General features: G+C 44.0%; 4 protein-coding genes across 8 annotated transcripts in view; 1 reads left to right on the forward strand and 3 right to left on the reverse strand.

Annotated features, from left to right (window-relative positions):
• Positions 1-5,151, reverse strand: part of LOC310777842 (uncharacterized protein) — a 12,212-nt gene extending 7,061 nt beyond the window's left edge. For 2 of the 3 annotated variants that reach the window (XM_083638191.1, XM_083638193.1), the window contains exons 1-2: positions 5,041-5,151; positions 1-1,765 (exon numbers count right to left, since the gene is read on the reverse strand). The exon at positions 1-1,765 is cut by the window's left edge and continues 1,649 nt beyond it. In XM_083638191.1, coding sequence (XP_083494317.1) covers positions 1-1,191 — 1,191 coding nt within the window. In that variant the 5' untranslated portion in view covers positions 1,192-1,765; positions 5,041-5,151. Of the gene's footprint in view, positions 1,766-3,671; positions 3,771-5,040 lie in introns of those variants that run through there. The other variant, XM_083638192.1, reaches the window with a different exon arrangement.
• A 1,166-nt stretch (positions 5,152-6,317) lies between these two features.
• Positions 6,318-12,028, forward strand: ltap1 (lipid transport auxiliary protein 1). 2 transcript variants are annotated; one of them, XM_083638406.1, is made up of 7 exons: positions 6,318-6,417; positions 7,052-7,153; positions 7,260-7,368; positions 7,481-7,534; positions 7,640-7,809; positions 9,479-9,537; positions 9,722-12,028. In XM_083638406.1, the coding sequence occupies exons 1-7, from the start codon at positions 6,355-6,357 to the stop codon at positions 9,933-9,935; spliced, it is 771 nt and encodes a 256-aa protein (XP_083494532.1). In that variant the 5' UTR covers positions 6,318-6,354; the 3' UTR covers positions 9,936-12,028. The 2 variants fall into 2 exon arrangements, with proteins under 2 accessions (XP_083494532.1, XP_083494533.1); XM_083638407.1 differs by having other exon boundaries at positions 7,643-7,809.
• Positions 12,029-12,231: 203 nt separating this feature from the next.
• tuft1a (tuftelin 1a) lies at positions 12,232-38,914 on the reverse strand. Of its 2 annotated transcripts, XM_083647038.1 has the most exons (12): positions 38,755-38,914; positions 29,370-29,447; positions 27,387-27,488; positions 27,180-27,266; positions 25,716-25,766; positions 25,497-25,583; positions 22,764-22,874; positions 17,513-17,736; positions 15,912-16,017; positions 14,497-14,580; positions 14,146-14,240; positions 12,232-13,598 (listed from the first exon to the last, which is right to left on the reverse strand). In XM_083647038.1, exons 1-12 carry the CDS (start codon positions 38,815-38,817, stop codon positions 13,526-13,528), a joined length of 1,161 nt encoding a protein of 386 aa, XP_083503164.1. In that variant the 5' UTR covers positions 38,818-38,914; the 3' UTR covers positions 12,232-13,525. The 2 variants fall into 2 exon arrangements, with proteins under 2 accessions (XP_083503164.1, XP_083503165.1); XM_083647039.1 differs by lacking the exon at positions 27,387-27,488.
• Positions 38,915-61,464: 22,550 nt separating this feature from the next.
• Positions 61,465-71,509, reverse strand: part of cgna (cingulin a) — a gene marked incomplete at its 5' end in the record, with an annotated part of 20,344 nt that continues 10,299 nt past the window's right edge. The window contains 14 exons of the mRNA XM_083641932.1: positions 61,465-61,641; positions 63,455-63,618; positions 63,777-63,885; positions 65,195-65,313; positions 66,219-66,392; positions 66,671-66,832; positions 67,265-67,435; positions 67,609-67,857; positions 67,981-68,202; positions 68,297-68,509; positions 68,730-68,850; positions 69,984-70,010; positions 70,161-70,309; positions 70,818-71,030. Coding sequence (XP_083498058.1) covers positions 61,503-61,641; positions 63,455-63,618; positions 63,777-63,885; positions 65,195-65,313; positions 66,219-66,392; positions 66,671-66,832; positions 67,265-67,435; positions 67,609-67,857; positions 67,981-68,202; positions 68,297-68,509; positions 68,730-68,850; positions 69,984-70,010; positions 70,161-70,309; positions 70,818-71,030 — 2,232 coding nt within the window. The 3' untranslated portion in view covers positions 61,465-61,502. The remainder of the gene's footprint in view (positions 61,642-63,454; positions 63,619-63,776; positions 63,886-65,194; positions 65,314-66,218; positions 66,393-66,670; positions 66,833-67,264; positions 67,436-67,608; positions 67,858-67,980; positions 68,203-68,296; positions 68,510-68,729; positions 68,851-69,983; positions 70,011-70,160; positions 70,310-70,817; positions 71,031-71,509) is intronic.

Here is a 71,509-nt window from a genome sequence, read left to right on the forward strand (position 1 = left end):
ACCTGAACTGGCGGAATTAGCTGGATTCGCTGATGTGTTGGTATCTGTATGAGGTGCACAGGTGGGAGTGTTACTGCTTTGCAGAGGACTCAGGCTGTTTTTCTCCCTGTTGGAAAAACGTCTGGGGAAGGTCCCCCCCGCTTCGCCCTCATATGACACTCTCCTCCACTGACTGACGGGTGGGGAGATGGGGGAGACGGGGGTTGATCTTCTGCGAGGGATCACTGTGGTTTGTCCCTCCCCCTCAGACAGAGGCCGGTCTCTCACAGGCGAAGAGAGATCCTTAAATCTAGTGGAATCCTCAGTTTTGCCTGACCCATAGAGTTTCTCTATCCGCTCCAATATACTCTGACCTCCTTTGGGCCCAAATGAAGAAGCTGTCTCCCTCGACCCAAAGCCGGAGTCAGATCCAGCCTGGAGCTTCAGCCTGGAGGGGAGAGACTGAACCCTACCAGCCCTTTCCAAAGCCTGGCCCATATGACGCAGCCCTAGACCCACATGCCCTTGTGGACACTCGTCCACTGGGCTTCTCTCTCCAACACTACCTATAGACATCACTCTACTGTCTGTGCCCTCAACTCTATCTCTGTCTCCTGTCTTTTTCTCCAGACTTTCAGCCCGTTTAAAAATGGCCCCTCGCTGTTTGTTTGTGAATGCCAGTGTCCCAGCTTTGGTGCCCTGGTCAGGGCTGGTTGCCCCTCCTCTCCAATCTAAACTCTTACTTCTATTGGGTAGGTTGAGCCCCCTCCACTCTGTCCTGCCCCGGCTCTCAGATGCTGGGTTACAGCTTCCACGTCCGTCCCTGCCAGACTCGGTCATAGCTTTGTCTGTGCCATTCTGGTTCAGCTGGCCAGATGTCTTGTGGTCTGATGTTCCCTTCTCCTCACACTGACCACTGACACCAGAGTGAGTCCCAGCCCTGGCTGGATTTTCTGTGAATGTGCGGGCCTTGTTTGTGTCAGTCTGCCGCTGTGTGAGGAGAGGGACCTGCTTCTCCTCCTTGCATATCCCTGTCTCTGTGACCTCCACAATGTTCTCCCTCTCCTCCTCTGGTAGAGCCTTTGGTCTCCTAAGACCTGGTCTGCGATTGAGACTGTAGGAGGGAGAGTTAGCGGAGCGGACAGTGAAGCGTGCTCCTGTCCTCTGCTTGTTGTACTCACTCACTGGAGTAGGGAGCAAGGACAAGTCCATTGTCTGAGAGTAAACAAACTTAATAACCTGCTGTCAAGTGCCAAATCCCCAAAAGGAGAGCGCAAAAAAGTGCATTTGATACTTGAAGATTCCAAGCAACTGTCTTTTAGACTCCACTCTGAAAGCAATTTGTCTGACTGCTGCAGTTTCGGGTGTGTTGTAAACACCGATATACTGTAGCCCCAGGAAAGTGGACAAACTGGCACAACTGCAGTCCTCTCCTGTTGAAGTTCACCATGGAAGAGATCCAGCTGCACCGATGTATAAATCCTGCATCAGCAAGCTTGATATTTCAATGCTGCTGCTGATGGTCCTCTGTTTGGTGGTGTTAAACTGATGACTTTTCTTGGCTCCCCGTCTCAATTAATTCCAAACTTCATCCGGTCCCCTGCAGTCCTCTGTTCCCCAGCACAGATTCAGCGAACAGCTCCCATTGCCTGCATGCAGAAATACAGATTTCCATCCTCAGAATGGAATGGGCTGGAATGTTGTGATATGTGGATTGTGGTCACTCTGGCTGCTCCAAATGGTCAAGCCGAATCATGGAGTGGTTGAGGACAGGGAAGAGAGAGGCCTGGAGAGAGACACAAAGTGAACAGTGAATCATGGAGTGGTTGAGGACAGGGAAGAGAGAGGCCTGGAGAGAGAGGACAGGGAAGAGAGAGGCCTGAAGAGAGAGGACAGGGAAGAGAGAGGCCTGAAGAGAGAGGACAGGGAAGAGAGAGGCCTGGAGAGAGACACAAAGTGAACAGTGAATCATGGAGTGGTTGAGGAGGGAAGAGAGAGGCCTGGAGAGAGAGGACAGGGAAGAGAGAGGCCTGAAGAGAGAGGACAGGGAAGAGAGAGGCCTGGAGAGAGAGGACAGGGAAGAGAGAGGCCTGGAGAGAGAGGACAGGGAAGAGAGAGGCCTGGAGAGAGAGGACAGGGAAGAGAGAGGCCTGAAGAGAGAGGACAGGGAAGAGAGAGGCCTGGAGAGAGAGGACAGGGAAGAGAGAGGACTGAAGAGAGAGGACAGGGAAGAGAGAGGCCCGGAGAGAGAGGACAGGGAGGACAGGGAAGAGAGAGGCCTGGAGAGAGAGGACAGGGAAGAGAGAGGCCTGAATAGAGAGGACAGGGAGGATAGAGGCCTGAAGAGAGAGGACAGGGAAGAGAGAGGCCTGGAGAGAGAGGACAGGGAGGACAGGGAAGAGAGAGGCCTGGAGAGAGAGGACAGGGAAGAGAGAGGCCTGAAGAGAGAGGACAGGGAAGAGAGAGGCCTGGAGAGAGAGGACAGGGAAGAGAGAGGCCTGGAGAGAGAGGACAGGGAAGAGAGAGGCCTGGAGAGAGAGGACAGGGAAGAGAGAGGCCTGGAGAGAGAGGACAGGGAAGAGAGAGGCCTGGAGAGAGAGGACAGGGAAGAGAGAGGCCTGGAGAGAGACACAAAGTGAACAATGAATGGAAAAGATGTGAAAAATTAAAATGATAAAGTGGGATCTGCGTAAAATAGAGTGAGAGATAGAGAATGAGAGTGAGAAAAGGTCACGCCTGGTCAGTTATGTCATCAGCAACAAGTTCTTGCCGTCCTAACATTCCCCTCATACTGACTCAATGAGTCCATTCACAGAAGAGCAGCACTCAAACAATGTGCACTCAGTTGTACACATATCATAAACGGCTGTTTACACAAGTGACATACCCTAGAGTACCTGTCATCTTCAGCGGTACCTGAACTGAATACTGGAATAACTCACCTAACAGCAATCCACTCGGCAAAAACAATGTATTATAGTGCTACAATTAGCTCCTCTGCCTCACATACTAAACAGTCTGACACAGCCGAATAGAGACACAGCAATTGATTTAAAGCGCCTGACAAAAGATCCAGTTAAAAGTGATGAGATAAGATCATCAGGGAGGCGAACAAAGTGAATCTGATTTACATACAGCCAAGCGGGAACAAGATAACATTAATACTGAAGGGCAATGACTTATCTGGGATAACAGCGCCATGGACATCTGAATATAACTTACAAACATATAAAATAGGCATTGCTGGGAAGCCATTGCCAATAACACTATTTGTCTTTAATCATTTAGGTCACCTTAGAGTTAATGTCAGATCATCACACAACTTCAGCTAAACATAATGAACTGGGTCACAACACAAATACTGTAGGAATGCACAGAACATATCGAACATATTGACTACCTGAATAATTTGATGAAGCCAACAAAACGTGTCAATATGAAGTCTAATTACAGCATTCACCTTTGTGAGGGAGTTTCTGGTGGTGCTTTCCAATGCAGGTGAGTATGAGTGTCAGTTTACAGAAACACCTGCTCTGCTAGGTCACCAAGCCTCCCATATGGGTAACCTGGGCAACACAGTCCCATTGACTTGATCCTCAAACTGAACATATGCACAGGCAAACCACTCACTAACACACTCAAACACTTTACCTTTCTAAACAAACACTCACTAACACACTCAAACACTTTACCTTTCTAAGGAGTGACTTCTTTGTACTTGTCCTACACCATTGTGTTGCCATGGGTTCATAGGAAGCGCTCCTCATTGACATCAGCTCTCTCTCTCTCTCCTTCTCTTTCCATCGGCTTTGCATGAATGATGAATTCTGTACAGTGACACAAACCTGTCACACTGGTTTATCCTCTCGTCCTCTCGTCCTCTCTCTCTCTCTCTCTCTCTCCCTCCTCCTTCGTCTCTTTCTCTCCTCCCCCTCCCATTGTCGCCTTCTCCCTCTCTCCTCTTCTCACAGGGTAGCATTCCAGACTAGCTCCATGTGTCACCCACTAACTTCTCAACGGGGAGAGTGCACGCACACACACACACACACACACACACACACACACACACACACACACACACACACACACACACACACACACACACACACACACACACACGTACATACTGTATACACCCTACAGACATATCAAACTGCATCTCTGTGTCTGTGTGACATCACCATTTCATAGCTCAGGGGAGAGGAGATAAGGTTTAGATCATTGTGTGTGAAACAGGCAGAACAACAGAAAAAGGACAATGAAGATTAGACAGCCATACACTCAAAATGATGACTGGGCGTTATTATTATGCGGGTAACATGACTCTGGGTCACCACTGTATAAGACACAATCCACCACTAAGTCATTATACACCTGCCAGTAGGGGTAAATACAGCACCAAACCCTCTCTGTAACTTATATTAGATCATATGCACAACAAACACACACACACACACACACGCACACACGCACACACGCACACACGCACACACACACCTACACACACACACACACACACACACACACACACACACACACACACACACACACACACACACACACACACACACACACACACACACACACACACACACACACACACACAAACCCACACACACACACACACACACACACACACACACACACACACACACACACACACACACACACACACACACACACCTACACACACACACACACACACACACACACACACACACACACACACACACACACACACACACACACACACACACACACACACACACTTTTCCTTTTTATACAGGCAGCATGGGAAGAATTGGTCCTCCAGCTCTCTGCTAACGTTAGTTGAGAGTCTGTGGGCTAGCCGCTTGGCACAATGTCAACTGCAGAGAAAAGCATCTGAGATTGCTGATAGGTTAGATCCAGACCGAAGAAGAGGAAGAGGAAAAAGAAACAGTATTGTTTGTTGGGGGGGAAGGGGGATAGATTGTCGAGTGGGAAGGTGAACAAACCACCATTGAAACACATAAACAAGAGGCAAACAGAAACACTGAAATACAGTATAGCAATACTTACACTGTTGTTGGCAGTTGGTTCATCTTCTTGCAGTTGCACTGTGTCGTATCACCAGGTGCCGTCTTCCGTTGAGACAGAGGAAGTTGCGGTTGCAGTTTGGCAACACGCTGCAAAGCCTTGTAGGGGATGTCATCTCTTCTCGACGGCTCCGCGACTAGCCTGTAACAACCAGCAAATGAGACCGAGTGTGGAGCGAGACTAGAGGAGTGAGTAGCTCTGTGTCCAAAACATTAATCATATCGGCACTGTACGGCACAGCCTTTGACCCTCAGGTCCTCTGGAAGAGTTGATCCAGAGTGATCCAATCAATGATTAGTTGAAAGAGAGAATGTTGTAGGGTTGCATCATGGTCTTCTCAGGACAGAGATATGTCTGTGAGTAGGGGGTTAAACAGTTGCACTAGACGCCCACCCCTGTTCCTGACAGATGAATGGCACTCACTGTTTCTGCACGATGGATGCAAATCACTGTCTTGCTCTCACACACACACACACACACACACACACACACACACACACACACACACACACACACACACACACACACCACACACACACACACACACACACACACACACACACACACACACACACACACACACACACCCCCCCCCCCCCCCCCACACACACACACACACACACACACACACACACACACACACACACACACACACACACACACACACACACACACACACACACACACACACACACACACACACACACACACACACACACACACACACACACACACACACACACACACACACACACACACACACACACACACACAGTTATGATATCCAGGCCAGTGGCACAGAAATTAACCGTTTGCCAATAACAAGCCATACAGAGACAGAATAATGAAAAGGGAGGAAAATGGGGTTACCTCAGAAGCAAAGAAGAGACACGTACTGATCTTGTCTTCTTGTAAATAATAATATAACGCCAATTTCAGGATCGACTGAAATGATTCTCGCTCAATTGGCTGTGTCTTCGTTATGATGGGATCCAGTGAGTCTTTGTTTGGGGCTTTGTGTCATAACCGTCATAACGTTTGAACAGCAGATGGCAGAGGCGAGGCGCACGACGTCACCCACGCTCGCACGGATCACGTGACTATCCCGGATGTCAACAACGCAATGTAGAACTTCCTTGTTGTCTGTCTTTCCTTTAGCGTTATGTGTTTAAAACGTGCTAGCGTTACTTATGAAACCGGGTGCTTCGTGAAGTTTACCTGTGCGACGCACTTTCAAGTATTTACCGTTAACGATAGTGCTTTGGTCGTTTGGTAGACTCAAGGAAGAATTTCAACATGCGGTCTGATTCTCCTCTTTCAAGCGTCAACGTAGTGCTTGTAATGGCCTACGGGAGTCTGGTAAGTGTGTTTGATAATGTTACATGGCTGCCTACCTATTATATATTGATATACTATCTTACTATCACAAAAGTGAAGTTCAAGTCAACAAATCGTAAGGCCCAACTGGATGTCAGTCGGCGAAAGACCACAGTAGACTCTTGAGTTGAATAAATAATGGCAGGGTACGCAGGTCTAAAAAGTCTGGAAAAGTATTAGAATTAATTTAATAATTTCCAAGAATTGAATAGTTTGGGGAAATAAAAAAAAAAAGGTCTGGAAAAGTAGCCTGTGGAAAATGCTGCGGTCCAGTCCGTCCGATACATTAGCTTTTATGTTGTAGACGCACTTTGAGTCCACAGTTTTTGTTGATGTGCAGAATAATGTTCAGATAGGGGGATTCTCATATTATGCAGCTACTGTCAGCGTGCATTATATATCACATACAGACCAAAATTACATCCAGTCAAGAACATAGGATCTGGGAAAAATATGGATATACTGTCTTAATCGAAACGGTGTAGGAACTGCCAATCTTCTCAGATATTCAGATATTTGTCGCTGTGAACAAGGTTTGGAAAGAATATGGATTTTTTTTTAATTGAAAATGTGTACGAACCCTGGGTAGCTCCTCTAATTATTGGCTTGCCTCTAGGTGTTTGTTTTGCTGTTCATCTTTGTGAAAAGGCAAATTATGCGGTTTGCTATGAAGTCTCGGAGAGGGCCACATGTCCCCCTCGGGCACAATGGCCCTAAGGTAACACTCGCTCAGTCACACACACACTCACTCACTCACTAGGACAAGTGCTATACAGCGTTTGACTAGATATGCAGGTGTGAACTGTGTGAACTGTGTGCTGCAGGAGCTGAGACAACAAATTGACTCCAAATTGCATAAAGTCCAGAAAGTCCAGTTTGAGCCTCGCCTGCTATCGCCAGACGATGACCGGCTGAAACACAGAGAGCAGCCTGGTGAGTGGAGTGCACACACACACACACACACACACACCCACCCACCCACCATGGACCTACCAACATGTGCAATATCTATCACAGCACCCGGACATGTGTCTGTGTGTTGCAGGTTGCTATGACTACCTCTACAGGATGAGAGCACTGGATGCCATTAGAGACACTGGTACGCTTTGCTGTTACTCAAGTCATTTGTAGTTTGTCAGTGCTTCTTTCTGACTGTCTATGAATCCTTCCATGGCGTCACTATAAAGCCTTTCTCTTCTGCCAGCAGACTTGCCGTTCCGCGAGCTAGGTGGGACGCCCACTGCTGTGACTGGGAAAAGGTTCCGCACCTGGCTTCTAGAACTGCGGAACTCCCACTCCTTATTCCGCAACAGCCAAAGTTCCCTCATTGACACAGTGCTGGATGGGTACAACAGGGCACGCCACGGGGCAGGGGTCAGTGTTTGTGCGCGCTCTATATTCATGTGTTTGCATGAACTATGAGATATTGGAGAATGCATGAATGTGTTGTTCACTTTGTATCTGTGAGGGATACATACTGACTGTATGATTACTATCTGCAGTATCTGGATTTGTTAATGCATGTCCTCCTAACTCGGTGGTTCCCAATCCCCGGTCCACGGACCGGTGCTGGTCCGCAAAGCATTTGCTGCCGGGCTGCGCGGAAGGAATCGTCAGGGAGAAAAGGAGAGAGAGAGAGAGCGAGTGAGATAGAAAGAGAGACAGAGTGAGAGAGAGATGGAGAGAGCGTGCCTTAACTCATTGAGTGCCAGCCACTTTTGGAGAACGGACGCTCCCAGTGCCAGAGTTTCAGAGCGTTTTCAGTGATTTCTCGAGGCCCACAGAATATTGTGTGATATTACTATGTAAACACCGAACACGCACAAAGAACGATGAGACGCTCTTCTATCATCTGCAAAAAAAAGTTTATTGATCCCATTTTCCGTTCTTTAGTTATGAGCCGGAGAAGATAGGCTGTTTTGAGCAAAAAGACACTTTTCAAATTAGAAGCTGAGTTATTCCGCCTTTTGTGAAATGCAGCATTTCAAGCACATTCACTGAGTCTGAAGATAATATTTTCTGATGTAGTGACGTGGTGTAGTTGTGTGGTGCCTGCGTGCCCCACCCCCCTCTCCCCCCCTCAGCTGCAAACTCCTCCCCACACTAACACATAGCCTAACACGCACACAGTCTATTTTCGGAGCGCTCCGTTTTTTTGCGCCGGCTCCCAGCGCGACACGGAAATGCCAAACCAGACTGCAGGGAAAGGTTTGGCCCTTCGGCGTCGGGTGCTGCATTTCTGGCGGCTAATCGTGTGAAGAAACTATGCAGACAGACAGACAGAGGCAGAGGGGCTCAGTTGTGTGCGCGGATTGACTGCTGTTCGCAGCCAACATCAGCTGCAGTCAGAGCCATCTATATGGCTCTGGCTGCAGCATGAGCGGTTTCTCTTTGATCACGGGGGTTTCTCCTGCTGTTTTCCGGACCTTTCTGTAATCTGGAGAGCACTGTCGCCACCTAATGGGTCGGTAAAATAGGTTATACACATTCAACATGCCCCAAAATTTTACAGGAGATGGATCTGGCTTTGATCCACGTCCCACCGTCAAAAAGCGCAATTGACGACAATCGTCGTCATTGGCACTCTACGTCACTAAAGCAATTGACGACGATTGTCGTCATTGGCACTCAATGAGTTAAGAGAGGGAGTGGCAGCGTCAAAGTGCACGTCAGGTTACAATGCACACCTCTTTTGTGTAGCTAGTAAAAAAGACGACTAAGTGAAATCATAAAGTGTTGCAAACGCATTTCTATCTTCTGGTCATCCACAATGATATGTAAGGCTATCGATTTGAAGAAGCAAGCCCAGGGCTCTCACGCACACATGTTGATGAGTTGCAATGATTTCATATTATGTTTATGTGAGGAAAATACGCCCTGTGCATTTGATACTGTATTCAAATGTATGAACTATGCCCCCACCACCCCAGTCGCCCCAGTCCGCAGCAATATTGTCAATCTTAAACTGGTACGCCATGCAAAAAAGGTTGGGAACCCCTGTCCTAACTGATCTTCCTCTCCATTCTTTGTCTCTTGCTTGTAGGTGTTTGGTGAAGCAGAGTTTTTGAAATACCAGGAAGCTCTAACTAAACTGGCCTCTGTGTGAGTAACTACAACTTGTCCCACTACACCCTCTTATTCCCTCACATCTTTTCTTCTGTGCTAATCCCTGCTGTGGAATGTTTGTTATGACATCTTTTCTTCTGTGCTAATCCCTGCTGTGGAATGTTTGTTATGACATCAGATTTGTGCTGAGGGAAATCTTTGTTTCGTCCCTCTCTTTCAGTGTGAAGTCCCACACCAGTGGCAGCGCTCTGAACCAGCAGCACCAGTCTGCAGCCAAAGACTTGACCAGCAGTGCGGAGCCTCCGAGCTCCTCCTCGGCCACCCAGACCACCTACCTCGCCGCTACGCCACAGCAGCGCAGCAAGCGGCCCAAACACTTCCTGGAACTAAAGAACTTCAAAGACAACTACAATACTCTGGAGAGTTCTTTCTGAAAGGACTACGACTCCCGTCCAATGGAAAGGTCAAAGAAAACGGTAGTGTTGCCACTGCCAGTGAAAAAAGTGCCTGTGGGTGGAGACTGGAGACAGGGTCAATATTGCCACACAGTAGTGCCTGTGGGTGGAGACAGGGCCAATATCGCCACACAGACACAGTCAAGTTAGAATAGTTAATACTGCCTTTGTAGGCCCATGAGGAAAACACTGCCTACCTGTACTAATACACATTACCTGGTTTGTATTGCATATCGCACTAGTACCTGGAAGCTTAGCCTACATATCTATCTATCTATCTATCTATCTATCTATCTATCTATCTATCTATCTATCTATCTATCTATCTATCTATCTATTATTGCAAACATGAGTGCTATATTTTGGAAAGAATAGAAAAGATGACTAAGGCTACGTTCACACTGCAGGCTAAAGTGGCCCAAATCAGACCCCCCCCCAAGTGACTCAGATCTGTTTTTTTGTTTGTTTGTTTCATGACTGTGACCATTACAAATTGCATGAAATCTGACTCTTTCAAATCTGACCTGGGCCACTTTCATGTATGTAGATTTAAATCCGATTCTGATTTTTTGGAATGCAACCTCAGTGTTAACAGACATGTGGCCCGTATCAGACTTCATGGGACTTTTAGGTCACTCTAAATCAGGGGTTTTCAAAGTCTAAGACTGTGGGCCTCCCTCCAGACAAAGCTTGGAAAAAGGCGCCCCCCTCGCTCAATTTCTGGATGCCTATGGGATCATGATTGTATTACTTGATCCCATAGACACTCAACAATTGAGCCAAGATAGCTTGATATTACTATTTGTCATACTTCAGACTACACCAAATCCATAAAAAGGGTCTGTCTATCTGAAGGAATTTGTTTCTGACTCCCAAACTACTGTATATCTGAACTATCTCTTTAACCAAATCACACACATTTAGGCTAATCTATGTGATCTCCTTTTGATGTAATATCTTTTCATTTCCATTTACTGAGCCTCCCCTGAAACTGCTTGCAGCCCCCCTAGGGGAGGGTCACCTCCCACATTGAAAACCCCTGCTCTAGATCGACAGTGACAAATTCAGCGCTGGCAGGAGGGCCAGGGCAGTCATGTTGCTGTGATTACAAACATGGAGGACAAGGCAGTGGAACTAGTCAGTGGAGGGACAGTATAAGTATTTATGTGCACACTTCTGTGCAAGCAAGACTTGAGGGGTTGTATCATAACCGCTCTCTGTTTGAAAGCATGAATGTGGCACCAGTGTCATAGACAAGTTAAGAGCCTTAAAGCTAAGTTCAAAGAAGCTATAAGACTCAAACCAATGAGTCGGTTGTGGTCCCGTTTTACAAGCTTGACCTGTCAGCCGCATGCGGGTCACTTCAGGACTGACCTGTTCACACTGGAATCTGATATTGACCACTTAAAAAAAGACAGAATTGAGCACTAAGGTTTGCAGTATGAACATAGCCTAATGTCTAGGGTTGCTTTGACCAAAACAAACCAGTGCTATGTGGCTATGCAATGGCATAAGACAATCAGTGTTTATTGCACAATGTTAAAGGCCTATGCAGTCTTGTTAATATTCACCAGCCTTATATGTAACCTTGCTCACAGTTTACAATGTTTATAGACTGTTACAGTAGAAAACCAGTGTTATGTGACGTGACGTACTGTACTTTATGTGCATGGGTATCGATTTGTGGTGTCTCAAAGTGTTACGCTTTTTGCACTGTCTCTGCCATTGATTTGTTGCTGAATGAATTTTACAGCCTGTTTTTTGTACCTTTTAACATTTGTTTTACAGAAGCCATAATTGATTGAATGAATTCTAATAAGTGCTCTTTTAATTTGATCAGGTCTCTCAGTGCAATGTAATTTAATAGTATGACAGTGTGTTAATGTATTCTGAATGTCAGGTATTGCCTTTGGGCCAGTCTAGTTCTTGGCTCTTGTGTTTGTTTGTCAGAGGTGGACTGGGCCGCCAAGTGTGTGAGCTGTGTGTGTCATCAGGGATTCACTGGAAAAGGCATGGATGGTACTGCCTGAATGGTTTTGGTTCTCTCTGGTGTTTACTGTACATGATGCCATTCCAATAAAATGGTCACATACTCTAGGGGTGTATTGCCTGTGTGTTGTGCTCACTTGAGTTAAGTTCATTACTAGATAGTATAATGAGTAAATGTAGTGTTGTAAGGCGTCCAGCAGGGGGAGCCTCCAGCATATCATGTGTGCTAAAAACCCAGTTTGATCCCATCAACAACCAGAAGAAGTGCTGCAGTAATTTTCTGAACTTTATTCTAATAAGCAAAACACATGATGTAGTAGGCTGGTACATACGAACCTCTTCTATCACACAATAAAATATCTACAAAGTTTGTATTCAATATAAATAGATAGAAAGGATTGCCGTGTTAAGCGGATATTAGAAAAGCAAATCACAAATAAAAACAAAACAAGCGATACAATAAAAACAATGAATGCTATATACAAAAGAATATGAGTTTATACAATGTCCAGGAACTGAAATGCATCATTGAATTCTATTTGTGATCATGACACTTTTATGAGGGGCAAGAATCTTGCCAAATGCCTTCATTACCATCATGCTTATCTTCATTTCTCTCTACAGACTTCTTACATTATAAAGTGCCATATTGTTGTTGGCGGGCTTTAAAACCATACTCTTATTAATAAGCGCTTTATTCAAAGAACAAAATAAATAGCCCTCAAAAGCAACACAGAGGGTGGAAGCCTTATGTTGGCTACAGTCAGTATTTACAACATGTCAACAAGTCAAACCACTCATCAAAGTGAACTGGCAAGAATTGGCAAGGATGAATACAAGGAGGTAACTATTGAGTACAAGGACACAGAGCTATGCGATTTAGATCGTCAGGTTAAGTGAAACTCTCCTCCCTTCATGTGGTTCGAGTTGCTTTAATAATAGCGAAGAAGTCAGAATAGCTGTTGTATTTAGACAGCTCAGCTTAGGTTCTTCTGCTTGTCTTTCTGTCATCACTGGGTCTAGTTTGCTATATGGCTGCTACATAACTGTATGGACTTCATGTGGACTTCATCACCCTCTTCAGATCTAATTTGCCAAAATGTTCGCCATCCTGCACTTTGCACCAGTGGGATGTAATTTAAGAGTATGCCCTCAGTCAGTTTCGATATGACGGCTGATTCGGTCTCCTGGGTTAAAGTGCTCTGTACTGTTAAGACTGGTCATGGCCTCTATCTATATACAGAACAGGTATTGTATTCAAAACAGGGCAGTAATGCAGTCTTACATGTAAAACCTCAAATGCAGATCAGCTCAATCAGTATGCTTAATGTATACACTGAAGCCCCCCCACACACACGTACAGACACAAAACATACGACAAACACATTGCATAAATTCCTTCGTCTGTCGTCTAAACTAAAAGCTGAGCGCTTGGTGGATGTTGCTGTGTGAATCTCGACACCGCAAACGTCGACGCATCGCCCAAACTGGTAGTGGAGTTGCAGTCTGGTTTCAGGCCATTTTCACTATTGTGAAAGGTTTGGTGTCTCTCTTCTATGCCGTTATAGTGACCAATTAATTCAGGACTTGATCTCGATGACTTTGATGAAAGGGAGTGGTTTGTTAGATGAGGTGGAAGGCTTGATTGGCTTGCTGTTGGAATAATAAGAAACATGTTCTTTTTAGATTTGAAACAGCACGAAAACAGCTGATACATGTAAACAGACACTTACAAGACGTGTATTTGTGTGTGTGTGTGTGTGTGTGTGTGTGCGTGCGTGCGTGCGTGCATGCGTGCGTGTGTGTGTATGGGGGGCAGTTGCAGACCTCCGATACATGTGCTGCTTCTATTCACTTCACAGCGAGGTGTTTCACGGAGGCGCACGCTATTCCCCCCAGTTCCCCTCCCCCGACCAGAGGAGGCACTTGTGCAGCAACCAGGAGACATACCCTTAATCCAACTTCTCACCCCCAGACAGGGCCAATTGTGCCTGTATGGACACCCGATCAAGTCTCTGCGACTCTCATGTTCCTAAACAGTGAATCTACCCGGAGGCCCCTATATGTTTGTATTTGAGTGTGTGTGTGTGTGTGTGTGTGTGTGTGTGTGTGTGTGTGTGTGTGTGTGTGTGTGTGTGTGTGTGTGTGTGTGTGTGTGTGTGTCTGTGTGTGTGTGTGTGTTGCGTGGGACTGGAGTTACCTATAGACGATCTGGGGGTTGTGCTCTGATGAGAGATAGGAGTTTGACCTTTGCCCTCCCAGGAAGTAGTCCATCTGGTCATGCATCTCCCGGTTCTGCGCGCAGAGGAAGGCGTCAGTGGTCAGAGAGAGAATGAGTGGACACAAAGCAGACAGAGGCTTTCTCAACCGGATACATTCATACAACATGGGCGGGCAGGCAAAGACGAGGAGAGCGTCGCGTTCAAAAGGAAGATTTGGTACACAACCATGGCATGTACCCACCACATCCCTTCCCTCGCTCCCATCTTTGCTCCGGCTCGTCTCTTTCCACTTGACAGAACATTACAATAGTATTGACAGAAGTCCTCACCTCAGCCTGCAGGAACGCCACCTTCTCCTCCAGCTCTTTGATCACGCGGTCCCGTTCCTGGATCACCATCCGAGAGTTCTGGAGCTAAAGATGAGATCAAACAAACACACCCAGGCATCAGTGAGCGCTCTGCAAATATGCCTGGAGCATGGACACAGTGGGCTCTATTCTCTCCCTGGCCTTAGGCGCTAAACTGGCGTTAAATGCAAAAAAAAAAGAAAACACGCCATGCGCCTGCCTACCCGTGACTCGGGAAGATAGCGTCATGTTTTTACGCCCCGAAATGCGCTTTACGCTGAAGAGGCGTGGCGCAGTGCCAGAATAAGCCAGAATGTGCGTTTCGGCCTTAAATACCAGCCTAAAGCGATCTTCACAACTGGCGTTAATTTTGCGGTTAGCACTTTTCAAAACCAGGCCTTATTCAGTGCGCCGGGTTTGTGCATCTCTCCCAGCATGCATTGAGGCTTAATACATTTTGACAAGAAAAGGCAACCAAATCAGCCTAAGTAGGCTAAGTGGTAGATAGAAATAATATGTATGTTAACACAACATGCAATTCTAGAACATTTCAATATTGGACAAAATAAAATATAAAAATCAAAACACAACCCTATGTGAAACATACATGTAATCCAGGTCGTATATATATCCGTCGCAAATACAATGTGTTATAGTCGAGTGACAACCGTAACACGGTTGTACTGTGATGTCCGCTCCAACAAGACTTAGCTTACTTGACACATACTTTTTCAATAAAAACACATTTATGCCATGACTTTACATAATGTATATTTATGTTGCATCATTTAGCCTGTGCTGTGATGTGCAGGAGCAGCAGGTAGCCTACGAGTTGTAAAACAGCCTGCCCTGAATGAGCCAAGTGGGGGTGCTTGTTCACTATTGTGAAAGTTATGTGTTTACAACATATAAAGATCATGGAAGTGGATGGTATCAGGAATGTCACCGATAGTTAACGTTCTATATTGTACAGGGAGACCATCAGCCCTGCTGAACAGATCTGTATTTGCCTGGCTGTAGGTTGAATCGTTTTATTCAGGCTATGATCTGTGATGCGCTGAGATATCCAAATTGGCATGAAGAGATGACAGCATGCAGCCGCAACCGGAGTTACCGGACTGGAGTATCTCAGTGGATCAGGACCTTGGAAGGGAAGAATGTGATTGGTTTACTGGAGCCCACCAATCCAACACTTGTGTGAATAATTCTACGCTTAAAAAGGCGTGGTTAAATGGTTAGCGCCGCGGATTCTGCTGTTTAGCGCCAAGGAAAAATGAGGGAATGCGCCTGACCACGCCCACTAATGGCACCGGGCCAAGCCATAAACGCAAATTTAAGGCCAGGGGGAAGATAGAGCCCAGTGTATTTGAATACAGAGCCCAATGTGCGCATCTCACCTGTTCGATCATGTGTCTGACTTTCCTCTGCTGGCTCTTCAGCATGTCGTCCAGATGATGGATCTTCTCTCTCAGAACAGCCACCTCCTGCTCCAACTGCTCCGTCCTGCAGATAGAAACACTACTGTCATTAGGGCTGCAAAGGACCATTTTCATTCAAATGTATTCATATTTTCATTATCCATTCATCTGTCCATTATTTTCTCCACTATCGATTAATCCTCTGGTCTATAAAATGTCATCACTTTCCCCCAAACCCCAAGATGACGTCCTCAAATGTCTTCTTTTGTCCTGACCAACAGTCCACAACCAAAAGATAATCACTTTACTGTCATAGAAGACTAATGAAACCAAAAAATATTCACATTTAACACATTGAATGCCAGCCATGTTTTCATTCCTGTAGGTAAGTTGTGCCAGGGGTGTTTTTGACGATTCTGGCTCATTTTAGAACAGCCGAGGATTCTTTTCTGTTAAGAATTCATGAACATCAATCATCTAAAAATAACTAATAGAATGTGTGCTTTCTCTGTCTAAAAGAGTTAGTTTGCAGAGTTAGTAGTTATGTAGATATTAGCCGTTGAGTACAGCATGGTTTCAGCGTCTGGAAATTTATTCAGAGATAAATGGCTTTTTGTGAAACAGTCACTTTAACCATTCATTTTTGGCATCAGTAAGACCGTCAGACATTCTAAACAATAGTTTTGAACAGTAATTTCCTCCATAACAACAGGAAACACCCCTCTCATTCAAACTCCTCCCTCCGTGTGTCTTCTCCTCCTTCCTCCTGGCTCTAACAGCGGGCGTGTCAGAAGCGCGTTGCTGCTGCCTGCCTGCCTGTCTGCCTGTCGGGCAAGACGAGTCTGAAATGGATTACTGTAAAATCGCGTCGCCATTTCCTTGAATGGCTTGCTTCCGCGGTGTGTGTGTGTGTGTGTGTGTGTGTGTGTGTGTGTGTGTGTGTGTGTGTGTGTGTGTGTGTGTGTGTGTGTGTGTTCGCGCGTTGCTGCGCGGCTCTGGGGGGAAGGGATCTCTGTCCGTTCTGTGTGTGTGTGTCCGGGCTTCTGACTGTAAAATCGCCAAGCCATTTCCGCGGGAGGCGGCTGCTTTTGTGGCTTTTGGGTCCCGTGGCTGTGACTTCTCTCGGTCTCTGTCGCCACTTAGTGGTCGGTAAAATAGATTACACACATGCTCTTGCTCCAAATAGTTATCTCGAAGATGTAAAAGGGGTTGATTGATGTCCCACTGTCAAAAAAAAAAAATCTTTATGTAAGACGAGTTAGTCCGTCCTTGGCACTTAAGCGCTGGATTATGTAAGACGAGTTAGGTCGTCTATGGCACTTAATGAGTTAAGAAGCTGGAACAAGAGAATTGTAGAATTTTCTTAAAGACTGAGTCTAAACAATTGATTGTAAAAATGGTTGACATCAATTTTCTGTCGATCGACTAATCAGCAGCTCTAACTATTGTTTATTCATAAATAATGATGCTTTGTGTGTGTGTGTGTGTGTGTGTGTGTGTGTGTGTGTGTGTTGTGTTGTGTGTGTGTTGTGTTGTGTTGTGTTGTGTGTGTGTGTGCGTGCGTGTGTGTGTTAGCGGACCTGTGCTCCCCTTTCTGGCCCTCCTCTCTGATCTTGCGCAGTTCGCGGAGCTCCTCCTCACGGTTGCGGATGGTGTCCCGCAGGGCGGCGCTCTCCTGCTCCATGCCTCCCAGCAGCCTCTGGAGCTCCTCCATGCGCCTGTCCTTCCTCTCGCTGACCTCTTCCACGTTCTTCAGCTTCTCGCCCTGGTCGCTCAGACGCTGCCGCAGCTCGCTGCCTTCAGCCTGGGGGGAGACAAGGACCAGGTGGCTATTTTCTTTACTTTTTCTTTAAAACGGGTCTGCAGTGCAACAAAATATAATGTAATGTATTTATGTGTTACCTGCAGCATAACAGAATACAATGTAATGTATGTATGTGTTACCTGCAGTGCAACAAAATACAATGTAATGTATGTATGTTACCTGCAGCATAACAAAATACAATGTAATGTATGTGTTACCTGCAGCATAACAACATACAATGTAATGTATGTGTTACCTGCAGCATAACAACATACAATGTAATGTATGTGTTACCTGCAGCATAACAACATACAATGTAATGTATGTATGTTACCTGCAGCATAACAACATACAATGTAATGTATGTATGTGTTACCTGCAGCATAACAACATACAATGTAATGTATGTATGTGTTACCTGCAGCATAACAACATACAATGTAATGTATGTGTTACCTGCAGCATAACAGAATACAATGTAATGTATGTATGTTACCTGCAGCATAACAACATACAATGTAATGTATGTATGTGTTACCTAGCCTGGGTAAACCCATCCCCCACGTGACCTGCTCTCAGACCTGTTCTCAGTCACTATGGTCTGGATTCCCACCATTGTTAAACGATTTCCTGCGGTTGTTGCCCCCCCCCCGATAGACCGCTCCATTACGCAACCATCATCCAACCAGTTTAGTGCACAGAGCACATGCGCAGTGCAGCAGATGGCGTCATCACTCTGCGACCTTTGTTGTTAGCGCATTAGCTAACACTTTTCATTTCAGTACTGCTAACACGCAAATGGTTACAACCAGCTACAACCAACCAAGCCCCCCTCCGCCCGAAATGTAAACAGACTCAGAGCTGGCCTACGGATCGATGTGTGATTTCCAGGTAAGAATATGTTATTCACAGGTATATGCCACACTATATATTATCTCAGAAACTAGCGTAATTGTGTTTGGTAAGAAAGACATTCGATAAGTGACTGACTTTTCCTCATCGGCTGTGTGGGGGTTAGCTAGATTACGGGAGCATTTAACGATCTAATGAATTCTAGAAAAACATGTCAGAAGCTAGCTAACGTTAGCCACGTGTAACATACAGTAACTGCTACGTTTGATATTATTAGAGCTTCCAAGAAGAGAGAACATCGCCTCTGCCAATGACTCCTGTGACGGTGGTCAGGGAATGAACAGGACAACTTTCTACACGGACCCAAACCTCGATCCCTGCTGCAGATGGCCGCAGATCTGGAGAGATATTTGTGGCTGTGAAGAACAGTCATCATCTATACAGTTATCAGGGACACGCTGTCTTATCTGCATAAATCATATTGAATAGTACCAGACAAAACCTTCAAAACAAATCAAGCTCATGCAGGGTGTCGGGCAGCAGCAGTGCATCGCGCACCCCTCTGGAGCTCGCAGAGCTCCAGGCTGCCTCCGGGGCTCGACTCTGCTGCAGCCCGAGGTCGGGTGCAGGGTGTCGGGCACCGGCAGCAGTGCATCGCGCACCTCCTCTGGAGCTCACAGAGCTCCAGGCTGCCTCCGGGGCTCGACTCTGCTGCAGCCCGGAAATGATCGTGGACTTAATGTTAATCCAAAACGGCCACACTCATAACGGTAAGGTGTGTTTGACCTAGCTAGAAATAACGTTAATGCACTCGCATTTCAGCGTGGTTACAGATGTAGCTGACGCTAGCTAGCTACAGTAGATTTGTGGAGGCTATAGCGTTAACGTGAATGTCATGATAGTGAGCGTAGTGTTATACTGTATATTATACATAATCCAGATCATATTCCAGATGCAACCTAGCTAGATGTTAAGCTCCACACTGCTGTATGAGTACAATCAAATCTATCAAGCCTTGATATCATATTCCAACGTGAATTCAGCTGAGGGGTTCGCTCCAGAACGAGACTGTTGCATTCAATATTTGTACACGTGTTTCTGACTTGGATTGATTAATCAAAATTTTCAAAATCTTTACTACTGTACTGTCCATTAATAATGACATCAGGTGACAAGCTGAAATGTCAATTCGTATAGCAAATCTAGGTAAATTTCAGACTTTAACGTAGTGTCTTGTCTGAAGTGAATACAAGTGACCTATATTTTTCAATCCTGTCTTTGAATAAAATACATTGTGTTATACTTGAAAACCATGTCTTTGCTCCCTTTGTGTTCACAATTACAACAAATCTGTATGGTTTATCTGTTGGCATTAAACCGTGGTATTTCCTTGGGTGATATTCCATATTTGTCATTAAACCTAGCTGTTCACATCTGCATTTTATACAAATTGGGCTAAATTTGCAATGATGAATCAAAGCCACGTGAGATATTAAGTAGCCTACTTTTATTAAAAAACAAAATAAAATGCAAAGAGAGGTTTCCTTCTCTAACTATTGGTGCGTTCACAAAATATTTACACAATGAGATTTTTTTTATAAATAATAATCAATAACGTGGATAATGATGACATCTGCAGCTGCTGGACGAGAGACAGAAGAAACTACGAACGAAGATTGGAGCAGAGGACATGACTACAGAGAAACTTAACCGACCAGCACTCTGCTTCAATCAATGAATGCTTATAAATAAACCATACACATGAGAATTACCGTTAACGTTACAGCATTTAATAACATAAATATGGTGATATCTGGTGGTCTGAAATTACTCTCTATCTACAGTAGGGTAACTGGCTCCTATTGTGTCTTATTATTGTAACGTTTGAATCAGCGTTTCATAACTATAATAGCCTAATGTTACTGTAGCCTGGATGACGTTATAATGCTACCCAGCCTTCCAGCGTTTATCTTCCATAATGCATTAAATCATAATCACAATGCGAAGACATTAGCTGATCACCACAGAGCTGCACAGACAAGTTTATCAGATAATTTCGCCGTAAAATGTGTCCAGGTGATCAGCTCTGAAGCCCCGGCTTGTATGGTCCGCTAAAATCCGATTTCGATATAGGTGTTATTTTGATCAATATTGTATAGCTGGCTAGACAGAGGAGTTTATCTGGAATCAGTGTGACAAGATCCCTGCTGCTAGCTTGTCTGCCTTTCTGTGTCAGAGTATCTAGCTACATTATCTGCATTACATGCTACACCATGCAAATATATTTCGATATAATTCAAACAATTAGCCCACTGTACTACTGGACTGTGTATTGCTGTGAATAAGTTAGATTTGATTGTGTAAAGTGTTACATGTTATATTTTTAACTGAGCTTGGCAGAATTACCTCAACACAATTGTGTTGTGTATCAGCTTTAAATATCCAATATATACAGCATTAAACAAACGACCAGCAGCATTCAAATGTGCAAAAACGTTATATTTATTGAAATGTGGTGATCTCATGTCACATTACATAATGTTATGCCCAAATGGTCTACTGCCCAGAAGCGTCACTTTACATGTTTGGTAGGGAATTATTTTAATTATGTTAAACCAGCGTTTATCTTCCATAATGCATTAAATCATAATCACAATGCTATGAAGACATTAGCTGATCACCACAGAGCAGCACAGACAAGTTTATCAGATAATTTCGCCATAAAATGTGTCCAGGTGATCAGCTCTGAAGCCCTGGCTTGTATGGTCCGCTAAAATCCGATTTCGATAACGCTAGGTGTTATTTTGATCAACAGACCTCAACCTCAACAGCTGTTTTCACTTGAATTTCCTCACGTAGTTGCATAGCCATATAGCTAGCCAGCTAGTAGCTAGCTCGGGAGCTATGCTTTAGAGAGGCCAAATGCTAACGGCTAGGTAGTGCTAAGCCGCTGCAGCTGTTACACGTCATTGACAAAGACGCACTCTCTGATTGGCCGATCACGGCAGGACTGATGTTGGCAGTCACGCCGTCACTCATTGGCTGCGGGTCTGCGTGGGTCTTTCAATCGCCCCAGAAATCGATTTGAATGGCCCGTTCGCTAGACGATAGTGACTGGGAACTGAGAGAGCAGGTCACGTGGTGGCTGGGTTTACCTAGGCTATGTGTTACCTGCAGCATAACAACATACAATGTAATGTATGTGTTACCTGCAGCATAACAGAATACAATGTAATGTATGTATGTTACCTGCAGCATAACAAAATACAATGTAATGTATGTATGTGTTACCTGCAGCATAACAACATACAATGTAATGTATGTGTTACCTGCAGCATAACAACATACAATGTAATGTATGTATGTGTTACCTGCAGCATAACAACATACAATGTAATGTATGTGTTACCTGCAGCATAACAACATACAATGTAATGTATGTATGTGTTACCTGCAGCATAACAACATACAATGTAATGTATGTATGTTACCTGCAGCATAACAACATACAATGTAATGTATGTATGTGTTACCTGCAGCATAACAACATACAATGTAATGTATGTGTTACCTGCAGCATAACAACATACAATGTAATGTATGTGTTACCTGCAGCATAACAACATACAATGTAATGTATGTATGTTACCTGCAGCATAACAACATACAATGTAATGTATGTATGTGTTACCTGCAGCATAACAACATACAATGTAATGTATGTGTTACCTGCAGCATAACAACATACAATGTAATGTATGTGTTACCTGCAGCATAACAACATACAATGTAATGTATGTGTTACCTGCAGCATAACAACATACAATGTAATGTATGTATGTTACCTGCAGCATAACAACATACAATGTAATGTATGTATGTTACCTGCAGCATAACAACATACAATGTAATGTATGTATGTGTTACCTGCAGCATAACAACAGACAATGTAATGTATGTATGTGTTACCTGCAGCATAACAACATACAATGTAATGTATGTATGTGTTACCTGTAGCATAACAACATACAATGTAATGTATGTATGTTACCTGCAGCATAACAACATACAATTTAATGTATGTATGTTACCTGCAGCATAACAACATACAATGTAATGTATGTATGTGTTACCTGCAGCATAACAACATACAATGTAATGTATGTATGTGTTACCTGTAGCTTCTCTTTCTCCTCTTGGTGTTTCTTCTCAGCATCCTGAAGCTGTGCGTATAAGCGCTTACTGACTTCCCGCAGTTTTTCTCTCTCTGCCTCATCATCCACTTCCTGTGTGAGAAAATTAAGACTGTTGACTCCATGATTGACTCCTTACAGTATGTAAACAGTGTGTGTTGATTGTAATTGGAATATTGTGTATGGTGAGGAGTGAATGACTGTGAGGAGTTGTACAGCTGTAGGGCATTTGTGCAAAGGTGGAGCAGTAATAATAATAAAACAAAATAAGTGGTTCTCAATTTTGGGTCGGGGGGGGGGGGGTGTATAGAGTGGAGCACACCCAAAAAGTTTGAAGAGGTGCAGACTAATGAAAATTCTAAGTAACACAAAGAAAAGAAGTCGCACACTCAAAGTCCCCTCTGCTGTGTTTAAAGGGTTACACCAACATGTTTCGGCAAAAGTGCCTTCGTCAGGGTGCTAAGTGGTCAACTTCACCATGAATTCATTTACAACACAATTAGAGATATGACAAAGGTTGAGAAACACTGTTAAATGACACAATGGGGAGAGAGGGGGGGGAAGGGGGGGGGGGGGGGGTCATGCAAATTATTAAAAAAAAAAAGAATGGGTGTGGAGCAGGTCAACTTGGATCAAGTGAAAAAAAGTCGAGACACGCACATCCAGGCCTGAATAGGGCAGGTGGTGCAGAGAGCTCCAGGCAGAAACTGAATAGGGCAGGTGGTGCAGAGCTCGAGGTAGAAGGAAAAAAAGAAAGTGTGAGGAAGGGCAGGGTGCTGCGCGAAACGTTACCTATTTTACCAGCGTCAAATAAATACACTCAACTTGGAGCCTTGCAGTGTGTGAGCTTTCTTTTTTCTTCTACCAACTTGGATCATGACCAATGTCTCTCTCCTATTTCTGTCATGCTTATGTGAGTAAGCTGTCGCCTGAGTCACAGACACAGATAGATGCGTGGTGCCAAAACAATTGAATCAGACGAAAAGAGCTGAATGCCACACCGGTGTCAGCTAAAAGTACTACTGTACTGTCAGCTAAAAGTACTACTGTACTCTCAGCTAAAAGTACTACTGTACTGCGTACTGTACTGTCAGCTAAAAGTACTACTGTACTGTACTGTAAAAGTACTACTGTACTGTGTACTGTACTGTCAGCTAAAAGTACTACTGTACTGCGTACTGTACTGTAAAAGTACTACTGTACTGCATACTGTACTGTCAGCTAAAAGTACTACTGTACTGCGTACTGTAAAAGTACTACTGTACTGTACTGTAAAAGTACTACTGTACTGCGTACTGTATTGTCAGCTAAAAGTACTACTGTACTGTACTGTAAAAGTACTACTGTACTGTACTGTAAAAGTACTACTGTACTGTACTGTAAAAGTACTACTGTAGTGCGTACTGTACTGTCAGCTAAAAGTACTACTGTACTGTACTGTAAAAGTACTACTGTACTGTACTGTAAAAGTACCACTGTACTTGGCTCACAAATGGACAGTGTTGGAGAAAAATATAAGTTCCATTGGCATTTCCTAATCAATAAGCTATAAGCTATAATTGCATACACATAGATGGCATTTCCTAATCAATAAGCTATATGCATACACATAGATTCACCCATGACATCTCACCCATAGCAGAGGACTTCTCCTTTGCTGAGACCTTGGTCACAGTGCATCGAGTGCCATAACAACTGATAACTCAGGCCAGACAGGAGCCTGCACGACGCACACACATTCACCCCCCCCTCCTGTCTCTGTTTCTCTCTGCCTTCCTTTGCCTATAAAGCTTATGTCAAATTGTGACATCGCGGCTGAATATTTGACTCTGTACATTGATCAGAAATGTGTACATTGAGATTCAGTCTCTCCTATAACACAGTGTATAGGAGAATGTTATGGTAATAAATATACTTTTATAAGACATCTTCCTAGACTCATTGGTTTCAATTTATTTGGTTAGATAAGCTGTTATAATTATCACATTTAGCGGAGAAGAGAATTTTATTCTCTATCAGACAGTAACACAACAATTAACGGATAAAGCATGTGTGGAATGCTGGGAACAATGAAGAGGGCCTGGACACGCACAATAACACAGGCAGAGGAACAGTGTGTGCTGCCTGGACACGCACAATAACACAGGCAGAGGAACAGTGTGTGCTGCCTGGACACGCACAATAACACAGGCAGAGGAACAGTGTGTGCTGCCTGGACACGCACAATAACACAGGCAGAGGAACAGTGTGTGCTGCCTGGAACAGCCCTTTCACACATATTCATACACCTTGGGTTGATATCAGCATATTTACTCTCTGTCATCATTTGAACTCTTAACTCTTTCAGTCTTATATCTGGACATCTGCTTCTCTCTCCCGCTCAAACAGAACCCCTCCCTTTGGCCGGGGCCTCTGGGAGGTGAAGTTCAGGGATCGCCTTACACTCTACAGGGATCGCATGAACTACAGAACCGCACATTGTCCATAAAAACACAAAAACACATAAACATACACACACAACATTGTGATAGCTACACTGTGGCTACGACACGCGTGAGTGGCAATAGGTCAGTGTGAGATAGATCTGATGTGTGTATGTGTATCTCCGATGTTCATACATGAAGACACACACACACACACACACACACACACACACACACACACACACACACATATAAACAGGCTTTCATGGATATCTTGTGAGGAGCTGCTCACCTGTCCATCAACTTTAGCCCCTCCCTTGGGGCCGGACGACACATTCTTTTTGAAGGGAGCGCTGACCCTCCATCCGTTAGTGTGGGACTGGAGAGAGGAAAGGAGGAAACAGGAAGGAGAACAGAGATGAGAGACATGCAGGAAATGACGTGAAAGCACAAAGGATACAGCGCCTTAACAATGGCCATGGCAAAACACAGCGGCTCAAAATAGACCTACCTTATTCTTGGCTGCCATCTGCTCCCTCAGCGTCTTCAGGCAGTACCTCACCTGAGCAAAACACAGTCACACAGGTGAGCTATTGAGATACAAACACTGTGGATAGCATACTGTACGTCAGGGCTATTCAACTGGCGGCCCGTGGGCCGAATCCGGCCCGCCAATCAAGTCCGACCGGCCCGCGAATGAGTATATATATATATACACACATATATATAATATATTATATATACACATATATATATATATATATATATATATATATATATATATATATATATATATATATATATATATATATATATAAATATATTACACACACACACACACACACACACACACACACACACACACACACACATGTATATATATATATATATATATATTCGATTTTTTATTTTTATTTTTTACAATTAAACCTCATTTACTTATTACACTCGACTGGTTGTTTTTCAGATGTGATGTGAATCTAAAGTGAACTAAACAAGTCAGATCCACTATAAATGTTTTTCAGTAGATGCTGTGATGTAGCCACAAGAAAGGTGCAATATTAATGTTTTTCAGGAGATGGCGATGTGATGTAGCTAATCAAGAAAGATGCATTATAAATGGTGTTCAGGAGATGTGTGATGTTGCTAGCTATAGGTTCTAAACAAGAAATATGGTTCAAATGTTTACAGTAGTTTTCCTTTCTTGCTGCACTACAATGTTACAATGCTGTGAGACGGAGCTAAACACAAAAGATGCAATATTAATAGTTTTTCATGAGATACTCAGTATTTAATACTAATACTAATACTAATAATAGAAAAGGAGAAGATACTGAATAATGACATCACAACAGTATAATCCTAATGTTAATTTAAAATTAAATATTCTTCTAAATATGGATAAAAGTCCAAAAAACATACAATTTTCTTCGACGCTGCCCTTGTGGGCAGCGTCGAGATTCCATTCCTTACAGCACCCCCTACTTAATAATAGTTCCAGCGCGGCTGCGAAAATGTGGTGGCGCATTGTGTCAAGTGTACATATAATGGCTGTAGGTCTGCTGGCCGGAGAGGCCAAGCCTTTGTAGTAGTCAGAGTTAAGGTGATGGATGCTTCCTGCTCTGTGCTGCTGCCAACAGAACCACTGAGAGAGAGAGAGAGAGAGAGAGAGAGAGAGAGAGAGAGAGAGAGAGAGAGAGAGAGAGAGGGAGAGAGAGAGAGAGAGAGAGAGAGAGAGAGAGAGGGAGAGAGAGAGAGAGAGAGAGAGAGAGAGAGAGGAGAGAGAGAGAGAGAGAGAGAGAGAGAGAGAGAGGAGAGAGAGAGAGAGAGAGAGAGAGAGAGAGGGAGAGAGAGAGAGAGAGGGAGAGAGAGAGAGAGAGAGAGAGAGAGAGAGGAGCAGGGAGGAATTTACATACATGATGCAAACATGCAAATTCTTCCATAATCCAGGGATAAGCCGCGAGAGTGAACTGACCTCTTGTATCTGTGAAACTTCGTCTGATAGCATCTTCAGGCTCTGCTGGTGTCTCTGCTGCTCCTGTTTGCGGGCCTCTAAGTACACCTGGAACAGGTCAAACACACAGGATCAATGACACTGATGTGACCACAAAGTCACCACATACAGACACACCATTCATTTCGTAGGAACACATCAAACAGCCCATGTGCCACACACACACACCTTGATGACCTCCACCTTCTCCTCTGTGGGTTTGATTGGTTCGGGGGTCAGAATCGTCCTCTCACTGGCCGGCTGCACCAGGGCAAATGCACGTCCAATTGGCTACAGATCAGAAAGGAGAGGATTTAGGATGTGTGTGTGTGAGAGAGAGAGAGAGAGAGAGAGAGAGAGAGAGAGAGAGAGAGAGAGAGAGAGGAGAGAGAGAGAGAGAGAGAGAGTGTGTGTGGATGGGTGGGTGTGATGCATTTCAACACCATACACCATAAACACGTGAACGTAAATGACATGGCTGTTCTGCTGACGCTATGCGAGGAGGAGTCGGAGCATGCTGGAAATCCATGTTGCAATGCCGCATCTGGAAGAACATCATCCAATAAATCCCAACCAGACATACTAACGTTACCTAACAGTGATGATACACCCATCCGGACCATCTAACACGATTGATACCCAAAACTCCAATCAAGTCATACAGCTTGTTATGCCATTAAACTCTTAGATTAATTGACAAAACACTTCAGAAATATACTGCTTTTCTCTGTCTTGTCCTAAGCACATTATTTCCGAGAGAGAGAGAGAGAGAGAGTGAGTGAGTGAGTGAGTGAGTGAGTGAGTGAGTGAGTGAGTGAGTGAGTGAGTGAGTGTGTGTGTGTGTGTGTGTGTGTGTGTGTGTGTGTGTGTGTGTGTGTGCATGTGTGCGTGCGTGCACGGTGCATGTCTACAGTGTGTGTAATCAAGAGCCATGAACATTTAGCCATAATCACTACAGAGACCTTGACTAGCCTAAACATCTGGTGCTTCTGTGGAAGTGCTAAACACGAGGGAGAGCTGAGTAAAACCATGGGCAGAGGAGGAGGGAGGGACACAGAAGGGGGTGGGGAGAGGTTATGTAACGTTGCAGCTCTGGTGGTCCCTGCTTTTTGATAAGTTTGGCACTGGTTTTGGTAGAACAATGGTTCTCTTCAGAAGTTTTGAGAGCCCTTGTGTGAGATCCACACTAATGAAAAGGTGATAGCAGCTATGGCGTGTGTGTGTGTGTGTGTGTGTGTGTGTGTGTGTGTGTGTGTGTGTGTGTGTGTGTGTGTGTGTGTGTGTGTGTGTGGCTGTGTGTGTGTGTGTGTGTGTGCGCGCGTGCGTGCGTGTGTGTGTGCATTAGGGCTGTGAAGTAAAATCGATACGGCAGTATATCGCGATACTTTTTTCGGCAATACTGTATCGATATTTCAGAAAGATATCTTGATATATCCCCATACAGATTTTTTTGCACAGCTGTGTGTTCAGTGACACAATAAGAATACTTTTTATTTCAGTACGTTCAGTAAGACACTCAACAATCGGTAGTTTTGACTCAACTTGTCCAATAAGTTATCAATATAAAGTGATGTACATATTATTACACTACCTGGGTGGTGGTGCACAGCGTGTTGTATTTTTAGTTCTATTTTTTAATTGTCAGTAAATTATGTAGAGTATTGCAATATATCGCAATATGTATTGTATCGCAATGTATCGTGATACAATCGTATCGCGACCTATGCATCGTGATACGTATCGTATCGTGAGGTCCTTGACAATACCCAGCCCTAGTGTGCATGTAGTATAATACAATACGTGTGAACATAACTCTTAAACTACTATCACTCTATTTTACAGGTACTTTCACTCTACATTCAGGTACTAATACGGACTGAGAGAAAATGTTAGCTCTGAAGAAAATACTAAAATAAACAGTATCTTAATTATCCAAACAAAATGCCGCTTATTCTCCAAAACTCATGTGTCATAATGACACCCAGTGTCCATCAAAGACAAGACACTGTCCTCTCTAACCAGGCACTGTTCCCAGGAACAACACCTATCCTGGCTGCATATTTAACAAACACTGATCAACTTGATTCACTGTGCCTTCCCTTCAACATCTCCTACTGTTGTGATGCCCCAGTGTGTGTCTACATGTCTGTCCAGTGTCTGAGGAGGTCTTACCTTCCCCCTGGGCTGCTCGCTGCTCCTACTCGCCTGGTTCTGGTCATGCAGAGTGAGCCGCAGTCGCCTGCACCCGTCCTGAAGAGCCAAACCAAGAGAGGAGGAGATGAAGGGAAGCCACAAAGAGGCCGTTATGTGATGGAGAGAGTAATTGAGGGATACCGAGGAGAAAGAAAGGAGGAGAAACTGAGTCATACTCACTGGATGAGGGAGGGAAAGCAGGAGAGGGAGAGAGAGAAACCCCCTTAGAGAGCGGGGGTAGAGCGTCAGAGCGAAAGAAAAAACTTTCAGAGACAGATTGTTTCATTTAAATTGTGTGCTATGAACGTCACAGGGACTTAGGTGGAAACTCTCTAGGCGCTCCCAGCCAATTGGAAACTCTGGGTGGGTTTCTGGGAAAGTGGGCAGGAAATCTAATGTCAAGCAAGACGGAACATTTCCATGGTAACGAAATCTCACAGTAGCATAAACTGTCTGGCTCGCAAAACAATACGAGTGGGAGGAGTTAGGAAGTTCAAACAATGCACAGACAGACCTACACACTTCCATACAGCCAGACAAAAGACAAGCACAAACATTTTAAGAAGCAACAACACAAACTTTCACGACAACACACACTTCTCCAGAGGTCACTAGAACAGGAAGGTCTGGCCGGGGATGTTAACCCCCCCTTATTACTGATACCCGTGTGTGGGTGTGTGTGTGTGTGTGTGTGTGTGTGTGTGTGTGTGTGTGTGTGTGTGTGTGTGTGTGTGTGTGTGTGTGTGTGTGCGTGTGCGTGCGCGTGCGTGTGAGTGCGTGCATGTGTGTGCGTGTGTGCGTGTGTGTGTGTGTGTGTGTGTGTGTGCACGCGCATGTAAAACTATGCGGCTGTGAGGGAGGAGGTCAAAGAAATTATATAACTGGTTCCAGCCAACACAGCTTGCTGTGTTTATGCACTGTGTCCTCCTGTCTAAATTCACGCCCTGCAAAATGAAATGGACAAAGCGGTTAAATACCGTAAAACACAAACATGCGAGCAATTGCATACCACGCGCATTTTACATAAGTGCACGCAGCTGCACACACACACACACACACACACACACACACACACACACACACGGTAGTCTGCTATCATTGTATTCAGTGCCATTGAACTGCCATATTGAACTCAACAGTTAATAAGTTAGTCAGATGGAAGACAGCAGTTATGTGTGGAATTTTGCTTATTTTGCTGCTGATCATCATGAGCAACCACCCATGTGTGGGTGGGTGTGGTCATGGCATAGGTGTGTGTGTGTGTGTGTGTGTGTGTGTGTGTGTGTGTGTGTGTGTGTGTGTGTGTGTGTGTGTGTGTGTGTGTGTGTGTGTGTCCACCTTTTATTTGTGGAAAATAGTTTATACCCATCTATTTTAGCCCGACATGAAACTTTACGACACCAATACATTACATTGTATATACATCATAGTCGACGGTACAGTGGTTCTCAAAGTGCCGGGGACCGCCAGGGGTCCTTCAGGGGGTTCAAGGGAGTCCCCAGCAAAAAGGAAATAATTAATTTGTCACGAGTCCATCCATAAGTAAGATACGGTAATGACAGATTGTATTTGTACAGACTATTTTGGTCATGAGTTTCATACACTGCTGTAATAAAACATGTAAAAGTGTGATGACCCTCCCACTCTTGCAGCAGCCTGGTGCATTGGTGCGAGGGCAGCATCTTAAACATGTTCTTCTGCTAGCTGAGTGCTCCGCCCCTCACTCTTTTTTACTAGTGTCTGTCATCCCTTGTCATGCTGAGCTGTTGGTTGCTCCCAAATAACCATTAGTGACATCACACTGACATCACTGACTGTTTGCTTGACCTTCGTTAGCCTCTTGATAACACTGTAACTAATTGGGTTCATACAGAATGCTGCTTTGACAAAAGGCACAGCTACAGCAGGTCACCCTGCTTAAGTCCAGTTTGGACGCTCAGGCCCGGTTCTGGCAGGTTACTTGTGTCAGTCAAACAGAACTGCTGCCTTCCCCTCTGCATAGAAAGCATGGAGAGGCTGGCAGCAGTCTGTGCTTGATCTGGGTTGTGCTGTGTTGTGATCACCTGTTGTGAAGGTATAGTAAATACATGGACCAAACAAAGTTGAGAGGGAGAGATGAGGCGTCATTACGACAAGAATGTGAAACAGCAAAAAGACAGATGAAAAGGCAGAGGGAATACACTGAGGCCAGATGGAGGTGGGGGTCCAATTCCCATAAACCAGGGTTCCCCAAATAGTGGCCCACGAGCGCCCCCGGTGTGGCCTGCGCTGGAATTGCCTTTTTTTTTTTTTTCTTCTTTTTTTTACAGTGCACCAAATGTTCATGTCATTCTGGTCAATACTGCACTTCTGTTTTAACATTTCAGTCAGCATGGAATATTTTTTCAATAATCTTTATGACTAAAAGGCTAAGAGTAATCTAATGTGTAAGAAATGACTGTTCTACATTGAGGAAGTTTGAAGTAAACATTTAAATAATTAACTTGTTGGTTTTGGATTTATTTAGCTTCAAGAGTGCATTTTTGTACTCAACACAGGCTTTGAGAAGCCACTTACTGATACGTATGCTTAAATTAACACACTCATATTCTGGTTTATTTCAAGAAAAACATTTTGGCTAGTGGAAATTCTAATTGGCTGGTAACTTTAAAATCTAACAGCTATATTGGCAGATGGTCAAGGTGGCAAGTTAATGTCAAGCCCTGCAGGGAGAGCAGGTGGTGACATAGAAGTGAGTGAGAAAAGGATCAAATATTGGTGGTTAAGACTGAATAATGACATCACAACTGTTCATTTAAAATGAGTTATTCCTCTAAATCTGGCACCGGCGCCATTCGGCCCCCAGCCCTCGGCCCTCAGCAAAAGTGGCCTTTGGTGAAAAGTAATTGGGGACCGCTGCCATAAACCAAACCCAGGAGGACAAAAACAAAATTCCCCTCTGGCCCCGCTTGTTTTCCTCTCAGATTCCAGACACCTGAATTAGGCCCAACATTTCAGAGGAGAGAGAGAAGGGGAAGAAAAGAGGGAATGGAAGAGAACAGTCAGAGTGTTGTTGAGAAGGAATGCATCATTATACAAGTTCACAAAGACTGTCCTAATCCTCTCTCAACATGGTGCCTCACACGCCAGTCTCTCTCTTTTATGGCCACACACAAACAGCGGTGTCTATAGCCTACTCCCCTACTGCCTTCAAAGACAACCTGTAATTCTAGACTTCCAGGGAACACAGACAATGGAGACTAGCGGGATGTGGTCATGGACAGTGATGCATGCAAACACACACACACACACACACACGCGCGCACGTAACCCAAAGTGCACTCTAGCTTTGTAACAGGGCAGTAACCTGAGACTGTGTCCACACTGTGTTGGTCCGTGGACAATGGGCAGAAAAGATCACGGGGCTGACGGCTGACTGACGGCGTGACGGCCATGATGGTATGAAGACTTTTGTTTTCAGCCGTGGCATCAGGAGGTCTGGAAGCTGAGGGATGATCTGCCTGCCTGCAAATTTGGCACAGCTGCCGAATTTAGGGCAGAAAGCGCCAACTATCCTACAGATGTGTGTGTGTGTGTGTGTGTGTGTGCGTGCGCGTGCGTGTGTGTGTGTGTGTGTGTGTGTGTGTGTGTGTGTGTGTGTGCGTGCGTGTGCGCGTGTGCGTGCGTGCGTGCGTGTGTGCATGTGTGGTCACTGGTCATAGGCTACTACTTTCGGGGACAAATTTCAGACTTAAGACCAGTTAATTGGGGACGGCTTGTCAAATTGGGGACAAAAGCTGTGTCTCCAATGAGGAAAAGGCTGGTAAGGCAAGTAGTGGTCAATATTCTTATGGTTAGAGTCAGTCTCCAGGGAATGAATGTACTAAGTCATGTCCCGAAAAGTGAGCCTGATCTGATCTGAGAGTGTTTGTGTGCACCGAACCATCCCACAAATCACTCACTCCCTCTCGTCTCACGCTCCGCTTCCCGTGCCTATTGCACAGATGTCACTTCCTTTGAGCGAGCGCAGAGCAAACCTGGGCTCTGACAGGTGTGAAGCCACAGCAGCAGGTAAGCAGTGAGTTTCAATCCTATCGTCTCATCAGTAAATCCTCTAACACCTATAGCAGCTCCACACACTCTGCTGAGCTGCAGGTACCGCAGAGCAGACTGGACAGCTCACCAGGTCAGCAGGACATTAGCTAATGGCTCTGGTCATTGCAGAATGAAAAGGTGAAAAAAAGGGTCTAGGGAAGAGAGCAGCTGAGGTGTGAGCTGACACAGACGTAGTGTGAGGAGGCTTTACTATCAGGTGACACCCTGAACGCAAAGTCAACAAAGTGGTCCATGAAGGTGGCCTTGAGTCATGAAGTGAGAGCTGTGATGACGACAAACTCTTTCTACTTCAAAGTGCCTCAGGTCTGTAACGAGCACTTCAACTGAAATGTCACTTCCTTCTTGATAGAGTATACCCTACGTAAGGGATAATGTATAGTGAGGCGGTGATTACGGGGGAAATAATGACCGACAGGTGAATGATTGAGCCCGACGCGCAGCGGAGGGCTTGATCATTCAGCTGAAGGTCATTATTTCCCAGTAATCACCGGCTCACTATACATTATCCCGCTTAGAACACGGCCTACAACTAAATCATTCAATAATCTGACAAAAATAATTATTCAAATAGATTTTTTAATAGCGTTTTCAACGACAACGCGGTTTCATTCGTAATTGGCACACAAGACACCACAGCTGCAACTGGTTGGCCTAATTAGTAGTGTCTGCTGACAAAATTAAGGCTCTTATCAACTGATTAATCCAGGTGTGGCAGAGCAGCGGTCGGTTGTCGAGAAATAATGACCGGTGAATCTTGTTGATTGACCAATCAGAATCGAGTATTCAAGAGAGCCGTGTTCTAACACTCGATATAGTTTCTATATCCTCCTGTTTCTACCTGCTATGTGTAGTGTGTGTGGGAACAAGGTGCACTTTGGTACAATGTGATCTCATAAAAAGTTGCTCTACATAGATGAACTTATAGGTCATGTTTGGCCCATTCCTAGCCAGTGATGTCAGCCTGACTGAGACTGAGGAAGGAGGGAGGGAATGGATGAGCTCAGACAACGTCATCATTGTCTGGGAGGAGAGATGTGGCATTATTTTAAAAAGTGGCTGAGCAGCAGACGACAAAAGTCTGGAGACAGCTTTTTGCATATTCAATTTCTATGGGGGGTGGTAGTGCCATAACAAACTGAAGCAATTCACACAGAGTGAAGTTGGACTGTTCACTCAAGTCACACAACACATTTGAGTCATTGTCATAAAACCTTTGAGAACATTTTGTGTCAAGACCAGAGACGAATGTTCTTCCTGTTCTGTCATCTGTAATTACATTCTCTCATCACACTGGCAAGAAACATGCAGCAACAAATCAACACAACTGTCCAAGGTCTATGGCTTCAGGTACATTCCTCCTCCCCATGTAGGCCTGTCTTTATCCAGGAAGGCTTTCCTTTCAAAATAAAACATGTAGGCCTGTCTTTATCCAGGAAGGCTTTCCTTTCAAAATAAAACATGTAGGCCTGTCTTTATCCAGGAAGGCTTTCCTTTCTAAATAAAACATGTAGGCCTGTCTTTATCCAGGAAGGCTTTCCTTTCAAAATAAAACATGTAGGCCTGTCTTTATCCAGGAAGGCTTTCCTTTCTAAATAAAACATGTAGGCCTGTCTTTATCCAGGAAGGCTTTCCTTTCAAAATAAAACATGTAGGCCTATCTTTATCCAGGAAGGCTTTCCTTTCTAAATAAAACATGTAGGCCTATCTTTATCCAGGAAGGCTTTCCTTTCAAAATAAAACATGTAGGCCTGTCTTTATCCAGGAAGGCTTTCCTTTCTAAATAAAACATGTAGGCCTATCTTTATCCAGGAAGGCTTTCCTTTCAAAATAAAACATGTAGGCCTGTCTTTATCCAGGAAGAGTTTCCTTTCAAAATAAAACATGTAGGCCTGTCTTTATCCAGGAAGAGTTTCCTTTCAAAATAAAACATGTAGGCCTGTCTTTATCCAGGAAGGCTTTCCTTTCTAAATAAAACATGTAGGCCTGTCTTTATCCACGAAGGCTTTCCTTTCAAAATAAAACATGTAGGCCTGTCTTTATCCAGGAAGAGTTTCCTTTCAAAATAAAACATCTAGGCCTGTCTTTATCCAGGAAGGCTTTCCTTTCAAAATAAAACATGTAGGCCTGTCTTTATCCAGGAAGAGTTTCCTTTCAAAATAAAACATGTAGGCCTATCTTTATCCAGGAAGAGTTTCCTTTCAAAATAAAACATGTAGGCCTGTCTTTATCCAGGAAGGCTTTCCTTTCAAAATAAAACATGTAGGCCTGTCTTTATCCAGGAAGACTTTCCTTTCAAAATAAAACATGTAGGCCTGTCTTTATCCAGGAAGGCTTTCCTTTCAAAATAAAACATGTAGGCCTGTCTTTATCCAGGAAGGCTTTCCTTTCTAAATAAAACATGTAGGCCTATCTTTATCCAGGAAGGCTTTCCTTTCAAAATAAAACTTGTAGGCCTGTCTTTATCCAGGAAGAGTTTCCTTTCAAAATAAAACATGTAGGCCTGTCTTTATCCAGGAAGAGTTTCCTTTCAAAATAAAACATGTAGGCCTGTCTTTATCCAGGAAGGCTTTCCTTTCTAAATAAAACATGTAGGCCTGTCTTTATCCAGGAAGGCTTTCCTTTCAAAATAAAACATGTAGGCCTGTCTTTATCCAGGAAGAGTTTCCTTTCAAAATAAAACATGTAGGCCTGTCTTTATCCAGGAAGGCTTTCCTTTCAAAATAAAACATGTAGGCCTGTCTTTATCCAGGAAGAGTTTCCTTTCAAAATAAAACATGTAGGCCTATCTTTATCCAGGAAGAGTTTCCTTTCAAAATAACACATGTAGGCCTATCTTTATCCAGGAAGAGTTTCCTTTCAAAATAAAGCATGTAGGCCTATCTTTATCCACGAAGAGTTTCCTTTCAAAATAAAACATGTAGGCCTATCTTTATCCAGGAAGGGTTTCCTTTCAAAATAAAACATGTAGGCCTATCTTTATCCAGGAAGGCTTTCCTTTCTAAATAAAGCATGTAGGCCTATCTTTATCCAGGAAGGGTTTCCTTTCAAAATAAAACATGTAGGCCTATCTTTATCCAGGAAGGCTTTCCTTTCAAAATTAAAACATGAAGAACATGAAACTTACTCACCCACATTGAGTGCTGGCATAAATGATAAGCACATTATAGGTTAGGAGTCATCTCAGGTTTTTTGAGGACAGAATAATTTATGTATTTTCAAATATTGCCTGCTAAATTTCAGCATTTTTTTTCTCTCCAAATGATTAAAATAGCATTTTGGAATGAAAACCCTTCACCTGTACATGTATGTGCATATTTTCATGAATGCTCGCTCAAATCATCCACAGTCACAGTAGGCTACGGGTAGAGGTCAAATACTTTGGTTGCTTTTATCAGTCTGGCCTGAGGAACTGTATCAGATATGTAAATACCTAACGTGGGTGGGTGAGTGTTGGACTATTGGACTTGTCTCTGATAAACAGGATTATTAGTCTGTATGAAAGTGATGCCAGTTTGAGAACACAGCAACCAGTTGCATGTTGAAATGTGATTGAGATAGGCTATCATGAACAGAACCTGAACAAATAAGGAGTTTAATTGCCTCACAGCAGTTGACGTGTTTCCTGCTGTATGTGTGTGTGTGTGTGTGTGTGTGTGTGTGTGTGTGTGTGTGTGTGTGTGTGTGTGTGTGTGTGTGTGTGTGTGTGTGTGTGTGCATGGTGCCCTTTGTACACTCTGACCTGTGCTGACTGATTTACAACCTTATAGAGCAACAACTCATACAGACCTTGCCCCATGATAGATTCAGGATCAGGCTTATCCAGCAAAAAGAAACATGCTTCTCACATTTGGGTCTAATCATATAGATTGATTCCATAACATAATATACATCATCATGTTGGAGAGTGTAAATGATTATTCAGTGGATGTGTTTGCATTGTGCTCAGCAGGAAGCTGCTGATAAGGTGAAAGTGTCAATGTTGCTCCGCAACCCCATAAAGCAGACGGCAGGTTAACAGGTCGCTGTCAAATCAGCAGAATGATTAACCCTCTGAAGACCAGGCCTGTCTCAAATATAGCCATGTTAATGAAACAAATGCAGAAGGGGACCGAAGGCCGGAGAATAGTGTGTGTGTGTGTGTGTGTGTGTGTGTGTGTGTGTGTGTGTGTGTGTGTGTGTGTGTGTGTGTGTGTGTGTGTGTGTGTGTGTGTGTGTGTGTGTGTGCGTAATGATGTTTTGATGAGGGAGAACACTGGGCCGGGCCCAGTGTATAATGATGTTTTGATGACATCAGGACGAGGCAGGGTGGGACAGGTCTGGGAAATCATGAAGTGCCCGGGCTATGGGTCAACAGCACGATATATTGCATGTGAAGAGTATCATCAGACCTGATAGTCCTATGACATAATAGCATATTAGTCATGCATACTTCATAGTTCATTTACAGGCATTCAGCAACAGACCACACGCCGCAAATGTGTCAATGTGTGTGTGTGTGTGTGTGTGTGTGTGTGTGTGTGTGTGTGTGTGCCAACAGGCTAATTATAGGCCTACTTTAATTATAATTGACTACCAGGCCAGAGCCTTAATAGCATAATAGCACAGTAGGCTACTTGGAGCAGATGAAGCCTCTCAGCCTGAGGATCTCTGTCAGAATGACATAATCACATAGTGCCTATAATAATCCAGCCTATAATACCATAGAGCAGTGCTACCTGCATGTGTTTTCACAATACAATACAACACAACACAACACAAATAAAGGACAAACACATGGCTCACAGCAAGCAGGCATGTTCATCTCAATTCATCCATATCTATCTATCTATCTATCTATCTATCTATCTATCTATCTCTCTCTCTCTCTCTCTCTCTCTCTCTCTCTCTATCTATCTCTCTCTCTCTCTCTCTCTCTCTCTCTCTCTCTCTCTCTCTCTCTCACTCACACTCACACTCACACTCACACTCACACACACACAGACACACACACACACACACACACACACACACACACACACACACACACACACACACACACACACACACACACACACACACACACACACACACACACACACACACACACCTGCGCCGTTACGCGCACTTTTTTCACTCCATATCCCATGCATACAAGATAGCCTACTCAACGACCTCAGACTTTTTTGACAGAGCAAACACAGACATCAAGCATTTTAGCCTAATAAGAACGCAGAGGGAGAACATTGGTGACGGTATGTTAATGAGATCGAGGCGAGCAACAACAACTTACCCCATGTCTGTCTTCACTTCGGATGTCTTCAAATGTGCACAGACTTCTCGTCACTCCGCTCATCTTCGGGAAAATATGGGATAAATACTCCACAAATAAATAAACAAAACAAACAAACAAATAAATATATTAAGGTTCCTGCTACAGAACGACTTATTTATCTATATGTCTGGTCTCCTGGCTTCACCGTCCACACAGTAGCTGCTCTTATCAGTCTATTCATGTGTCTGTTCCGCCCCCTGTACTGCCCATGGCTCATCGCATATTAAACTGCCTACCTCTCTTCGCTCTCTTCTCACCACGTCACAGACAGAGCCAGTTTGGGAATGTGTGACTTTAACCCGCCCCATTTCTCCTCTGACACACCCACAGGAGGACCGAAAAAGCCAAATATAGAGACTGTCGGCATGTGTGGGAACGCCCACAAAATGTTATACGGCTGGTGCGCGAGTGGGGTAAAATCGTCCATACATCTCAATGGGCTGACTCACCAAAGGACGGTGCTGCGGGTCTACTCTACAGGTTTGGGGATTCTAGAGCAGAACACAAGACGTCTATGCGGATGTACGTTTACTGCGGTGGTCAAATCCCCGATCGTGTCTGCCTGGGCTGGGCTAGCAGCTAAGTTCCAACTTTGCTGAATGGATCGAACGGGAGATTTACCCCACCCTGACCACGCCCCCAGCCAGGCTGAGCCAGCAAACCCAGCGTCTATGACGAGACATCACCTCAGCCTATAGGGATTTATGGGAAACCGGCCGGGAATAGTTGTGCTGGGCCTGGGAGGGTCAGTAACCTGTAACCAGTAGGCTATTAAACTTACACAAGATGAAGACAAATAAAGTTAGGCTACTTCGAGAAATGACCAAATCCACATTGATTTGAGGCAGTGGTTCTAATTTTCACTAGAATTCCATCCATAACACAATGACAGAATGGATGACTTTTGGTCATGGGTTTCTTGCACTTTCTGTAATAAAACATCTAAAGGCAACAAATATTATCAGATGGTGGACCCTGGGACAAAATCTTATAAAATGGGTGATAGAGAATGGAATTCCTTAACCATGGGTGAATCTATATGTGTGAGATGTCATGTCATGATGTGTGAGATGTCATGTCATTGTAACTCACTGTAGCATAATTATGTGTATGCAAATATAGCTTTGACAGCTGTTATATATACATTTAGCGGATGTAGAATGGTTAAGGAATTCCATTCTCTATCAATGGGGGTCCATGGTCTAATTTCTATTATTTTAGGGGTCCTTGACATGAAAACGTTTGAGAACCACTGATTTGAGGACCTGACGTCACTGAAAAACAAATCATTATCATGATGATGCAGAAGTAGGCTAGATAGAGAATGAAATGTCTCTGCTGGCAACACACACACACACACACACACACACACACACACACACACACACGCATGCATGCATGCGGTATGTGCCATGATACCAATAAACACATGCTATGTCATGACAGGATGTGTCCCAGATACTAAGCCTTGATAATTATATTGACATCATCACACAGTGTGCCATGCATGTTAAGACACACTGATCCAGAAATGAGACAACAGATATCATCACACAGTGTGCCATGTTCAGACGCATGAGACGACACATAGTTATGAGATGAACTAGTCAGTGAGCAGTCTGCCTTCTCTCTACAGCCTCTCTACAGTCTACCTGTCTGTCTGTCTGGGACTATATGGAGTGAGTCAGGAGACACCCACTCAGTCTCTTCTGATTTGACAGCACCAATGCAAGATCAAACCAGATTTTTATTTTACAAGAGAGAGACACAGACAAAGTTAGTCTTGAGCGAAAGCAAATGCTCAAGGGCCTGTCTTGAACTAACATCTTTCTCCCTCTTCTAAAAAAAAAAGATCCAACTAATGTTACTTATTTATTGATTCTCAAACTACTTTCTACAAGTGCTACTCTATTCCGTCAAAAAGTCATAGCTGTCATAGATTGTGTTGCATAGTTGATTTCTCTACTGTTGACAAAACATGATATTCAAACTCGCTTCGGATAAAAGAGTCTGCCAAATGGCGTAATGTAATGTAATGTAATGTAATGTAATGTAATGTAATGTAATGTAATGTAATGTCAAGGGTTAAAAGTGCATTGTGATGACACAGAGTCAGTGCTGTGGTGATGAAATTACGCTCTCTCTGAAAAGGCACGACTTCTCGATATGAATGATGACAACAGTCACTGATAGCTCAGTGAGCCTCATGAAGTGAAAGTGATATTCCTCACCTTTCAGCTCCTTCATTATTGAGCCTTGTTGAACACAAGGAAAGGAATTCATAACACTGATGTGTTAGAAGACGATACACCTCCCTCCTCTTCTTGTGAACCCTTTATTTCTCCAGGCCAGCAGGTATCTGATCTGTTCTAGTTTAAAATACTTGCATTCTCACATGGTAATAATTTAAACCCTTTCACGTGGCGATGAATAGAAATATGTTTATATGTTAACACACAGTCAGTCCACATTCTTGCAGGACAGGTATACGATCAGCTCTATGGAATAGCTGTGATCATATGTAATACTCATCATACCATGATTTCAAAACCCAACACACCCAGGGGTTTTCCAAAACAGATTTCAGGCTGAACCGGAATGACATGGAAACCCACCCACTGGAAATATGTTCACCTGTGATTTATATCCCAGAGAAACAGGTACTGTTCCCAGTGTCTGGCTACAGGTCTGGCCAGATGGGAATAGGATAGTAGTATCATATAAAGGCTGTGAGGTTATGCCAACAAATTTGATCCAAGGAAAGGTTTTGATGTTCGTGCTTCATCCTCAAAGCCCCATGCAGGAACCAGCAGGGAAAAAAGGCATTTTCTTTCCTTTTGTAGATCAATCAAACTATGGCATCACGGGAGGTGTGTGTCAAGATCAGCAAGGCACACGTACACTTCTGAAGATAACCAACTAGATTCTGATCCACACACCATACCAGTTGGTGGCGGTAATGCACCAATTCGTTGTTTGCCAACCGCCAATGAAATCTTAGAGAAGAAGAAGCAGAAGAAGAAAGAGGTAGCAGCAAAGCAGTAGCCTATTATTTCCAGGTTATTTCCTCGGGACTTCAGAAGTTTAATTTCCAAACACAAGACTCGTATGTGCGGATGATATTATCACGAATATATAAAGTGGAACCGGGGCTCCGTTTAACTCTGAGGGGAAGAAGACGCTCCTCTTATGGTACTCGGGTGAATGGTTTAGCTCATTAGCTGTGAAGCTAACGTTAGCTTAGCTGTGAAGCTGACGTTAGCTTAGCTGTGAAACTATTGGAGCTTTGAGTGATAACGTTAGTCAGTAAAGTAAATAGTTCAGGAGGCAACGTTCCTGTCACTGTGTGAAAGTGAAAATGTCTAAAGACCAGAAGCTGCAGAGAGAAGTCTTGCCTCCAGATGTCCAGCAGCTGTTGGTCTGTAAAGAAGAGGTTCCCACTGAGCAGCAGGAGTGGAGCCCCAGTCTGCACCAGGAGGACCCAGAGCCCCCACATATTAAAGGGGAACAGGAGGAACTCTGGACCAGCCAGGAGGGAGAACTGCTTCTGGAGGACCCAGAGCCCCCACACATTAACGAGGAACAGGAGGAACTCTGGACCAGTAGGGGGGGAGAGCAGCTTGAAGGGCTGGAGGAGGCTGATATCACCAAGTTCCCATTCACTCCTGTCCCTGTGAAGAGTGAAGATGAGGAACAGGAGGAACTCTGGACCACTCAGGAGGAAGAGCAGCTTCAAGAGAACCCAGAGCCCCCACACATTAAAGAGGAACAGGAGGAACTCTGGATCAGTCAGGGGGGGGAGCAACTTCAAGGGCTGGAGGAGGCTGATATCACCAAGATCCCATTCACTCCTGTCCCTGTGAAGAGTAAAGATGATGAAGAGAAACCTCAGTCCTCACAGCTTCATCAAAACCAAACTGAGGAGAACAGAGAGGCAGAGCCTCTAGCCGGCAGCTCAACTGAACAGTTGAAAACAGAAGCTGGTGGAGAGGACTGTGGAGTATCAGAACCAGCAGTTTGTGGTAAAGGTTTGGTTCAAAGAGTACACTTGAAGTCACACATGATAGTGCACACAGGTGAGAAACAATTTAATTGCTCAGTCTGTGGTAAAGGTTTTGTTCAAAAAGGACACTTGAACAGACACATGATAGTCCATACAGGTGAGAAGCAATTTAATTGCTCAGTCTGTGGTAAGGTTTTTGGTTATAAACTCAACTTGAAGAGACACATGATAATCCACACATATGAGAAACCATTTCATTGCTCAGTCTGTGGTAAAGTTTTTGGTCATAAACTAAACTTGAAGAGACACATGATATTCCACACAGGTGAGAAACCATTTCATTGTTTAGTCTGTGGTAAAGTTTTTGGTCATAAACTAAACTTGAAGACACACATGATAGTCCACACAGGTGAGAAACAATTTAATTGCTCAGTCTGTGGTAAATGTTTTGGTCAAAAACCAAACTTGAACAGACACATGATAATCCACACAGGTGAGAAACGATTTAATTGCTCACTCTGTGGTAAAGGGTTTGGTCATAAAACAAGCTTGAACAGACACATGATAATCCACACAGGTGAGAAACAATTTAATTGCTCAGTCTGTGGTGAAGGTTTTGGTCATAAAACAAGCTTGAAGAGACACGTGATAGTCCACACAGGTGAGACATTTAATTGTTCAGTCTTAGTAAAGGTTTTGATTGTAAAGGAAGCTTGAAGACACACATGATAATCCACACAGGAGAGAAACCGTTTAATTGCTCAATCTGTGGTAAAGTTTTTGGTCAAAAAGCACACTTGAAGTCACACATACTAGTCCACACAGGTGAGACACGGTTTCTTTGCTCAGTCTGTGGTAAAGGTTTTGGTCATAAACCACACTTGAAGTCACACATGATAATCCACACAGGAGATAAACAATTTAATTGCTCAGTCTGTGGTAAAGGTTTTGGGCATAAAACAAGCTGAACAGACACATGATAATCCACACTGGAGAGAAACAGTTTAATTGCTCAGTCTGTGGTAAAGATTTTGGTCATAAAATAAGCTTGAAGGGACACATGATAGTCCACACAGGTGAGAAACAATTTAATTGCTCAGTCTGTGGTAAAAGGTTTGGCTGTAAAGGACACTTGAAGTCACACATGATAGTCCACACAGGAGAGTAAACATTTAATTGCCATCTGTGGTGGAGGGGGGATATGACTGTCTGTATGAGAGTATGTAGCCTACTGTGTGTGTGTGTGTGTGTGTGTGTGTGTGTATATTATACATATATACCTATATACACATATATATATATATATATACATACATACATACACATACATACTGTATATGTGTGTGTGTGTGTGTGTGTGTGTGTGTGTGTGTGTGTGTGTGTGTGTGTGTGTGCTTTGTTGTGTTGTGTTGTGTTGTGTTGTGTTATCCTGTGTTTGTATCACAAAAACAAACTTAACACTATCACACAAGATTGCTATCTGTGGTAAACGTTTTGTCAAAATGGAAACAATAGCCCTGTTTGAAACCGTTCCCTATTACAGAAAAAAGAAAACGAGCATGCCGCGGTGTCGCGCAGTGTCTGAATTCTCAACTGTTAATTTGATTCACTATATAGATGGTTTCAACTCGACAATAAACATTCTAAATTCCCCCCAGCTTACTTCCTGTTGCAGCAGTGCTTGCTAGAACAATAACTAACAGGAAATAAGCTAGGTTCCAAACTGTTGCCTAGCAACATCATTTCATGAACTGTAACTCATTTGATCGTTCCCCATCACTAGAACACTACATGTGGAAGAGTGAGTGAGTGAATGAGTGAACCATTCCGAACATGGCTAATGAGTCACATGAAAGTGAAACCAAGACCGTAACATGTGTTTGTGTGTTGTATGGTATATTAGGGTCTTTTCACACTTGGACCCCTTTAAAAGAACCAAACTCAGACCACAAGTGGATCAACAGAAACGGGACTCAATTCTTTTTGTGTTTACATTGTCAGTTCATTTGAAAGAGGACTCTGTTCTCTTTCTGGTCCACTTCGGCTCTGATGGGGCCTCAGTCCTCTTTCTGTTCACATTATATGTAGTTCCACTGGAGCTTAGTGCTTTGGATTATGAGTAGTTTTCACTTCGAACAAGATGGCTGTTATTATATTTGTCTTGTACTATATTGTATGTATTGGATAAAAGAAACATATCTTTCAAAACCTTGTATCATACTAGCCTACATTAAACCAATGCAGGTTAAGTTCTGTTACCAACACAGAGTTGTCTTAAGCCTATCAGAAAACAGCAAATAGGCACATGGGCATAACAGGTAGAAGTCAGGCAATACACTCCCGAGGAGGTCTGAGTTCACTTGGAGGGCTGAAAGGGTCCAAGTGTCAAAACACCTTTAAAGTGTCCCAACCGGCCCACGGGATGACTTTGCAAGGTGTGAAAATGGCAGTAATGAAATGTAATGAATCTATTTTCAATGGCCTTTGATATAGAGAAGGTCAGTTGCCGTTGGTTGTAATGCACAGTTAAGACAGTATACTTGATCATTTGTTTGATAGGCCTATGGTAGCTGGGACACCCCTATGTGAAAATGTGTTTTTCACTGTTTTCCTCATTTTCACTGTTTTCCTCATGATAATGAACAGAGTATTGTCCTTGACAATTGTTGTATTTAGTGTGTATCGTGTATGTCTTTTTAGTATTTACTTTTATACGCTAGTTCTTTTAATGTGTCACTCTTCTACTTGTTTAAGCTCTGTCCTTAATGAGTGAATTTCCCACTTGTGGGATTAATAAACGCTATCCTATGTATCCTATCCTTGTTTTATGGAATGTGCAAAAACTGATATATTATTGTTGAAATTGCACTTTAAAAAAGAAAAGAAAACTAACCAACGCTAAATAAACTGGCTCTGCTACACGATTCAACAGGACACAAATTGTAGACATAATGGTTTGATTTAGATAACCACAATGAAGGTAAGTCCTATTTCCAAGTGTTTTGGTCTTGACTTGAACGTTAAGCAACAAAGATCTATGTGAAAAGCTGGCCACAGCCTACTTGTTGTATAATATACTGTACAAGTACAAATGTACACTTGTTCCTCATTGGTCATGTTCCTCATTAGCATTGACTGGCTCTAGTCTAGCTGTTTCCCAAAAGCTAAAGCGTGGTGTTGCGGTTAGCATGTGCGCTTTGGAAGTGGGAGAGTGTTAGAAGACAAGTTGTAATTCATTTTCTGAAAAACTATTAGATGTTCGAATAATAAAAGACTTGGGTTGTCCTGTGAATAGGTAAACATTCTGCATACTGGTAAGAATAAAAGTTCCCGAAACTATTTTAGGTTCAGCCCTCATGGAGACCACCATTTCATTCCTACTCAGAATTTAAACCCTGCTACCGGTATGCTAATGTTGACTAGATAGTGCCACTGACACATACAATTCAATTACAGAAACAGAGGACGAGGAAGGCATATTGGATGATATAAGGACTTTTATTGTAACAATAATGGGTATAACGATCTATAAGCAGGTGGTGGTGGCAGCTGCAGCTTGTCCACCGGTGTGGTCATTTCCAGAGGTGGTGCTGATGGTGCTGGTTTGATTTTATTTTATTAAGGATCCCCATTAGCTGGTGCCATAGCAACCAGCTAGTCTTCCCGGGTGATGGTGATGGTGATCTTGCTGATGGGGCTGATGAACCCCGCAGTTGATGGTACAGCCATTTTCAGAGGTGGTGCTGATGCTGGTACAGTTCTCTTGAAGAAGTTTAGGCATCGCAAAACCCTCTTCAGTAGGGGAGACTTCTTTTTAGACTCAGTCTGTCCTTCTCTACCTTCGTGCGTCAGGTGTTCCAGCTTCTCTGTGAGAAGCTCCTGCAGGTACTGCCATCTCTCCACCTCGGACAGCTGGTCGAACCGCTCAAACCGGTTATCCCCCATGTCACTGCAGGAATGAAAGTAGTAGCTAGTAGTAGTAGTAGTAGATCGTTTGAAGGTTTTCAGGTCACTGTGTAGTAGACTGATAGACTCCTGAGTATGCAACCTCCAGTATATATAGCCCTGAGCCGCGAAGATGATGACGCCACAAATGACGTCATTTCGGGTGTCACAACGACGCCGCACTGTGGTTGGTTCTGGTTCTGAGCGTTCTATGGGTCCCACCACAGATGACGTCATTTCGGGTGTCACAACAACGCCGCACTCTGATTGGTTCTGAGCGTTATATGGGTCCCTCTCATGGGTCCCTCTGCTGTGCAAAGGGGTGACGCGGGGACCTAGCAAGCTAACTTGAAATAAAGATTGTGAGTTCCCAAACTCCACACAAACCACACATATAAACACAAAGCTGCCCGTTTGTTAGCTCAATACAGTTTAAACTAAGATATTCCATTAAAAAAAATATTTTTTCCAGCCACAGATTTAGCTACTACATCAACGAACTTCAGCGTTAGCTTTAGCTAATCGTTCCCTGCTAACATGAGTTCCTGTTGCCAAATCTCGCGAGTGTGTTGCTGAGATAGCGACAGGTCTTGAACAAGTTTATTTTTCTCCTGATCTGTCTGAAAAATGCAATTTTAGTGTCAGAACAACTGTAATTGTATGTATGGATATTATCACGAATATATAAACTGGAGACGAGGCTCCGTTTAGCCATGAGAGGAGGAAGAAGAAGCGCTTCTCTCAGATGAATGGTTTAGTTAGCTGTAAAGCTAATGGAGCTAACGTTGGAGGCGCGCTTTCCCCCCGGAAATGTCTAATGTCCAAAACCTGACAGCGTTGGTGAACTAGCGACTAACTGCGGCTGTTGAAGAGATCTTTGGGCTGTTTGAAGAAGATAGCAGAGTACGAGGAAGAAGATCTAAAGATCTTCCCAATCCACTGAGTGGACTGCTTCTGAATAAGGAAATGGTGTGTAACGAGTTAACAATTCATGCTGATATCAGGCTAGACTCTTCTTGTTCCAAAAAGATCAAGCAACACTGTTGGACACTTATTTAAATCCTGCAGTGCGGTTACACAGAGTAGCCATACCTCCAGACTTCCAGCAGTTGTTGGTCATTAAAGAAGTTGTTTCCCCTAAGCTGCAGGAGTGGAGCCCCATTCTGGACCAGGAGAGCACAGAGCACCCACAGGTGGAACTCTGGATCAGTCAGAATGAAGACTAGCTTCAGGAGGGCCCAGAGCCCCCACACATCAAAGAGGAACAGGAGGAACTCATCTGGACCAGTCAGGAGGGAGAGCAGCATCAGGAAGACCCAGAGCCCCCACACATTAAGACATCCGATCCCAGGCTGTTTATCTGTTTTGTAAATCAATGGTCCATTCACTGTAAATGTTTTCAAATTTCTTCTAAAAGAAATGGGAACATTTCTAGGTGTTGTTATTTATAGCTTATTATGCAATGCTTTTCTTTGTCTGGCCCACTTGAGACCAGATTGGGTCGCATGTGGCCCGTCAACTAAAAAGAGTCTGACACCCCTGATCTAATCTAATGTGTGTCTGCAAGTGAGTATGATGCCCTGTAGAAATAACATATACTGCTTCTGGAGGGTAGCAGAGGACCAGGGCTGTGATACCCTGTAGAAATAAAATATACTGCTTCTGGAGGGTAGCAGAGGACCAGGGCTGTGATGCCCTGTAGAAATAAAATATACTGCTTCTGGAGGGTAGCAGAGGACCAGGGCTGTGATACCCTGTAGAAATAAAATATACTGCTTCTGGAGGGTAGCAGAGGACCAGGGCTGTGATACCCTGTAGAAATAAAATATACTGCTTCTGGAGGGTAGCAGAGGACCAGGGCTGTGATACCCTGTAGAAATAAAATATACTGCTTCTGGAGGGTAGCAGAGGACCAGGGCTGTGATACCCTGTAGAAATAAAATATACTGCTTCTGGAGTGTAGCAGAGGACCAGGGCTGTGATACCCTGTAGAAATAAAATATACTGCTTCTGGAGGGTAGCAGAGGACCAGGGCTGTGATACCCTGTAGAAATAAAATATACTGCTTCTGGAGGGTAGCAGAGGACCAGGGCTGTGATACCCTGTAGAAATAAAATATACTGCTTCTGGAGGGTAGCAGAGGACCAGGGCTGTGATACCCTGTAGAAATAAAATATACTGCTTCTGGAGGGTCACAGAGGACCAGGGCTGTGATACCCTGTAGAAATAAAATATAATGCTTCTGGAGGGTAGCAGAGGACCAGGGCTGTGATACCCTGTAGAAATAAAATATACTGCTTCTGGAGGGTCACAGAGGACCAGGGCTGTGATACCCTGTAGAAATCAAATATACTGCTTCTGTAGGGTCGCAGAGGACCAGAGCTGTAGTGCTGCTGGAACGCACCGGAGCGGCGCTCCGCCACTTTTCTCTCCAAGAGAAAAGAGACGAGCAGGCAGTGATGGGCAAGCTACTTGGAAAATGTAGTAAGCTAAGCTATCAGTTACTCTCAATTAAATATAGCTAAACTACATTGAAGCTATCCCCAGAGAAATGTAGCAAGCTAAGCTACGAGCAACATGGCAAAAGCAGCTTGCTACATCAAAGCTAGCCTACTTTTTTTTCTCACATTGAATCAACTTCATGTCAAAGAACAACTTTCCACCAAACAAATAGGCACTTGTTGTCCATCATAATGGAACTGGAAGTGCTTTATTGGCTACACAGGCACACTTGACATATGCAATGTCTCCTCCTGTTTAATCCAAACCCCAGCAGAAATCTCCACTGCGTGCTTTGCTCATGGATTTTCTCTGGCAAGTAGCTTGTAGCTTTTGCGGGAAGCTACAAGCTACTTGGGTCTATAAATAGCTTAGCTACTGAAAAAGCTACTTGGTTCAAAAGTAGTGGAGCTACCACCAAGCTACTGAGAAATGTAGTTAAGCTATGTAGCTTCACTACTTGTAGCAAGCTACTGCCCAACACTGCGAGCAGGTGTGCAGACAAGCAGAGAGAGACAGACCCTTGTAACTCTTCAAATGTTAACTTATTTTTTCTAGTAAAGTACATAAAAAAATCACAAACATACTTTGGCTTTTATAGAGCATTTGACCTCAGAATCCAAATTAAACCCTTGACAATCTGTCAAATCAGACATGTCAATGCATGCATTAAATACAGGTTATTAATGGCTGCTTAGTCTGCAGATAAAACGCAAAGGCATATAGACTGGCCCCCATTTTAAAGGTACCCAAAGGCTTTTCGTGCCACCTGTGTTTTATAGATACATATCACAGTTGTTTCTGCTCTTTCCCAATAATTTACTTGCCATGTTTGTAATTCAGGACATTCTATTTCTGTTCATAGCTCCTAGATTCCCATACCATGTACACATGTCAAAGGTCAAAACACTTTCAATAAGACTCCTGTATACAGTCTCTAGAATAGCTTTGCTTTTGTATGAATCCAATTTCCTGATTAGATACAAACGTTGCATCGCTTTTTAAAACAACTTAAAAACAACAAATTTGATTGAGAGGATATGAGGATGTTATTTGTATTACTATTTTTCCTTTTGTAAATACTAGAGAACTAGATTCTGATCCACACACCATACCAGTTGGTGGCGGTAATGCACCAATTCGTTGTTTGCCAACCGCCAATGAAATCTTAGAGAAGAAGAAGCAGAAGAAGAAAGAGGTAGCAGTAGCCTATTATTTCCAGGTTTTTTCCTCGGGACTTCAGAAGTTTAATTTCCAAACACAAGACTCGTATGTGCGGATGATATTATCGTGGATATATGAAGTGGAACCGGGGCTTCGTTTAACTCTAAGGGGAAGAAGACGCTCCTCTTATGGGACTCAGGTGAATGGTTTAGCTGTGAAGCTAACGTTAGCTTAGCTGTGAAGCTATTGGAGCTATGAATGATAACGTTTGTCAGTAAAGCAAATAGTTCAGGAGGAAGCGTTCCTGTCACTGTATGAAAGTGAAAATGTCTAAAGTCCAGAAGCTGCAGAGAGAAGTCTTTCCTCCAGATCTCCAGCAGCTGTTGGTCTGTAAAGCAGAGGTTCCCGGTGAGCAGCATGAATGGAGCCCGAGTTTGCACCAGGAGGACCCAGAGCCCCCACACATTCAAGAGGAACAAGAGGAACTCTGGACCAGTCGGTGGGGAGAGCATCTTCAGGAGGACCCAGAGCCCCCACACATGAAAGAGGAACAGGAGGAACTCTGCATCAGTCAGGAGGAAGAGCAGCTTCTGGAGGACCCAGAGCCCCCACACATGAAAGAGGAACAGGGGGAACTCTGGACCAGTCAGGGGGGAGAGCAGCTTCAAGGGCTGGAGGAGGCTGATATCACCAAGTTCCCATTCACTCCTGTCCCTGTGAAGAGTGAAGATGAGGAAGAGAAACCTCAGTCCTCACAGCTTCATCAAAGCCAAACTGAGGAGAACAGAGAGGCAGAACCTCTAGCCAGCAGCTCAACGGAACAGATGAAAACAGAAGCTGGTGGAGACGATTGTGTAGTATCAGAACCAGCAAATAATTTAGATCCAGCTAGTCATTTACAACCAACTAGTGATGACAAGACTGACGACTCTTCTGAACCTGAGACTGACGAAAGTGATGAAGAATGGATGGAAACTAGTGAACCTCAGTCAGGTTTAGACTCACAGAGAAGCAGTGAAGTTTTGGGGAAGAAACGGTTGAGTCGCTCAGTTGGTGGTAAAGGTTTTGTTCAAAAAGGACACTTGAAGTCAGACATGATAGTCCACACAGATGAGAAACAATTTCATTGTTCAGTCTGTGGTAAAGGCTTTGTTCAAAAAGCACACTTGAACAGACACATGATAGTCCATACAGGTGAGAAGCAATTTAATTGCTCAGTCTGTGGTAAAGGTTTTGGTCAAAAAGTATCCTTGAAGTCACACATGGTAATCCACACAGGTGAGAAACAATTTAATTGCTCAGTCTGTGGTAAAGGTTTTGGTCGTAAAGGAAACTTGAGAACACACATGAGAGTCCACACAGGTGAGACCCAGTTTCTTTGCTCATTCTGTTGTCAAGGTTTTGGTCAAAAACAAAACTTGAAGAGACACATGATAATCCACACAGGGGAGAAGGAATTTAATTGCTCAGTCTGTGGTAAAAGCTTTGGTCAAAAAGGAGACTTGAAGAGACACATGATAGTCCACACAGGTGAGAAACAATTTAATTGTTCAATCTGTGGTAAACGTTTTGGTCAAAAAGGACACTTGAAGAAACACATGATGGTCCATGCAAGAGAGTAAACTAGAAAAAGGGCTCGCGACACAGTTTCTTTTTTGCTTCCGTGGACAACATTTAATAATTCAAGACAAACAGTTTCGATCCAATCTGGATCTTTGTCAGTGTCATGCAAGAGAGTAAACATTTAATCGTTATCTGTGGTGGAGGGCGGATTTGAGTGTTTGTATGAGAGTATGTATCCTACTCTATGTGTATGTATATACTGTATTAGGGCTGTGAATCTTCACTGGCCTCACGATTCGATTCGATTACGATTCAGAGGGCTACGATTCTATTACGATTATCGATGCATCTCGATGCATCTTAAATCGATGCATCACTTTTTTCCGCAATACATGATTTATTTTTTCTCACTTTCTTTTTTCTCACTGTGTGGCTACTTTTAAAATAAAAGTGCATTTGGAATTGCATTGTATTATGATCCATAATTAAAATGAACAACTGCATGTACTTCCATTATATTTTATTTGATTATAATGTATATATATATTTTTTTTTAATAATCGATTTTTGACATTTGTGAATCGATGCAGAATCGTGCACGTCCGCATCGCGATGCATCTTATAATCGATTATTTTTGACACCCCTAATATATATCTATCCATCTATATATATACAGTATATATATATATATATATATATATATATATATATATATATATATATATATATATATATAGTAAAAAGGAAGAAGTTTCACCGCACACAATGTGGAACTTTTAAGTTGATTTATTCTCTAAAAAAGCAACGCGTTTCGCCACTCAAGCTTCATCAGGCTCATATCAGTCAGTCACATATCAGCACAATGTTTTTATAGGCTACACCTGTACTCAGTGGAATGGGCACTAGCTGACAGAGGGCTACCAGGAGCTAATGGTAACAAATTAGCAATGATTACATCTCAAAAGGCTCAATCAATATCAATACAAGTATTAGGCCATGAACAACAATATAAATATAAAAAAATCATTAATTATACAAAAGGGCAACAATACATTTTACAAAAGGTAGGGCAACAATAAATGTACTCCATGATCCCTGCTTCTGATCCCTACATAAGGGGAGGGAGGGTGGTGAAATATGGGGCCGCAGAACATTCTCCCCCTCCCTCCTCCTCAGGCCCCGGCTGCTTACCCTACAGTACAGGCGAAACAGCCTCCTGCCTGGGGCGCCAGTTCGGCTAGGGCGCTCTGTAGCCCTCACAAAACAACAACAAACACAAACAAAAATCGCTGGTGCGTGATTTTTCTGCACATTTTTTTCTGCACAATCAGTGTCTGAAATTGGGTACAGGATTGCGGGAATCCCGCGTCTGTTTGCGCGAACCGTTGCATACGACTGGACAAGCCGCTTGTCACAGACAGGGGTAGACCGTCAGTGCAGCTGCAGCAGCTGAGTAGCCTATACACGTGTCACTTCACCTGCCTTCTGCTCCCTGTCAAAAATGAACCAGGAAAATACATTTTAGGCTGTAGGCTGCTTTTGTGAAAAAGGGGCACAAAAGAGTCCTCTCTCTCTTCTCTCTGCACAATCAAAGTAGTTGAGTGGTTCTCAATGTGGGGTCCGGTGACCACCAGTGGTCCTTGAGAGGATTCCAGGATTCTCTATCTCTCAACCTAATATATATGGAATTCTGGCCATCAATCATTTGCATCTGAGAGACCAAATCTCATCATATGGGGGTCCATTGCCCCAAAGTGAACTAAATTAGGGCTCCTTAGTCTGAAAAAGGTTGGGAATGATTTACAGCAACACAATGCCATTTCCTTCCTTTTATGATTATAGTGGTGTTTATTGATAGTATTGTGTTACATAGGTGTTGGTAGAAAAATAACAGGCGATTGTAATCAATTAACAGGTGATTAACAGGTCAAGTGACACAAACAGCCAATGAGCTGTGTGTATTGTAGCGCCATATTGGTAGGAAAATGCTTGTGACATCATGGGAATAGGCTTGGAGTTGTGAGGAGCCGGGAAAGGACAGGGGGAGTAGGGGAGTTACTATCTTGAAATCCCATAGTCTTTGGTTCATCGTGACGTCAAGATGTATCAAATCTCCGATTCATTTGAGGGCAAAAAAAAGCAGTGTTCAACCCATAGAGGGCACTTATGAAAATGATACAAATGGTACAATGGTAACAGTTTGGTCTCAAATGTGGAAATTTTGACCAGAATTCTTCACACACCACCCCCAAAGTCATATATATTGGTTAAAAGCTGAAAAAAAAAGTGTTTTGGGGTTTAGTCCTGCTTTAACATGTGTTTGGGTGTTGTATGGTATATTAAAATGTCCAAACCAGCCCACGGGATGACTTTGCAAGGTGTGAAAATGGCACTAATGAAATGTAATTAATCTATTTTCATTGTTCTTTGATATAGATATCAGTTGCCGACCGTTGGTTGTAATGCACAGTTACAGACAGTAGACTTGATCTGTTTGATAGGCCTATGGTAGCTGGGACACCCCTATGTGAAAATGTGTTTTTCACTGTTTTCCTCATGATAATGAACAGAGTAGTCCTTGCCAATTGTTGTATTTAGTGTGTATAGTGTATGTCTTGTTTACTTTTAGTATTTACTTTTATACGCTAGTTCTTTTAATGTGTCACTCTTCTACTTGTTTAAGCTCCGTCCTTAATGAGTGAATTTCCCACTTGTGGGATTAATAAACGCTATCCTATGTATCCTATCCTTGTTTTATGGAATGTGCAAAAACTGATATATTATTGTTGAAATTGCACTTTTTTTAAAAAAGAAAACTAACCAACGCTAAATAAACTGGCTCTGCTACACGATTCAACAGGACACAAATTGTAGACATAATGATTTGATTTAGATAACCACAATGAAGGTAAGTCCTATTTCCAAATGTTTTGGTCTTGACTTGAACGCTAAGCAACAAAGATCTATGTGAAAAGCTGGCCACAGCCTACTTGTTGTATAATATACAAGTACAAGTGTACTTGTTCCTCATTGTTCATGTTCCTCATTAGCAGAGACTGGCTCTAGTCTAGCTGTTTCCCAAAAGCTAAAGCGTGGTGTTGCGGTTAGCATGTGCGCTTTGGAAGTGGGAGAGTGTTAGAAGACAAGTTGTAATTCATTTTCTGAAAAACTATTAGATGTTCGAATAAGAAAATACTTGGGTTGTCCTGTGAATAGTTAAACATTATGCATAGCCTACTGGTAGGAATAAACGTTCCCAAAACCATTTTAGGTTCAGCCCTCATGGAGACCACCATTTCATTCCTACTCAGAATTTAAACCCTGCTACCGGTATGCTAATGTTGACTAGATAGTGCCACTGACACATACAATTCAATTACAGAAACAGAGGACGAGGAAGGCATATTGGACGATATAAGGACTTTTATTGTAACAATAATGGGTATAACGATCTATAAGCAGGTGGTGGTGGCAGCTGCAGCTTGTCCACCGGTGTGGTCATTTCCAGAGGTGGTGCTGATGGCATGACCGCAGTTGATGGTACAGCCATTTTCAGAGGTGGTGCTGATGCTGGTACAGTTCTCTTGAAGAAGTTTAGGCATCGCAAAACCCTCTTCAGTAGGGGAGACTTCTTTTTAGACTCAGTCTGTCCTTCTCTGCCTTCGTGCGTCAGTTTGTGGCAACGGGCAGCATGGTGTTCCAGCTTCTCTGTGAGTGCAGTCTGGTGTTCCAGCTTCTCTGTGAGTGCCTGGATTACCATGTGGAGGTCGTTGTTCTTTTTAGACTCAGTCTGTCCTTCTCTGCCTTCGTGTGTCAGTTTGTGGCAACGGGCAGCATGGTGTTCCAGCTTCTCTGTGAGTGCAGTCTGGTGTTCCAGCTTCTCTGTGAGTGCCTGGATTACCATGTAGAAGTCGTTGTTGTCCTGTATGAGGTCTGCCTTCTCCTTCTCCAACACCGCAACCCTGCTCCTCTCTCTCTGCAGAAGTTCCTGGTTGCCCTGCTTTTCTTTGCGCAGTTTTTGGGACAGGTACTGCAGTCTCTCCAACTCGGACATCTGCTCGAACCGCTCAAACCGGTTGGCCCCCATGTCACTGCAGGAATGAAAGTAGTAGCTAGTAGTAGTAGTAGTAGTAGATCGTTTGAAGGTTTTCAGGTCACTGTGTAGTAGACTGATAGACTCCTGAGTATGCAACCTCCAGTATATATAGCCCTGAGCCGCGAAGATGATGACACCACAAATGACGTCATGTCATAACGACGCCGCACTGTGATTGGTTCTGAGCGTTCTATGGGTCATGGGTCCCACCACAGATGACGTCATTTCGGGTGTCACAACAATGCCGCACTCTGATTGGTTCTGAGCGTTCTATGGGTCCCTCTCATCGGTCCCTCTGCTGTGCAAAGCGGTGACGCCGCGGGGACCTAGCAAGCTAACTTGAAATAAAGATCGTGAGTTCCCAAACTCCACACAAACCACACATATAAACACAAAGCTGCGCGCTGTTAGCTCAATACAGTTTAAACTAAGATATTCCATTAAAAAAATATTTTTTCCAGCCACAGATTTAGCTACTACATCACTTCAGCGTTAGCTTTAGCTAATCGCTCCCTGCTAAGGAGTTAGTGAAATATCTCGCTGGTTGCTGTCTTTCATCTCTGCTCTATGGGAAAAACATGAATGTAGGGGAATAAATGCATACAAAGTCATAAGAAACTGCTTTGGGCATGGAGTGGACATGGACTCTTTTCCATATTCATGTAATTCATGTAATGAAAAGAGAGAGACCATGTTTGAAACTAATGTTTAGCTGTCACACACACCAGCTCCTTGTATCAAGAGTTCAGACAACTTGAGAGTAAAACAATGTCTTAAATTGTGAATAAAATATACATACAAAATGCTGTAGTGGGACAATGTTGGGGTTACAGGCGGTGTTATTCTCTGAATCCGATTGGGCCATTAAACGTCTTGTTGTCCTGTATCACTTTTCTTGTACCAGTTTCCTCATTGTTCTGAGTCGCTCGACCCCACACATTCCTGACATGCCTCTCTCTCTCTCTCTCTCTCTCTCTCTCTCTCTCTCTCTCTCTCTCTCTCTCTCTCTCTCTCTCTCTCTCTCTCTCTCTCTCTCTCTCTCTCTCTCTCTCTCTCAGTGGTTCTGTTGGCAGCAGCACACAGCAGGAAGCATCCATCACCTTAACTCTAGACTACTACAAAGGCTTGGCCTCTCCGGCCAGCAGACCTACATCATATTTGTGAACAACACATTCTGAGCTTTAACAAACAGACATTGTTCATTTCTCTTGAATCTATAAAGGGCGTGGGCGGGCGAGGTGCTTGTTGTTTTGCATTAGCTGCCTCTCCAGGCCAGGTCAGCCTCCGGTGACGCTTCCTTTGTTTCTGCCTTTATGGTTTCGTTTGGAAATTAGAGCCATGTAGAACCATTCATCCAGGTTTATGTGAACTCGGTAATCCCGTGAACGTGTGTGTGGTAAATCCTGTGTGTGTGTGTGTGTGTGTGTGTGTGTGTGTGTGTGTGTGTGTGCATGCGTGCGAGTGTGTGTGTGCGGGTGTGTGTGCGCGTACACATGGGTATGCAGTCTGTGGCAGCAAATCCACTTCTGAATGTGTATCGGGTGAGCAGATGCAGGATAGACCACCTGGGAATCTGTAGTGTTATGGTACTCCAAATTTGTCTCTTAAAAACACGTGTTTGAGATATGAAGAGTAGACAAAGCTGTGATCAGAGTGGCCTGAGCATGCCTGGGCACTCAAAATCACATGATCGCAGTTAAAATGGATGAAAACAGTTCTGCCACAAGAGATGAGAGGAAAAAACAACAACATTGCTTTGCTGAATCATGCCAACAGCAGGTTCTATAAATATAAAGTGGTATTGTTAACGTATGCTCTGCTTCCCCAGTGGAAGGCCTGATATACACACACACACACACACACACACACACACACACACACACACACACACACACAGTGGCCTGATACACACAGCAATGGCAGATTGTAGGCGTAATGCAGTGTGATGTTGACACAGGTGCTGCTGCCTCACTACAGGGTGCTGGGGCGAGGTACATAAACTAAAGGGATGCACAGTTAGACAGATATGAAACTCCCCAGCGCTTCAGACAGAGTGGAGGCATGTATCAGGTGAGCAGATGCAGGCGAGACCATGTGGGAATCTAAGTAGTGCCAATTTGTCTCTTAAAAACAGATGTTTGAGATATGATGACAAAGCTGGTTTGAGCAAGCCTGGGCAATAATGTTTGAGGAGGCTGGGAACTGCAGACCACAGGTAGACACACACACACACACACACACACACACACACACACACACACACACACACACACACACACAGGTAGACACACACAGAACTGCAGACCACAGGTAGACACACACACACACACACAGAACTGCAGACCACAGGTAGACACACACAGTTCTCATCATCTATTTTGACAGGATAGGAATAAATAAACATTATGGACTTGACAAGCTCCTGTGGCTCTGATTGGCTCATTCTACTACAGACTGTGATGTAATCCTGGCTTGGATAATAATGATCTCTAATTGCAGCCCAGCCCTCTACCCTATGTCTATGAGCAGATAGAAAAACAACAATGGCTGATTCTATTAAAGGGAACTTATGTTCCAAACACATTGGAATCGAGACATGATGCAAAGAGAATGTGATCTATCTCCATGGACCACTGAAGTCATGTATTGACTGATACATACTTGAGCACATCAAATGTTCTGTGAACCAACGGCACCACAATTGGCATAGCTTTGTGAGCCACATTTACCATGAAACTTCAGTAGAAGTTAGTTTGTAGCCCAGCCTAAAGGTTCAATGAGGTGACATGACCTGGCACATACACTGTTCATAGAGATCACGTGAGAGATCATGTGCCGTTTCACTTTTATTCTATAGAAAGTATAGGGGGTAGCCTACTTTACCCAAGTATTACAGCATTATGGGAGCTTCAAATAATACCTCACTACATTTTAAAGCAAATACCTGCTTCGGCCTACTTTGGAATCAGCCAAAAGTTAAACATAACTGCACCACTAACCCTATTTTCAGTTTAAAATCCTAATGATCAAATCAAATCAATTTAATGCTCCATGTTAACACCAGGGCACCATATTGAACATGTGTTTGTACTTCTGACTTACCAAGTAAATATTTTTAACTGAAGTGGAATTTTGGACAGCTTTTACTTTTGCTTTGAGTACACTATCTATTTTCTCATGAAGGTGGACCACCACTGCTTCTTCCAGCGAAGCCAAATTTCTTTCCACAGAAAGGCAGTGACGACTAGGATGAGGGTGTGACCAAAACTGTGCAAACCTAAAATGATAGGGAATCATCTTTCAGTTGTTTATGCCAGTGAAACCCAATAACATATGCATAATATTTAGTTTCCAACATGCACAAAAACACAATAAATGGTGTAATCTAAAATGTACAAAAACAAAACTCAAAGTAGTTAATACATAGTTTGCTCTCACCACAAAGACAATAAAGATAGGTCAAGTTAACGTAATTGTTTTTAAAGTATAGTTTTTTATAATAGTATTTTTGCTAACATTGTATACAATAGAAAAGATCTATGTTGTAAAGTACACATTCACAGTGTGAAATCATTCCAGTCAATGATTACAGTGTGTACCATCATCTTTATACTCAACAGTCCAACAAATCATATGAAGTAGCATCATCAACAGCTTTTCAGTCTATTTTCCTATTCAGGAGAGGTGAACATTGCATTGTAGCAAAATTGTAAGATACTGTAGCAATGACTCGTTCTAATGATTGTTCAGAATTTATACAAAATCAACTCGACTCCAAAAACAACGACAGGAACACTTTACAAATCATTCCAAAGTATGCAGATAAATTCAATTACATATTCTTTTGAACAACTTTAAGGCAGCGTAATGACATGAATTTACAAGTTTCACTGAGTCAATCTAAGGGAATGCATAGAAGTAGTGCAGCCTCTGCAATATATACCGTACTTAAAGTAAAGTTTGTGTAAGACAGGGAGACCGTTTGGCAATTATTCTGCTAAGAATAACTAAGAATTCAAATAGATTCTTATGGCCAAGCAGAGTCTGACTTTTGTGAGCAAGAACCACCTCTGTATCCAAAGATAGTGACCACAAAACCGTTCCCAGAAATACATTCTGGATACGGTCATCCTTTCCAATATTTTGCAATTAATTCTTCACTGGGCTGTATGTCGTATGACATCACAGGGCGGAGTGAAATCCCGTCTCAAACTATCCTATGGCACAGGAATGACATTTCACAGCTACAATTCTGTGGTGTTTCCCTATAAAGCAGACTCTAGAGACAAAGTAGGAAATGGAAACATGAAAATAAAATATATCAGTATATAAAATCCAACATTCATTCCGTAAGAACATTTCTCAGTAGTTAAACCATTGGATTTCAGGAAAACAGCATAAAAATTCATATTGGTCAAAAATGCATATTATTCAGTGTTCTTGTATTGCTGGTATTGTTGTCTCCATTATACACTTGTGGTTATCATGCACATACTTGTGTCAGCATTTGGTCCACAGTTGAATAGTTTTACTATGGAAGGTTTACTATCAAGTTGCATATCCTAAAATACAAATAGGCATCTGTGCAGTGTGCATGGAGTAATTCAAGCTAAACATTACCTGTGAATATAGCTGTGAAAGTACTGTAGAATGTGTCTGTTCAGTCAGTTGAGGCCTAGGCTACAGGGAAGGCCGACACTGTCATGGTCAAACAGGTAAACTGCCGATACCTTCCAATAAGGAGCCTTTTTATTATTCAGACAAAGACTGAAGAGAGTCAGTAATCTACCGTAATACCCCATTTACACCTGGTTTTTAAATGCAACCATTATCCAGATACAGGTTGCATTTAAAAACCAGGTGTAATTTAATGGGGTGTAAGTGCTTAATCCAGAGTCACAACCCTGACTTAGTTGGACATATTTGCACCAGTGTACATGAGAGGTATTTCTAAATGGGTCCCCCCCCCCCCCCCCGCTGTGCTTCCGGTCCCTTTCTCTCCTTGCAATCCAGTTCCTGACTTTACATTAGTGTGGTACTGGGTTGCTGTACCAGACAGAGGGAGTACCAGTGGTCTGCGGTGTAGTGCTTTGTGTTCGGCAGTGTACTGTACCACATGTACTCAATGGGGTCCATCCAACTGGACCGTGGAGTACATTTGTGTACATAGTGCTGAGGAAATCACCCTCAACAACTCCTTCATTTCCTCCCATTCACTCTAATGCTTAGAAAACAGTGGCCCTACACTAACCTCTACAGTGTGTCATTTAACTCCCTCGTACCCCTCCCTCCCTCTCTGTCTGTCTGTAGTGCATGCTATCTTGCCTTTTGGCTTTTTTCCCAGTCTACCTAAGCAGCTAACCTATCCGTCACCCTATCTTTCCCTCTGCAGTGCCAAGTCCCCCCGCCCTCCTCTCTGGGTGGCACTGGGCACTCTAACAGGAGCTGGTCTGGAGGTTGCTCTCGGTAAGGATGGAGGTGATGGTGGAGGGGTCAAACAGGCTGTCATCGTCATCCTCTGAGCTCAGGGCGGACGAGTCCAATGCTGGTCGCATTGCAGCCTGGGTCTTCCTCCTGTAACACACAACCATCATCGTCATCATCACAATCATTACCATCAAAAACTGTCCTAACAAACTCTTGTCCTTTTATTGTTAATTGTTAATCTATTAACTCATTGAGTGCCAATGACGACTATAGTCGTCAATTCAAATAGTAACGTAGAGTGCCAATGACGCCTAAAGTCGTCAATTGCGTTTTTTGACGGTGGGACGTGGATCAAAGCCTGATGCATCTCCTGTAAAAATATGGGGGATTTTGAAGGTGTAGAAGCTATTTTACGGACCCATTAGGTGGCGACAGCGCTCTCCAGACCAGAGAAAGGCAAGGAAAAACAGCAAAGAAGCCGTGATGAAAGAGAAACCGATGCATGCTGGAGCCAGAGCGGCACAGATTGCTCTGGCTGGAGCCAACGTTAGCTGCGAACAGCAGCCAATCCGCTCCCACAACTGAGCCCCTCTGTCTCTGCTGCATAGTTTCTCCACACGATTAGCCGCCAGAAAAGGAGACACCCGACACCGAAAAGCCAAACCATTCTCAGCAGTCCGGTTTGGCTTTTCGGTGTCGCGCTGGGAGCCGGCACACAAAAACGGCGGAGCGCTCCGAAAATAGACGCTGGGTGCGTTAGTCTGTGTGTTAGTGTGGGGATGAGTTTCTCCCAGCTCTGGCATGCAGGCTGTGTGTTAGTGTGGGGGTGAGTTTCTCCCAGCTCTGGCATGCAGGCTGTGTGTTAGTGTGGGGGTGAGTTTCTCCCAGCTCCAGCATGCAAGCTGTGTGTTAGTGTGGGGATGAGTTTATCCCAGCTCCAGCAGGAAGAGATTCGTCGCCTGACGCAGGTAGCAGAGATTCGAGCAGAGCCACCAGAAACACTCCCACGGAGGAGGAGTTTGCAGTTGAGGGGGGTGGGGCATGCAGGGCACCACACAACTACACCACGTCACTACATCAGAAAATATTAGCTTCAGAGTCAGTGATGTGCTTGAAATGCTTCATTTCACAAAAGGCTCATTATCTCAGCTTCTAGTTTGAAACGTCTGTTTTTGGTGAAATCAACCTATCTTCTCCAGCTGATAACTAAAGAACGGAAAATGATATCAATAAACTTTTTTTTGCTGATGATACAAGAGAGTCTCATCGTTCTTTGGGCGTGTTCGGTGTTTACATAGTAATATCACACAATATTCTGTGGGTCTTGAGTTATCACTGAAAACGCTCTGAAAGGGCTGGCACTGGGAGCATCCGTTTTCCAGAAGTGGCTGGCACTCAATGAGTTAATAGTTACAATATCCAATATCCATTCATTCCTGTGCTATCGTGTGTGTGTTTTAAACTCTCTCTACCCCCCCCCCCCCCCACACACACACACACACACACACACACACACACACTATTCACCAAGCCTCTACTACAGTCTCAAGTAGGTCATCATCTGGAGAGACCCGGTCACAACACTCCCCCTGCTGGTCACATGATGGAATATATATATATCACTGGCACGAGTGGTTTTGTTTCCCCTGCAGCACATGAGTAACGCCATTTTGGACGTTTTCAGACCTGAGTGACACCTGTTTTAGACACATCATATTGTGAAATACTGCGCCTTGGAGAGAAGGCGTGAAACCGGATGGTATTGTGTGTAATAAATACAGTAGCAGGATCTATTTGGGATCGTATTCATACTGTGACACAAGTAACTGGAAATGGCCTCTCACTCTCACACACACTGCTGTGACTAATGGTCTCTCTCTCACACTGTGACTAAGCTGCTAGGAAGCGTCTTGCTTGAGATGAAGTAACACAGACTGAGGGAGAAAGGAGAAATGCATACTTGAGCTCAGTCTCCAGCGCTGTGACTCTGGCCTGCAAGGCCTCTTTGAGCTCCATCTGTTCCTCCATGTCTCTCTGGGCCTTCCTCCTCAGCCCGTCTATCCTGTCCACCTCCGTCTCGCCTTCGTCCACCTGCCTCTTCAGAGCCTTCACTCTCAGAGTCAGCTGCCACACAGACACGTGTATGTGCATGAGTGTGTGTGTGTGTGTGTGTGTGTGTGTGTGTGTGTAAGTGTACAAGGCAGTAGCTGACTCACATATTATCTGAGAGTAAAATCAACAAAGATACAAACAGTAGCTGGTGAACATGTGTGTGTGTATACCTGGTCTCTCTGTTCAGTGTGCTGGTGTCTCTCCTCGTCCAACGTCATGTTAAGCTCTTTTAGTTTCCTCTCAAGGCGACGCTGGGACGCCACCATAGAGTTCTTCTCTCTGTAAATGTCCAAGAGGAAGGGGGAGCATATTCCAGATGTAGGAAGATGAATGAGAAATCCCCCCCCTTCAACCAATACAGCTGAGATGCAGCTGGCCACCTCATTGCCTCAGTGGCCAACTATAAAAGGGTGGTTTTACTGGGCACAATTTCTAATGACAGTACACACAGACCACCAAATAATAAAGATACAAAACGATATGCACATACGAAGGAGAGGGAAGGATGGCAGAGAGAAAAAACAAACAACAGGAAACCACAACAACAATACAGTAATGAGCAGCATGTCATTGTAGTTATTCCAGTATGAAATGAAATGGCAGGAACGAATGTAATGTAATGCCAATGTCAACAGGAATCCCAAAAGAGAGGGTACCCTCCACAATGAAGACACATCCACCTTATATCTATCTATATTATTATATATAATGGGGAGCTAGTAGGGCTGTGACGGTATGGATTTTTCGTCATTGCGGTCACCGCGGCCAGTTTCACCGCGGCTTGGCGGTTAACAGCATTTTATTTATTTTTTCCCAAGTGGTAGGCTAGTAGCCTACAGAACAGAGCAGAGGTGAAGTATGTTAGCAAGTCTAAAAATCCACTCATCCTCTATTAAGAAGCATCTGGGTTTGTGGATCTTCCAATTGAATAAGATAAGATGATCCTCTTAGTAGCCAGAAAAGCCAGGACAACAATCTTCTGCCAACACTTGCTTTGTAATGGTGTGAGCCCAGCCCCCAGCAGACAGGGCCAGTAGGAACATTTACATCCAACATTCTCCAGAGTGTCAATAACCTCTTCCCAAAAGCTCTTCACAGCTGGACAGTGCCACAGCAGAAATAACGCACCAACTTATCCACAATGCCAGCATTGATCTAAGGAGTTAGGGTCCATTCTTTTAATTCTTGAGGGAGTTACTGTATATATGCCCTATGCAAAAAAAAAATACTTCGGGACTCTGAATCGGACTGCATTAGATGCAGTTATTGAATATTTCCATATTTGGTCCCATTCTACGGAGTTTATTGACACACCTAGGTTCTGTTCCCATCGAGTTTGAGTCAATACCATGCAATGAGTGTGGGAGTGGGTCAGCAGCCTAAAACACTTCCCCTATTACAAGCAAGCATCCTCAGTTTTTATGTCCACCAAATCCAAATCTAACGAAAACTGTTCAGGTTTAGACAGACAAACTAACTGGGGCAAATACATACACCTCCTTGGCAGAGGTACAAATAGTGATGTGATGCAGAATGGATATCTAGAGGAATGAGAGGTGTATTTTCTGTCGTGTGCAGTGTAGCGTACCTCTCCTCACTGCGTAGACGTTCCTCCAGCTCCTGCACCTTGCTCTCCAGCTGGGAGACTCCTGCTGAGGAGCGAGACTGGCCCTCCATGTCAGCCACACGACTCCTCAGCTCCTTCATCTACAGAGATGGAGAAGAAGGACATCACTCAAAACGCAGACTGAGGGTCAGGGTGGGAGGAGAACTCATTGATTCAAAGCAGAGTGAACACTGAAGAGCATGTTTTGGCAGATGTGACCACTTCATACAGTGATTAGTCACTTTAAGAAAATGTCAGTGACTACGTTTACATGCACACAATATTCCGGTTTGAAAAAATGACAATATTCCGACTAAATGAATAATCCACTAATATTCCCGTTTACATGCAGCCGTAGCTCGCCCTCCCCGACATGTGAGGGAGGGGGGGAGAGAGAGAGATGCAGGTAGGCGGAGTCTTTCTGTTGAGAATAAACAGAGCAGCGCTATTCTCACCAGGATCACTTGGTCCATTTCAGGAGCTTGCTGCTGGGAAGTTTGGTGTTGCGATTATTTGCACATCCAGGTCTTTCATAAAAAGTAGGCTAATAGCCTACGTTATTACCTCGCAGGGTCGCAAGCACTTTGGATTTCCGTGGGCAACCAAACGATGTTTCTCATCTCCTCCCGATCAGAAATGTGGGCTTTTCTGTTCGCATGCCAGAGATGACGGATTCTAATAATTATATTGCCTCTTCTAGTGCTTTCTAGCACACATCAGCTGACCACAAACATGAAACATGCATCACAAACTGCAGTAAAAACCCTGATTGAGACACATATTCCGAATGCGCTGTATACATGATCAACGAATCCTCCTAAAACCAGAATAATACTGGAATAACCCAGATGTCTTAATCGGAAAATGCTAAATTCGGAAAAAGGCCAAATTCGGAAAATGCAACTGGATGATGTTTACATGACCCTTATCAAATTCGGAATATTGTCATTTTCCGAATAATGGTGGAATATTGTGTGCATGTAAACGTAGTCAGTGATGCACGTACATGTCTCTCCATGGCGTTCTTATCCAGCTCCAGGTCCTGTTTGGACGACCTCTCCGTCATGAGCTCAGAGCGGAGCTGGTCTATCTGCTCTCTGCTCCTGCTCAATCTGTCTGTCAGCATCTCCACGCTGCCCTTCTCCTCCTCCAGCTCCAGCTCCATACGCTTCAGCTTGTCCTGACAGACACAACATGACATCCACTTTATGAGGTGCTTTATTAGGTTGTCTGTGTCCAGAGCATTAATCCCAATGAGTGGAAACTGGCTCATTGTTGCAGGAAAAAAGAAAAAGTGACCATAATGTGTACAGGCTCATGTAAGAAAATCAATCTAGAGCCAAACGACGAAAACAAAGAAAGAGAAAAGAAGAATATAGCTCAAATTGACAACTGAAAGCCCTCTAGTGTTGATTCATTGATCCTCTCCGAGATGTGTCTCATATGCACATATCCTACCTCCAGGCTGCGAGTCTCCCGGCTCTTGTCATTGTGGCTGTTTTTGCTGGCTTCTAGCTCTCCCTCTAGGTGGCGCAGTCTGTTAATCAGAAGCTCTTTATCCAGCTGGTGGTTGTCTCTTTCCTCACATACAAGCAGGAGCTCCTTCTTCTGCCGGGAGATCTAGTTAGACACACAATGATGTTGGAAACATTCAGGTCAGACAAAAAGATGTACAGTATGCCACTTTGCATTGTTATGTCAGCAAGGCTCACACACGCACATGCACACAATCAAGCAAGCATGCACAACTCATATTGTTGTTTTGGATCTAGTTAGGACAGCACAAACATATCAGAAACATTCATGGACAACTCATATTGTTGTTTTGGATCTAGTTAGGACAGCACAAACATATCAGAAACATTCATGCACAACTCATATTGTTGTTTTGGATCTAGTTAGGACAGCACAAACATATCAGAAACATTCATGCCAAAACAGAATTTTCGTAATAAAACAAAATACAAGACAGTTAGAATTTTATGTGAATTCACGGACACATGAACACAGTCAAACAGGCAAGCACGCACGCACGCACGCACACACACACACCTCTTCCTCCAGTCTCCTAAGATTCATATGGCTTCTTTCCAGGCCCGTCTGAGCATCGTTTCCATGGCGCTGGGCCTCCTGTGTTTCCTTGCGTGCTCTCTCTCTCTGCTCCTCCAGCTGAACCCGGAGAGCCTGCGCCTCCTCTCTGGAGGACACTGACAGGGACTCATACTGACAGGGAGAGGGGGAGAGAGAGATATAGAGAAAGGGAGGGAGGGAGAGAGAGAGAAGAGAACAGGATGAACACGTTTGTGCTAGATGTTCTCTACTGAGCAGTTAATTAAGATGCCCCAGGCTGCACTGGCAGCATGAAAAAGGTCAGATGAAGGATCTCCCCTTCTTACCTCCTTGTTGAGTTTCTCCAGCGCTCTCTCCTGCTGTCGTTTGATCTCCTCCAGCTGGTTGTTGGTCTGTGCGAGTGTCTCCTTCTCTTTCTCCTTGTCCTCCAGACGCAGGCTGAGCTCCCGCATCTCCTGGCCCAGGCGAGAGGCTCTTCTCTTGGCCTCGTCCAGCTCCGACCTCAGCCCTCTTACCTCAGTGTGGAGGGCGAGCTCCGCCTCTGAGCTCTCTGTGGCATTGGTCTGCAGCTGGGCCTGGGGAATGACAGGGGGTGTCCAGATCTGCTCAACATGTCTCCGGCTTTGAGATGATTGAACACACACTGGGATTATTACATCCTCTGACATACTGTGGTGTATGCAAGTGTGAGACCTCACCTCTAAGCGCGAGAGCTTCTCTCTGAGACGAGTGTTGGCCTCATCTTGTTCCAGCTGGGCATCTTGGAGAGAGTTGAGCTCTGTCTGAGTTCTGCTCAGACGTGTTTTACTGGTCTCCAGATCATCCTCAACCATTGAGAGTTTGTCTTTGAGACTGCTCACTTCTTTAAGTGCCTCACCAAGCTTCTGCTCCAGCTCGGAGATGACGGCTGGGTTTGGGAGCTATAGGCAGGAAGACAAAGGAAGGATACAGACAGAAAATATAATACAAAGTTGATTTGTAATGTGTAAATACTCTGTGTGAAATTAAACTAACCTGCTTGTTTTTCTCCTGCGCCTTGGAATGGTCATCTTTCGCTCTCTGCAACTGGCCCTTAAGCCTGTCAATCTCATACTTAAGCTCCGCCTCCTGCTCCTGGTGAGCTTTTTTTAAGGAGATGACCTCCATGACCTTCTTATCAAAATCTGTCCTCTGCTTCTCCAGCTCAGACTGAACCATCTGCAGGTCAGCATGGGAACGCTGGAGCTCCTGAACACAAACAGAGACCACTTGACGGTCACATTTCTGCATCACACAAGACCGCTGGCAGGTAGGGCCATTCATGTGTGCATCAGTGAGCATGTAGGCGTGTTTGTGTGTGTGTGTGTGTGTGTGTGTGTGTGTGTGTGTGTGTGTGTGTGTGTGTGTGTGTGTGTGTGTGTGTGTGCGCGTGCGTGTGCACGGTGCTTATCTGTGTAATTGACTGCACCTTGTGGAGAGCTTGTGTGTGGCTGGGGTCTGGTATCTGCTGTTTCATGGTGCTCACTCGCTCCTGGAGCTCCTTCAACTCCTCCTCAAATTCCTCTTTGTCCAGACGAGCTTGCAGCAGTCTGAGAAATGTGCAGATACAATTGATCTGAACAAATGGTAACGGGTACTACTGTATAAAGCAGTGTTTCTCAACTGGTGAGTCGGGAACCAAAAGTGGGTCGCGGGGCCGTTTTGAGTAGTGTGCATGTGAGGAAAAAGGTTCTACTCATTGAGGATGTTGGCGTTCGCAGCCGGAATTACTGTCTTTCAGAGGCTGTAATGGGCTGATTCTTTAAAGCCAGAGTGGAGGTACTGGTACAATATGAAACTAGAAGACCTTAAGGCATCCATTGGTACCAAAATGCCATGCTAGCTTGTTGTGAAGGGGTCTAAATGACGCTACAAAGTTAGGCTAAATTCGGAAAATTGGGTCGCGACTTAATGACTAGGGGAAAATGTGGGTCGTGAGGCTAGAACAGTTGAGAACCATTGGTATAAAGCATGTCTATATAAAGCATGTATATCACTGCTTGATTGTCTGCACTACTTAAAAGCAATTTAGTTTAATCACAAGACTGGTTCATTTGCTTTGATATAGTCAATAAGCAATTTATTTTCTGAATTATAATTCTTCAATCTCTTGTTATCACATTAAAGTCAGACATATTCAGAGACAGGAAGCCTACAATAAAACTAAATGTTTAACACACACAACTACAAGACCATGCACACCATGCCTAGCCTGACGCTGCCAGATGCTTTGTTTTCACAGAACCATCTGGGAACGCACTCGGCAAACCTTTGAAAGGGGCAGGCTACTTGGCAGGTGATTGGATGAACCATCTGTCTATCACATCTATCACAGGCTCGCATCTTGCCGTCGTCACACCTAAATCCCGCCCGTAGCTGCGTCATAGGACTCTGATTGGTGCAAACCACTGGTGGTTCAGAGTCAAACCAATAGACTGGAGCGTGGCAAGATGGATTTGTGGTGTGATCATGATCTCATGATCTCGTGTGAATCCAGCTGCCCTGCAAGGTGACACCATGCCTCCCTACCATCATGTCCCTGCTTCACATCAAGTGTTCAAACATTAGTGTGTTAAGTGATGGATGGTCTTGAACACTACAGTCAGACAGTCGTTAGCACAACTAGCCACATCTATAAGTCTACATATCTAAACACAAAGGCAGTTTAATGAGTGACTCTCACGGTGTTTGGGGACTGCTGGGTGGCTCTCTGACAGAGAGAGGGGAGAAACATTGACCAGGCAGGACGAAAGAGAAGAGGTGGATACACGTTAATAGTGCAACAGGTGAAAAGAGGAATGAGAAGGGGGTGGTGGTGTAAAGGCCATATAGACAAGGTCAACATTAAAGCAATACTCACTCCTGTTTGGTGGTTCGGAGTTCGTCCCTGGTGGTGTGGAACTGCTCCATCCAGTGGCTGCTCTCGTCTCTGCAGTCTTCCAACTGCTGCTGTAGGGAACGAACTGAGGCGTTCACACGCAACCGCTCTGCCTCGATACCTGCCTGAGACTAAAATGGGAGAGAGCAGAATTTAACGTATAGTGGAGATCGTTTTCATCCTCAGCATTTCATCCCTACCGTTTACCAGTGGAGAGACACCACTCCACCTAGAGGTCACTAGAGGTCATTTCATCCCTACCATTTACCAGTGGAGAGACACCACTCCACCTAGAGGTCACTAGCATTGGTTTCAATTGAGAGGTCTCACATGGTCAAAATGCTGTTTCCTTCCAACCTGTTAATGGAATGAATTAGAATGTAGAGCACTAGATCACCATTACGCACAATAAAACGGAGTATCCTTGAGAAGACGTACTACATACCGGTATTGACGTTTTATAAGCAAGTCACTCTGAATAAGAATACCTGAAAGGTAACTGTTATGTCACTAAATGGGTCAGAGCAGACTCTAGGGATCTGGCAGTTAACTGACTGTAAACTGACTTTCCCTCGCACTAAAAACTTTTCTTCATGTGAGATGTAGCTGAAGGTGAAGTGTGACACTGTGTGTGTGTACCTGAGACACCTGCTCCATGCTGCTCCTCAGCCTCTCCATGTCGGTGCTGTACTGCTCTCGGAGCGCCTCCATGTCCTTGTCGTGTGTGGCCACTTCTTCCTTCAGGGCTCCCTTCAGAGCCGTCAGCTCCCTCTCTCTCTGTCTCAGCGTCTCCTCCTGCTTCTGTTTCAGTTGGCATACCTCAGACAGCTCCGCCCGACAAGACATCAGCTCCTACAGACACAGGGAATGACATTTATTAACATATTGCTTTCGAAGTCTAAGGGCCCTATCTTTGTACGGCGCTATCATTTGCGCGCCTCTTATTTCTATCTTCCCTGCGTCTTAATCGTCTGCCTCCACCAGTTTTGCGCTGGGATCAAAGCGCAGACACAGGTGTAGGCGTGGCCCAGGCGTGTCCGTGGACCTCTTGCCTATCATCTGCCTCTGCCTCTATCATCTGTGTCATTTTGCACTCTGGCGAAGATACCGTCGCTATGTTCCGAGCGTAAACAGAGGTTTGGGCGTTGCCCGTGCCAAAATAGGCGTTCCAGCGCAATGTGTTAGAAACTAGAACGACCGCACCGCGGATTTATGCCTCCGCCATTAGTTCATTCTTGAGTCCAAATCGCCATTTGAGGCAAATTGGAAGAAATTCCGTCAAGGCACTCCTGAGATGTTGCGTTACAGAGCTTGGAAATTGGGTGTGTGAG

Source organism: Poromitra crassiceps (genome assembly GCF_964638095.1).
Source record: "Poromitra crassiceps genome assembly, chromosome: 1".
In the NCBI taxonomy this organism is placed as follows: Eukaryota; Metazoa; Chordata; class Actinopteri; order Beryciformes; family Melamphaidae; genus Poromitra; species Poromitra crassiceps.

Excerpts from the sequence above, each read along its gene's own strand:
- ltap1 (XM_083638406.1), top strand. The coding sequence starts at position 6,355 with ATGCGGTCTGATTCTCCTCTTTCAAGCGTCAACGTAGTGCTTGTAATG. Across the intron at positions 6,418-7,051 it reads TAATGGCCTACGGGAGTCTG|GTGTTTGTTTTGCTGTTCAT; the intron begins GTAAGTGTGTTT and ends GCTTGCCTCTAG. Across the intron at positions 7,535-7,639 it reads GGATGCCATTAGAGACACTG|CAGACTTGCCGTTCCGCGAG; the intron begins GTACGCTTTGCT and ends CTCTTCTGCCAG.
- tuft1a (XM_083647038.1), bottom strand. The coding sequence starts at position 38,817 with ATGAGCGGAGTGACGAGAAGTCTGTGCACATTTGAAGACATCCGAAGT. Across the intron at positions 27,267-27,386 it reads AGAAGGTGGAGGTCATCAAG|GTGTACTTAGAGGCCCGCAA; the intron begins GTGTGTGTGTGT and ends GACCTGTTCCAG. Across the intron at positions 25,584-25,715 it reads AGATGGCAGCCAAGAATAAG|TCCCACACTAACGGATGGAG; the intron begins GTAGGTCTATTT and ends TCCTCTCTCCAG.